Source organism: Paroedura picta, chromosome 8 (assembly GCF_049243985.1).
Source record: "Paroedura picta isolate Pp20150507F chromosome 8, Ppicta_v3.0, whole genome shotgun sequence".
Lineage (NCBI taxonomy): Eukaryota > Metazoa > Chordata > Lepidosauria > Squamata > Gekkonidae > Paroedura > Paroedura picta.
The window spans coordinates 21,843,590-21,908,064 of NC_135376.1; the positions used below are offsets into that span (position 1 = coordinate 21,843,590).

Below are 64,475 nucleotides of genomic sequence, written 5' to 3' on the forward strand. Positions count from 1 at the left end.
TCCTTCACATCAGCAGAGTTAATACACCATTTTCCTGCCAATCAAAATTAATTAGCCGGGTTTCCCCAGCAGGAGAGCTTCCACAGTCAAAGACTTCATAAACGCATTAAAGGGGATTTTTAAAATTGTTGTTGCAGGAAGGCTCTGCATCCTGCCATTAGAGCTATGGTAGATTTATTAATTTTTTTCTGTTTTAAAGAAATACGTTCCCAGAGGATCAACTTCCAAAAACACACACTGTCTCCAAACTGTGTGTCTCCCACACAATGTTCTCCAAACTGGGATTTTCCTCACTTAAAACACACACACACACACCTTCAGAGTATGTAAAATGAAATTAAAATCACATTTCAACCAAAATGATGGAAACAGCTTTGGTTTCTGACCCCTTTTCTTTTGCAGGGAATCCAAATGTACAAAAGAAAAGAAAGGAAGATTATAAGAAAATCCTATGAAAAGATAAAGAACCTACTTATAGGTAACAACCCTGTCAATGCAATTGATTGTTTTCCCCCAGTTAAGGGTTTTGGGATAATTTCTCTCTCTTTTTTCTAAATGGCTCCCAAGTGGACAGCTTTCTATTTAGATATTTAGGCACTGGGTGCTTTCAAAGAGCACAGCAACTCTCTCTCAATGACCCCACAGTTCCCTTTTGTCAACTGCTCTGCGGTTGCCTGGATAGCCGAAACATGAGCAAATTTCTTTGATGTACACTTTTCTCAAACTTTCCTTATAAGCATTTTTTAAATCAAGTTTTATTTTCATTTATGTATTATTTCATTTATTTAACGCTGCCTCCCCACCCAAGTTACCAGCCTGGGTGGTTTCCATTATGTGCATTACAATTCAATCCATAAAATATAGTACCATTCAAACATAACGTTAAGACATAATAATAATTTAAAACCCATTAAAACAATCAAGCCATCTATTAGCCGGTAAAACTCTTCCAGTGCTGTTAACATAGCATTATTTCTAGTGGAGATTTTGTGTGTGTGTGTAATTTCCTGAATTCATCCCTTTTTGTGTGTGTGTGTGTGTGTGTGTGTGTGTGTGTGTGTGTGTGTAATTTCCTGAATTCATGGGGGTTTTTTTGCGGGAGGGCTAGACACATGGAGGATGTCCACATGGTAGTCTAGTTGTTCATTGGCCTCAATACAATGCTTGATGGGAGAGTTCCATTTTTCAGGCCCTGTGGAACCTGGCCCCTCCCACAGGTCCCTCAGCTCTTTTAATAAGTGTTTGCAGACAATTTTGCAAAAAAAAGCAAGTCTCAACTGTGCTCTTCCCCAGCCCCTGAACTCCATTTCGTATTTCCTGAGATCCTTTGCCTTTGCCCAGATTTACCTGGTGGTAGGTTGGTGATGAAGATGTCAGCAACATCTTTCTTCATCCTTTTTTCAAAAATGTCATGACAATAGCACCGTAGCTCTTTGATATTTTCATTAGAAGTCCTAAAGATCTCAGCTTCCGGGATCTATTGCACCTGAGCTTCTGTTGCTGAAAATGTTTTCTAGATATTTTCATGAAGGAAGGAAGGAAGGAAGGAAGGAAGGAAGGAAGGAAGGAAGGAAGGAAGGAAGGAAAGGGAATATGGTGGGACTTTGCTACTGCTAGTAATTCTCAGGAAGGGGAAACAGAGGAAAAGAGGAAGGTAAGAATGCTGGGCCCCATTTCCAGGAACATATTTGGAGGAAGGGCCTGGGCAAAAAAATCACAGCTGTCACTTTGACAGGAAAATACTATAGGGATCTGATAGTTTCCTAGAGTGGCAGGGAGGCACTGATGTCACTTCCAGGTCTTCACCCTTCCAGGGCTAAAGTAGGAGGGGATGGCAGGGAAGTCTACTCTGCTGGTAGAAATTCCTTCTGTCGGTGGAAATTCCCTCTGAATCCAATCCAATCTGTTTTAATTCCATGCCTCCTCCATGGAACTCAGGACCAAACTAGACAATCCATTTGACATGAGTCAAAATGTCTGAAACACCCCCCATCTTGTTCCCAGCCAAACAGGCTCTGGCGTGCTTGGGGGCATTAGTATCCCCTAGGCACATAACCCTGGCTCGACTCACATCAAATATATTTCCTAGGTTGGCTCCTGTCTTCCTCCTTTTGATCCTCACAACAACCTTGTGTGCTAAGCACGGATAAGAAAGAATAACTGGACCACGGCCAAGCAGCAAGCTTCACAGGAGAGAGCACTTCAGTTCGAACCACTCCAAAACGCCGCCTCTCAATGTCAGCCTTCATAATTAAATCCTTTCTTACAGATAACAATTAGAGATTTTGAATGAGTGAAGACAGTGTTGTTCCTGCAGCGTAAGAATGCCCTTGCAGCTTGCGTAGACAAAATCAGCCTAGCAAATCATCTTCAAAATGCTAAGCACAGATACGCAAATGCAACGTAATGTTCAGAAGCTACTAATCCTATCAAATCTAATTATTTCCCTCAGAAGGTTTAAAATCAAGGACAATAGGCAGTCTTTATTAAGCGTAATTACGTTCCTCTGCGGCTAGCATGGAAGGTCTGCTGTATGAAAATGGGGCCTGCTAGGAAAAGAGAAGTTGCTAGTCAAGAAATGGCTGCCCATCAAAGTCAGATTCAAATGAGTAGCCATGTTGGTCCAAAGTAGCACAATAAAATCAGAGTCTGGTAGCACCTTTAAGACCAACTAAGGTTTATTCAAGGCGTGAGCTTTCAAGTGCTCACTAGCTTTTGAGTCTGAGGAAGAGTGCTTGCACTCAAAAGCTCGTACCTTGAATAAATCTTTGTAGGTCTTAAAGGTGCTACTGGACTCTGATTTCATCCAAGTCAGGCTTCCTTTCATCAAAGTCAGGCTGACTTTGCTTCCACTCCCATTAAAACCAGTTGCTAACAAAAAGCATTTGGCAGAAGTTTCCTCTGATGGGATCTAATCAGCAGACACACAGGCCTGCCACCAAAAGTGGGACCCATGTTTTCTATTCTTTTCTGTCTGTGGCTCATAACTTTACCAGCCCCTGACTACTAGAAGAAGCAAAAGATGTGAGGAGCAGGGGGATGGAAATAAAGAAACAAGAACTTATAACTGTGAGTAAAATGAGAATATGGAAAATACCATTGACTGGGCTCCTGGAGTTGCAGTTTCTGGGTTCAAGAGCAGCTCTACAGATCATATGGGATTACAAAAAGATAGATTATCAAGACCAGCTTGTTGGAGGCTAAGAAAGGAGAAAGTTGGAAAACTTCATGCAACTAATAAAAAGTACTTTTGGCCAACCTCCTTTTCCAAAAGCAAAGCTGAGTCCATCTATATTCAACAAATGCAAACACCACTCCATCCAAAACAAATGGATGGGGGGTCCTAATACTACAACCCTCACTAGGGGGTATAGTTTGGTGCATGTAGACAGAGAGGTAAGTGGATTCAGGTGTCCAATGTCAACCATTGCCCTGGTAGAACAACTCCATCTTATCAGCCCTGTGAACCTGTCTGTGGTCCTGCAGGGCAATGCATCTGGCAGAGCAGGGGTAGTCAACCTGTGGTCCTCTGGATGTTCATAGACTACAATTCCCATGAGCCCCTGCCAGTATTTTCTGGCAAGGGCTCATGGGAATTGTAGTCCATGAACATCTGGAGGGCCACCAGTTGACTACCCCTATGGCAAAGTGTTCTCCCAGCCTGAGGCCAGGGCCAGAAAGGCCATGGTCAAGTCCAGTTTAATCTCCCTGGAGCCAGGGATCCTGAACAGGTTCTGGTCACTAGATCGGCTTTCTGCAATGCAGATGGAAATCAAGCCACACATTAGACATCCAGACATCCATGTGCAGTTCACGGCTTGATACGGATGCTGTGCTAATGTCAGCAGCCTGAATGCCTCTCCAAAGAGCCTGCATTAGCAACATACGGTGAAGGCATACAATGTCAAGAATCTTGTAGCTGGTGAATTAGCACTCTCAGCCTTAACCAAGGTGCTTCTACTCTGCTTGCTTATTCCAGGCGAGCAATAATTTTTTTAAAAAACGTAGGTTGTGCCATGTATCACACTGGCTTTGTGAAAAACAAAACAAGAACTAATAAAGCTAAGAGCACGCAAAGTGATTGGTGCTGGCATCTACAAATCTCTCTTGTTCATGGAACTTGACGGTACGATAAACAAGCCAAGCTTTGACAAAGGTAAGCTCAATTCAGAAAAGTGTCCTTGTTTCCAGCCACCCACCCGCTCTCAGGGAGGATGATTCCTATGGCACTCTTCTCCATGGTTTACCATTAATAATTTTTGCAAAATTCTGGTGAAACGATTACTATACAAGTGGGAACCCGCAAGGACTTGTGGGAAGCATCTGACTTCCCCTTCCCCCACTATTAATACACCATTCCATAGAGCATTTGCTGGCAGGGGCTCATAGGAATTGTAGTCCATGGACATCTGGAGGACCACAGGCTGACTACTCCTGCCATAGAAGACACAAGGACTTTACCCCCAACCCCCCCACACACACTTCCTACTGGAGGAAGGCAATTCTAATTGTTTTATTGCAAATGTTATTGTTTTTAATGTTTATTATATTTTAATTGTTGCTTTTATCTTATGAACTGTTGTAAGCCAACCTGATCCCTTGGGGAAGGTGGCATATAAATTCAAAAATAAAGAAATAAATAATTTAGAAATCACATTTTTCTGGTGTGTAGAAAGATCTGTGGAAAGATCTGTCCTGCCCATTCACTGATCCGGTTCCTGGATTTAAATATCCAATGATCTCCTGACTTTCTTATTAGACTGGAAGATTACTATTAGAATAATAATTATGATTATGGGCAGGGAATCTCGAATGAGAGTGCCTCGTTGGATGCTACTCTGCTTAGCAGCAAGGCAGAGGGTTATTATGCACGTCTTTAAAGGCAGATAAGGCAGTTGCTTGCCGTGGTTTATTTGCTAGGCATCTGCCTGATAAAATCACTCATATCCATCATGACTGGGGAAACGTTGTGTCAGCAAGTCAGGTGCAGAGTCTAATCAGGGCACCGTCGAGTCACAGTTGCTTGGATGCATTTCAGTGATTGCAGTCCAAGGATGCAGCACTTCTGGAAGGAATGTGGCCTCCCACTTCCTTGAGGTGATAAAATGGCTGGACCATCAAATCGAAATTTAGTATATCAAAGGTCCTGTTGATTGGTAGCATCACTAATCAGATATTTCAGAAGCTGTCTGTTCAGGATAGAGTGCGATATCTCTGAAGAGGACAAGGTTGCAACTTGGGGGTAGAGTAGGGTTACCAACTCCAAACTGGGAAATACTTGGAGATATTGGGGGGGAGGGACCTAAGGAGTGAATCCTTTGGGGAGGTGAAAAACGTCTGTGGGGTATAATGTCATAAATTCCCACTTCAAAAGTAGCCTTTTTCTCCAGGTGAACTGATCTCTGTGACTTGGGGATCACTTGTTATCCCAGGAGATTTCCAACCACCACGTGTAGGTTGGCAACCTCTGGGTATATTCAGGTTCAGAAGCCTTTCATGACTTTATTCGTTCATTTAAACCTTTCCTATCCCACATGATCTGCTTGGGCTTAACTTTATGGTCACAGTTAGCCATGCTCTGATCACGTCTAGCTGGAGCTACTGCAGGGGGCTGTGCTTTGTTTTCCGGAAGCTTCAGCTTGGACAAAAGGGAATGATAGTCTTCCAGTTTAAGAAACACACATGCACACATAGCACAAAACAAACAGCTTTGCTGTTTGTCTCATAACTTCCATGAACAATTTATTACCATCATAGATCTAAGGAGAAAATAGGATATCGAATATAGAAAAGGCCAGCTGCTCTCATAGATACCAGTACATTTGAAGATCATTTTAAGATCTTCTATTTGCCTGAACTGTCACGGACCGTCTCTTCCTCCTTTTCAGAACTTTTTCCTCCAGGAGTCAGCCTGGCTCTTAGTTTGCGTAGTTTTAGGTACCAGGCAAAATCCTGGGGTGAAAGGCATTTCATCACAGGGGCTAGAGAAGGCAACGCAGGACCTCCAAGTAAGAGCCAAAATGAGAACTGTACAAAATTCTGCTCCTGCCCCCATCCACCCAGGTGCAAGAGACATACCTGATTAAGGGAGATGGCTGCATTTTTTTCCTGTTTCCCTTTCCATTTTTTCTTCCCTCTTATTCCTCCATGGATTGGTTTTAAGTAATATTTAAAATACTTTACAAGCTTTGTTTATGTATATTGCCATTGGGCTGGCTTTATTGTTATAGCTTGTCATATTTGACAGCTTAAGATGCTAGGTTTTGCTTTAATTAACAAGGCTTTTATTATTATTGGCCGTTTTACGCACAATAGTTTTAAAGCTTCATTTGGAAGCTGTCTCAATATGAGAGTCTGCAGATTAGCTTTTTTAAAAACAATATTTAAAACCCCCCACGATTTCAGGCTCGAATTATGGCACATTTATGGTGTCTTCTGACTTTTCTGTCCATCTTCCCTTCCAATCCAGAGATGGGATTGGGGGATCAAGAGGACAGTTCCCCAGATGGACAATGTAGTACACTCTGTTGGAACTGATGTTAAAGCTGAGCAGGGAAATGGAATGGAACTCTATAAAATCCAAGACTAAAGCTCTAAGGATCATCAGGAAACTATATAATGAGTGATAGGAGCAAATTCGTGACCATGTAGGGGGTTAAAAGTGTAACATGCTTTAGAAGCCCTTTTCAGTTTTTATGATTTTCTCCTTTTGATATGCACCTTTGTGGAAACAGGGCAACGCAAGGGGCTTTTCGCACGCCTTCAAAATCGCACAATGGTTGCCAATTGAAAACGCTACTGATTTGCCATTATGCACAACGTCGTTGACAATCTGCCACACACCTGAAACCGATCTGCAAAAAGCGCTTCCTTGTAGCGCTTTCAGGGAAATCCCCAAAAGTGGATTCACCCTCCGGAAAGCGATACACTCCTGCAACCAATCTGCAACACTAGCGAAAAAGACCTGTGCGTTAACATTGCGGTTTCTACAAAGTCCCTCCCCCTGGCTCTCTCCTCTGATCTTCCGGCGAAGCGATCGCCATTTTTTTTTCTCCGAGCGAGCGGGGATAAACGCACCAGCGAGCCTCTTTCTGTTTAGAGGCTTCCCCGGCTTCAGTCCCTCCCCTTCAGTCACTAAGCACAAAGAACAGAAAAGCCCGTTTGCTGATGTATTTTCCCTTTATTTTTTACACATTCATTCAGCCGAAAATCGGGCTCGTGAGAGGGGGGGGGATTTTTTTTTTCTCACTCGGAGGGAGCGTGGCAACGATGAAATGACAGCGAGCCTCTTTCTGTTTAGAGGCTTCTCCAGCTTCAGTCCCTCCCCTTCAGTCACTAAGCACAAAGAACAGAAAAGCCCGTTTGCTGATGTATTTTCCCTTTATTTTTTACACATTCATTCAGCCGAAAATCGGGCCCGTGAGAGGGGGGGGGATTTTTTTTTTCACTCGGAGGGAGCGTGGCAACGATGAAATGACAGCTCAAACACACCAGGCAGCTGGATGGGTCTCTCCGTTGCAACGAATCAACACAGATTCGTTGCAATGGGTCTGTTTTTTGTTTTTTTTTAACTTTCTTAAAGGGAAAGGGGCTGTTTGGGAGCATGCTAACGGCTGCCCATTGGCTGCTTGACAGCCAGGGGTGGGACGAGCTTGGCAATAGCGCTTCCTTTATAGCGATTTCTGCCGAGACCGGAAGCCTGTGGGAAACGCTACAAAACGCAACTGGATTCCACTACAAAGGCAGGTATGCATAACGACGAATTCCTCTATTTTAAATGGTGATTTTTCATTCAGCAATTTGCTACAAAGATCCCGGTGCGGAAAGCCCCTAAGTGTTTCCAGGTTTGATACATGTGAATGCGCACCCTTACCAATCTATCAAAGTCTATTAGAGTCTACTAGACCTGCACCCACTCACTCCTAGGGGAAGAAGACTCGCCCTCCGTCTGAACCATCTGAACGAGGTGGGATGGGATAGATTATTGGTGTTTTGACCACTTGCTTGTTTTATTGTAAACTGGGGTTTTATGGGGTTTTATTGTATTTTAATGTTTTATTCCGTGAGCCGTCGCAGGTTCCTAGGAAATGCAGCAGTAAATAAATTGAAATAATAAACAAACAAATAAATAATTGTTGCAGCCAGCTTCTGGTGGCCTTATGGGTTTTCAAGGCAAAAGACATAGCAATCCTGCTGGAGGGGTGGCGAGCGCTTGCCTGTCTCCTTGGTAGCCCCCCATCCAAATGCCGATTAGTGCTCTCCCTGCTTACCTTCCAAGGTGTGACAAGATCAGGTAGTCTGAGTTACCCAGGTCAGGGCTGTATGTTATGTTGGCTAACACTAAGAATCTGCTTAGTATTTTTTGAAATGGCACCTCTCTCTCTGAGTGGCTTGGCTTTGCTGCATTTGGCCTCCTCTCATACACCACTGAGTCAATAATCAGGCCTGGTTATCGACTGGTTTCCAAGCAATGCTTGAGCTAAATGTTTTTTTTAAAGACACAGTTCACTATTAATGCTGAAGTCCTGTAATGTTGGTGATTTGTAGGAAGCAGAGTTATCAACCGCCACCTGGGGCCTAAAGATCTTTGGGAATTATAACTCATCTGCAGACAGCAGATCAGTTTCCTTGGAGGAAATGGCTTCCTTGGAGCAAGGACTGCATGGCCTTATACCCTGCTGAGGTCCTTCTCCTCTAACTCCACCTAGACCCTGACCCCAAAATCCCCAAGAACTTCCCAAACCAGAGTTAGGAATCCTAACTGGGAACAACTTCAACACCCTACATTTTAAAATGAGTGCTCCTTTCTGCTTATTATCTTGTTAATTTAGTAATAAAAGTGCCCTCATACTTTTTAACAACTTGATTTGTTGTGTTCATTATGCCTGTAGCATAACCAAGCAACTTCAGTTTAAGTTCTCCATAATGTAAGTCTCAAATCTCTCTCTGTTGTATTAGGCTGCTGCTTAAGTGCTGGGCTCAAGCAGATTTGGTGACCAGGCTTCATAAAGCTGAGAACTATCATAGCAACAGAGCCATTTTCTCCTATTACTAAGGAAAAAGGAAAAATATTTGAGGAGCTAATCCTGTGTATATTCAGACTTTTTCCTTCTCAGTTTCATCAGAGTTTCAGCTCAAATGGTTCAATTTATTTTCTCTTCTGAAAAAGTAAATCACTTGACACATAATTTGGCAACTTGAACCTCTTCTGCTTACTCAGATTTAAAAGTGGCACAAAGTAATGATAGCTAGATTTGAATTCAGTACCACTTTACATGATTTTGGGGAAAGAAATCAGCAAGTGATAAACCTTCCCTCCCCAGACTCTCAAAGGTTTATACCAATTCCCCACCCCCAAATCCTGTGGGTCCTACTGGACTCAAATCTAGACATTCTACATCAGCCCAACATGGCTGTCCTCCAACATATACAAAATAAAGAGCAGCTCTGCTGGATCAGATCGGTGTCCTGTTTCACCCAGCAGTCAACCAGATGCCCGAGGAGATCTACAAGCAAGAAACAGATGGCCAAATCTCCCCTGTTGCTCTTCCCCAGCACTGCTATAGAGAAGACCTTGACCTTGCCACAGCACTGATAGGGTTGCTCTCACAGAGCAGTAATCTCAGGGCTCTCTCAGCCTCATCTACCTCACAAGGGTGTCTGTTGCGGGGAGAGGAAAGGGAAGGTGACTGTAAGCCGCTTTGAGACTCCTTCGGGTAGAGAAAAGCGGAATATAAGAACCAACTCTTCTCCTTCTTCTTCTTTTTCTTCTTCTTCTATATTGAGCCATATGTTTTCTATACACTAACAGGACTACGTTTAATCCCTCTCGCACTGTCAGTGTTCAAGTATGAATGGCAGGTTTAAATTTTACAGGGTTTTTGAATCAATGGGAGGCTGATTTATAATCCTGTTTAGGTCTTCCTGTCTTTTACAACTGAATTTGTGTATTCAGTCGTAGTTACTGTAAACTTGCCCATAATGTGATTCAAACTAGCACAAAATATTTGGGTAGTGAGTTTGGCAACAGGAGAAAGAAGCATATGCATTCAAATTCCGGCAGCCAGGCATTTTTTATTTCTGTACTCTCCCCCATAATTTCAGACTGTGGCCTTCCCTACACAAACAGCTTACTGCACATTTTCCAAGAAGTCAACCTGTAAACTTGTCTTTGGATTCTGCCCCTGCCTTTATGCACTATTCTGTTTTCTCTGTGCTGCTACAAGCAAAAAAAAAAGCAGTTTCCTTAATTTGGGTGGAAACATCTTTTGTAACATAAGAAGGGTGAATGCAAGCTTTAAAATATTGACACAATTGCCTTATGGCAGCTGCACAGCATTGTCAAGTAAGAACCTTTCATTTAAATCCTCCTGGTTGAGTTCCTGGAATGAAAGGGAACACAAAGGAACTCAGACAAACTAAAATAGATCATCCTGGAATAGACAAAACGTTTTTGAAACTGACCAGAACCCATTATGCCTATTTAAAGTGTGTGTGGGGGGGGTGAGGAATACAATGAGTCTAATAATATGATTTTATGGAGAGTCAGTTTGGTGTAGTGGTTAAGAGCTTGGATTTCTAATCTGGTGAGCCGGGTTTGATTATCCGCTCCCCCACATGCAGCCAGCTGAGTGACCTTGAGCTCACCACAGCACTGATAAAACTGTTCTGACTGAGCAGTGATATCAGGGCTCTCTCAGCTTCATCTACCTCACAGGGTGTCTGTTGTGGGGAGAGGAAAGGGAAGGTGAATGTATGCCACTTTGAGACTCCTTTGGGTAGAGAAAAGCAGTATATAAGAACCAACTTTCTTCTTCATCTAATTTGGTGAACCGGGTTTGATTCCCCGCTCCCCCACATGCAGCCAAATGGGTGATCTTGAGCTCACTACAGCACTAATAAAGCTGTACCAACTTAGCCGTAATATCAGGGCTCTCTCAGCCTCACCCACCTCACAGGGTGTCTATTGTAGAGAGAGGAAAGGGAAGTCAGTTGTAAGCCACCTTGAAACTTTGGTATAAGAACCAAATCATTGTTGTTGTTGTTGCTGTTATTGCTAGTCTTGGATTGCAGGGAAGAAATTATTTACTGGCAAAGCTTTTCTCAGAAATTACTGAGTGATGGGTAAAAAGTCATATGCAAACTGGGGGGGGGGGCAGGAAGATAGAAGATGGCTCAATCACTCCCTTTTCTGCACTGTGGTTTCATGTGTGCAGGCTCTGTGGTGCTGGCCACCATTTAGCCTTGTATTCCCATGACTCCCTGGGGTGGGCAAAAAAGGAATCAACTGGGGCTCACCTACCATCTGTACAAGGTAGGCCAGTGGGCCATGAGGTCACTCCACAGGACTGCCTGCCAGGCATTTGAGGAACGGGTGATGGGAAACTTCAGCTGACCCCAGAGCTGCTCTCCTCACAGAGAGACCTCTGAGGCACACTCCAGGTCTGAGAGGTCAGTGGACAGGACAGCAGGGCCCCAAGGGCCCCAAGTGACACAGAGACACTTGTCTGGCAAGCCAGGTATCTAGCCCTTTCCCTCTATATGTCATGAGCAAGCCTGTCAGTAGGCCAAAAGGGTTAACTCCCAGAGCAGGGTGGACTTGGGCTGAACTCCAGCAGGGGTAGCTGCAGTGGGTGGGCAGTAAGACCCTCAGGCTGGCCTTGCATGAAAGAGGGTGAACATCCCTCTCCTCTGCCTTCCAAGGAGCCACAGCCTCTGCTCCACTCCACACTGCAATGCAGCAGCAGAGAGGCAAGCAGACGGGCAAGTGATCGCCACCCCTCCAGCACCACCTTGGGGCCCTGCTGTCTGCCTGCTGCAACTGCCCCTGCTGGGCTCCAGCCCAAGTGGGAGGATGACTTCCAAGGGGTGGGGAAAGGGCAGGGAAGGAAATCTGAGGGAATCTGTATACTTTTGGATGACCTTGGCTTGGAAGGGGGAAGCAAGGGAGATAACCGCCTCAAAACCACTCTCAGAAAACATGGGAAAAGACTGGCTGGAAAGTGAACTGAGCACTGAAGGGAGGAAGATCAATACAGAATGAAAAAGAAAACATGACATGCACTGTGAAAGCATGGGGGAAACCCCATGCCTAGAAGCCCAGAGTTCACAGAAAGCTTGGGATGGGTGTTTTCTAAAAGACCCATTTCCTTCCATGGTTCCTTAACTATGATGACCAATTGATCTCTGACGAGTATTTGACATCAGTCCCCTAAATCTCTTAAAACAGCCATTGAAAAGAAGCTCAGCATGTCTGTCAGGCTCTGATAACCTCAGCATTGTCATCCTCCCAGCAAGCTGAGTGGGTCCCGATGAAAAGGGTAGATTGACAAAGATGGCTGGGAAACTTTGAGCCTATTGGGCCATTTTGTTTTGATCAAGGATTGTGACGGTCTCCTCTGGCCACCAGGGGGAATGAGCGTGGTGGGGTTGCCAGATCCAGGTTGGGAAGCTCCCATTGGGCAATGGAACCGGGGAAGGCCAGGGACCTCAGTGCAGCACAATGTCTAAGAGTCCACCCTCCCAAACAGCCATTTTCTCCTAGGGAACTGATCTCCGTAATCTGGAGATAAACTGTAATTCTGGGGGATCCCCAGTTCCTGCCTGGAGGCTGGCATCCCTGTTTGGCTTTCTGCTTGTAATATGTCATCATCTAGATCATGCAGGGTTAACTTGCAGGAGGCTAAGTGTAGGCCAGAGTTTGCGTTGAGGCAACTCTTTGCTCCTGAAGGCCATTGAATCTTGTACAATGCTGTGCATTCGGCCAAATGTGACACAGGAAATAACCCAGAATTCAGCTCGGGGTATTGATCCATTTTGTCATGCAGAGCCATAGAAATCTGACATCACAAACAGCCTGTCATGCCCAAGATACGCCCAAAGCCTATAATTGAATTTCTGGCGGTGTGTAGAGCTTGGCAGAAAGATAGCATTATGCACCTGCCCACAACGTTGCTTGCCTCTAGCCTCTGCTGTCAGCTTATCCCTTTGATCACCAAGGCTCTCTTTAAATATACAGCATTTATTCTTATCAAAGGACACTCCATGTGCTGAGATGTCTGCATTTCGTCAAGCGACGGGGAGAAGAGAAGCCGTGTGCAGTGCTGTCGCGCACAAAAGGAAAGCTCAGGGGCTGGTGCTTCAGTGAACTTCCACTGTGCTTGGGATCGCACAGGCAGAACGGGCTCTGTCACATGGCACGACGCAGGGGGTGGGTCTGGGATGCCGAGCGGGGAGCAGAACTGTCCCTCGTGGAAGCCTAGTTGAAATGGGTGCATCGGCACTGTGGGCCAGACGAGATGTCATCCAACCCACCACAACACACACTTATTCATTAACGATTTGGAGTTGGGAGTAAGCAATGAAATGGTTAAGTTTGCAGGTGATGCTAAATTGTTCAAGCTGCTGAAAACCAGGGAGGGCTGAGCAATTCTCCGCAGGGTGAATGGTCTTCTCCATGGCAAATGTGGTTGAATGGAGGGCAAGTGCCACGTCATGCACACTGGAGCTAAATATCCTGTCTATAAATATACCTTGACGGGGTCCAAGCCGGCAGTAGCTGACCAGGAGATATCTCGCTGAAAATGCCAACTGAAATTTTAAAAAGGCTAATGCTATGCTAAGGATTATTAGGAAAGGGACTGAAAATAAATCAGCCAGGATTTCTTTCCCCTGTATGAATCTATGGTGTGGCCTCATTTGGAATACGGTACACAGTTCTGTCCACTGCACTTCAAAAAAAAAGATATTATAGCATTGGAAAAGGTGCAGAAAAGGGGTGACTAAAATAAGAAAGGTTAAAGACAGGGGTAGTCAAACTGCGGCCCTCCAGATGTCCATGGACTACAATTCCCAGGAGCCCCTGCCAGCGAATGCTGGCAGGGGCTTCTGGGAATTGTAGTCCATGGACATCTGGAGGGCCGCAGTTTGACTACCCCTGGTTAAAGAGGTTAGGGCTTGGAGAAACAATAATTGAGGGGGTGACATGAGAGAGGATTACAAAAGGTTGCATGGGATAGAGAAGGCAGAGAAAGACGAACTTCACTTCCTTTCCCACAATGCAAGAACTTGTGGGCACTCAATGACATCAATGAGCAGTAGGCTTAGAATAGATCAAAGAAAATACTTCTTCAACCAAAGAGTAATTAACCTGTGGAATTCACTGCCACAGGAAGTGGTGGTGGCTACATGCATAGACAGCTTCAGGAGGGTATTGGATAAACATATGAAGCAGAGGTCTATCAGTGGATGTTAGCCACAAGGTATAGAGGGAATGCTCTGTCTGGGTTAGTGATGCTCTGTATCATCAGTGCTTGGGAGACAACAGTGCAAGAGTTTCTAGAGTCCCCCCCCCAGTGGTGGAGCTCTTGGTGGGCTTGATTTTTGGCCATTGTGCAACACAATGTTGGATGGGCCACTGGCCTAATCCAACATGGCTTCTCTCGTGTTCTTATGTTCTTAATTTATTCCTTCCTTACAGTATGACTGACTTTTCCTGCATGCGCATTCTCACATAATTTGATGTTCTACTCCCCCCCCGTCCTTGATGTGTCACTGCTCCGCTTGGCAGGCAATTGTTCAAAGAGATAGGTATATCAATCACAAATTTTATATCACAGTCATCAACACTATGCTTTTGAGAAATCGTACCCTACAGTATTTCACCGAAATAGTCTTTAGCAATGTTAACGGTAGCTGAACGGTTCACATCAGAGGTGGAGTTGTTCATACAGAGTTTTGCAAAAAGCCTGATGCCAACTGGTTCAACAGGCAGATGGGTTGTCCAGTGGGGAATCAAAAGCCCCAGTGCTCTTCTCCCACCAGAGCACCACAGCTGAAGACCACACAATCCTAAGGTTGCCAGCTCTGGGTTGGGAAATGTGTGGAGATGGGGGGGGGGGGGACGGTTTGCCTGAGGCAGGCTGGGTTTGGGAAATGAAGGGACTTCAATATGACTGAGAAATACTGATCCCTAACAAAAACTGCTATCACATACAGGTTGTGTGTTGTGTGGACAGGAAAGGGAAGGACTCCTTCAGGTAGAGAATAGTGGCTTATAAAAACCAACTCTTCTTCTTCTGTAGTATCAAGGCTCTCTCAACCTTACCTCCCTCACAGGGTGTCTGTTGTGGGGAGAGGAAAGGGAAGGTGACTGTAAGCCGCTTTGAGCCTCCTTCGGGTAGAGAAAAGCGGCATATAAGAGCCAACTCTTCTTCTTCTTAATATCAGGGCTCTCTCAGCCTCACCTCCCTCACAAGGTGTCTGGTGTGGGCAGACGAAAGGTAAGCCACTTTGAGACTCCTTCAGGTAGAGAAAAGAGGCATATAAGAACCAAGTCTTCTTCTGGATCAATGAAATTAGCTTCATTTCTTCTCAGGAAGAGCTCTGTTTTTTGTTTTTGTTTTTAATTTTGAGGATTTTCCTCTTATTTTATACTCCCGTTGTTTTGTGGGTGGGCGAGATAACCACAAGATGGTATTTATAATGTCATTTATCAAATCAGGTTCCAACAGCAATCCTGGAGAGCCAGCTTGATGTAGTGGTTAAGAGTGGGGGCCTCTAATCTGGAGATCCAGATTGGATTCCCCACTCTTCCTCCATATGCAGCCAGCTGAGTGGCCTTGGGCCAGTCACAGTTCTCTTATGACTGCTGTCACAGAGCAGTTCTCTGAGAGCTCTCCCAGGCCCACCTCGACCCCACAGGATGTCAGTTGTGGGGAGAGGAAGGGAAGGTGATTGTAAACTGCTTTGAGCCTCCTTTAGGTAGTGAAAAGTGATTTATAAAAAACAGCTCCTCTTCTGACTCAGGAGGTGTAAGGCTGACTACCTAAAGCGGGAGTTACTTCCTAACAAGCATGCTGAGGAGCAAAGTGTCAAGAATGAAATGAAACAGAGATGTAAGCTGGGCTAACAAACACAAGTTGTTGCTTCTGGACTGGCCAAGTCTGCCCCTGTGTTGAATGGAGCAGGGTCCTGATTAAAGACCACACAGGCAGAAAAGTGACACACTGTTTCACCAATTGTGCCCAAGCAGGACTTTAAAGTTGCGTCTGAGTCTCCTAAAGCCCCGGGCCACTTGGTGTGGTCAGGGCACATCTTCCCTGAAACGCAGAAGGAAGGCACCCTTTCCTCAAGGGATCCCCCTGGCTCTCTCCTTTCTGTGCGGTTCAAGTGCAGGAGCCGTGAGCCGACGGAATGGCCGTGCCTAATCCTCTGGCCCCCAAGCAGCTGTGGAGCAGCCAGGGCTTGGAAGGGATGGCATTTACGGCTCCCATTGTTTGCATTGGATTTAAGAGTCAGCGGTGGAGCTGGGGCTTGTCGGGGGCAGGCAGGCTCGCTCGCTCCCGAGCTCAGAATGGCTGGGCTGAGAAAGATGCTCACTCCCCTTCTCTTCTGCTATCCGGCTTGCGTCTGACTCCTCCCTCCTGCAGCTCTGAATAGTGCAGACCGAACCCAAGAGCTTCTGTTCCCACCCACCCCCCTTGCTATAGTTCTTCCTGAGCCGGCAGCGTGAGCCTGATGTTCTGCTTTCTTTCTTTCTTTCTTCCCACTACGGCATGATTTCTCACATCTGCTGAACGCATTTTTCTACTCCAAGAGCCAAACTTGAGCGCCTTGGGAGGATTTAAAGGACCAGGACAAGCCAAGGAAACGAGGAAAGGAGAAACTACTTTGCTTATTTATTTAATTGTTGCTGGTGGATCATTTTGCTCTCCGTTACCCATCCTTGTGGCTCTTTTAACCATGTGTTCTTTTCGCAAGGAAGCGTTTTGTTGGCTGCCCCCGAATGCATCCTAAGCAAGCCTTCAGGAAGAGGGGGGGCAAAGAGCTGTACAGCCCAAGAATAAATCTGGCGGAGAAGCTCAGAAATCCAACGTGGAGCTCATAATTTTGCACCACCGCACAGGAACCCACAGAGTGGGTGACAAGGCAAGGCGGCACCTTCCCTCCTGCCCTGAGCACCGGAACGACAATGTCGGTGACTCTGAGCAACGTATCCTTCAATGGGACAAGCCATTCCATTCAAACGCACGGGATGATAGACATGCCCAAAGGACAAAAGCCTCTGAATGTCTTTCTCTTCTGCTTGACTTTCATTATAGCGTTCACGGCCCTGCTGGGCAGCATCTATTCGCTGGTGTCTCTGCTGAGGCTGCAGAACAAAAGTACCGTCTCGATGATCGTGACTTCGCTGACTGTGGACGATCTGATCAGCGTGGTGCCGGTGACCATCTTCATGCTCAAGCAGTGGCTGAATGAGATGCTGCCCCGCGCCTTGTGCACCACTTCGGCGCTGCTGTACTTGTTCCAAGGCTTTTCGAGCAATCTCATGGGCTCCCTTGTAGTTTCGTACAACTTCTACAGCCTCCGCAAGATGGGGACGAGCCGAGTGGCCACCAAAAGGCCAGTGAGCATGATCTGGGCCATCCTCACCATCTGGATGGTCAGCTTGCTGATCTGCGTTTTGCCCCTCTTTGGCTGGGGCACTTATTCTCCCACCTCCTGGGGATGCCTTACGGACTGCGCCAGCTCTTACGTCCTGTTCCTTTTTGCCGTTTACTCGCTGTGCTTCTGTCTCCTCGTCGTGCTCTCAGTCCCCCTCATTTATCAGCTGTTGTGTTCTGATGACCAACAGCATCTCTACAACGATTACCATCAAATTGTCCGTGGTTATTTCTCACCCGGGTCGCCTCCCATCGGCAGCCATGCCCTGTCCCTTTCTCCGGAAGACCCGGTCAGCAGACTCTCAAAGCACTGCCAAGTTGCTTGTCGGAACTCTGACCCTCTGGCTGGGCAAAGTCCGACGGATATCTGTGGAGTGGACCCCTACGGCGCGCCCCACGTGCCATACGCCAGCCGGAGTTTCATTGTGAGGTTTGCTCAGAAGCGCTTCTCGCTGATTCTGGCGCTGATCAAAGTCATTCTTTGGCTCCCTATGATGGTAAAGCAAACCAAGTTTCTTTCTATGCCAGTAATAGATTGGGTGAAAGGGATGACTCGGGACCATGGAAGTCCAAGGAAATCACTTAAAAACTTGCACTTGCTTTTGAAACATGGGTGGTCTGGGGAGGGCGGGGAGAATGTGCTCTTGTTTGCGCTGTAGCCTGTGCAGGATGTGAGATTGCCAACTCTGGTATTAGGGGTTAAATGGACATGCCACCGATGACTGATTGCATGCATTTCTCTAATCGCAGCCAAATGGATGTGTTCAAGCATGCTGGCAAACCCAGGGATCAGGCACTCCTCATTAACTGGGCTCACTGTGGTGTTGTTGAGACCCTGCATTCAGGTGGAATTAGTGAGGCTTTTAATTTGCACATGCTCCACTGCCACTCTGTGAATGAACAGATATGCGCTACCTGTGTTTTCATGGGAACTGAAACAGTCACACAAAGCCAGGTCTCGGGATAATTGCTCTGTCACTCTGTGGTTGTTGTTTTTGTGCTAGCATTAAAAAGAAAAAATCCTGCAAGTGCCTATTAGTGACATATTCAAATAACAGGTCTAAGTGGAAAAGTGGACCGAGGGGCGGGGAGGTTCGGATCCGTTCTGAGCTGAAAGGCTCTAGTGTGATGGTGAGATTAGTCAAAGGGACTAGTAAAGAGCTCTTTTCCTCTCACATCTGTCAGGCACACCCATTGCCAATGAGGTGCCTGGGCTATAAAACTGAGGCATTTCACTGAAGGGAATGAGCATGTTAATTTATGATGTGGTCAATATAGAGCTTTACTGGGAGCTCCCCTTGATGTATACATTGGGGCAGTTAAGGTCAACGTTGTGTGAGATGCTGGGGCACAGGCATTTCCAGAATCTTGTTCAATAGCACAGGAAAAGAGCGAGAGTCCAGGAGCTTCTTAAAAGGCTAGCAACATTTGTGGCCGTCTTTAAGCTGCTGCTGGACTCTTGCTCATTTCTACTGCTACAAACAGACTTAACATGGCTACGCATCTTGATCTATCTCCATAGCACAGGAGAATTCCTATTATGAAGAAGAAAAAAAAAGAGTTGGTTCTTATATGCTGCTTTTCTCTACCCGAAGGAGGCTCAAAGCAGCTTACAGTCGCCTTCCCATTCCTCTCCCCACAACAGACACCCTGAGAGGTGGGTGAGGCTGAGAGAGCCCTGATATCACTGCTCCGTCAGAACAGTTTTATCAGTGCCGTGGCGAGCCCAAGGTCATCCAGCTGGTTGCATGTGGGAGAGTGCAGAATCGAACCTGGCATGCCAGATTAGAAGTCCGCACTCCTAACCACTATACCAAACTGGCTCTCTGCTGCCCTTGGGGGGCTCTCTTTCTCATCAAGACGCTTTCCAAAATCACCCCACCCCTTCTAAAATAAAGTCTTTGGTTTAGTCTTTTACCAGCTATAAGTAGGTCTTAGTCTAAGTTGGGTCTTGGTGAACTACTTTGTACATTATGCCTTGGCCCTCTAGTCCCTTTCTCTCCTTTTTCTTCCCTTTGTCGTCCTCATATTGTCAACCCATAGGCTAAAATCCTTGGGGGTTCAGAGCTTCCTCTTCTCCCTTTTTGCTCACAAACTCTGTTGAGTGCCACGGAAGTTGGCAGCGCTGTGTCAGTCATTGCCGTCGTCCTTGGGCCATGTCTGCCTCTCCCAGGATTACCTCAACTGGACTTTTATTAATAGCTCAGGGTGAAAGAGACTTCCCGGTTAGAGCTGTGGTATCAATATTTATCGTTTCACTTGAAGCAGCTATTATTCGGAGAAGAACAGATGGGGATTGTATTAGAACATTTGCTTTCCAGCATCTGTCAAGATTCGGAGTCTCAAAGCTCCAGAGGAGTGGGAATGTTAGTAGATTCGCAAAGACCTTTCGGACGCTCATGGCTTTCCATGGGGTGTCTCTTTGCACTCGACCATCTACTGCTGTGTGCTTGTGGATGTTGATGGGCGGTCTGAGCCGCTGTTTGTTTTGACATGTATTCTTTCTGATTTTAATACAGCCATATTTCTAAATAGAAATTCTTCTACAGTGGTCATAGTCCCGCTGTATACCACATTAGTCAGACCCCACCGGGAGTCCTGTGGGCAGTTCTGGACGCCTCACTTCAAAAAGGATGTGGGCAAAACTGAGAGGGTTCAGAAGAAAGTGGCGAGAATGATCTGGGGCCTGGGGACCAAGCCCTGTGAGGAAAGGCTAAGGGGTTAAGGCTCAGGGAATGTTCAACCTGGAGAAGAGGAGATCAAGAGGGGACAAGATTGCTGTCTTTAAGTATTTGAAAGGTTGTCACTTCAAGGAGGACAGGGAAAGGTTCCTGTTGGCAGCAGAGGATAGGACCAACTGTAATGGGTTTAAACTATGTGGAGAATGATATTGGCTAGATCTCGGGGGGGGGAAATTTCATAGAGTAGTTCAGCAGTAAAATTGACTGCCTAAGGAAGTGATGAGTTCCCCCTCACTGGCTGTCTTCAAGTAGTGGCTTGACAGATACTTATCCTGGATGCTTGAGGCTGATCCTGCATTGAGCAGAGGGTTGGACTGGATGGCCTGAATGGCCCCTTCCAACTCCATGATTCTACTGTCGACAGGATGTCAGTGGCAGTAAAACAAAAGCCAAGGTGATACTTAGATCATCATAACCTGGAAAGGTAGATAAGATTGCAGATCTTTTTTTTTTTAATTATGAACTGAGATTTTAACAAGACAAGCAAGAGGTTCTGGCCACACATGATGAAGCACCAACTTTGCTAAAGTTAAATGGGTTTTGACCCAGTCAATGCCTGGATGGGAAGCCTCTTAAGGCTGTTATCAGTTCTAAGACGAAAGGATAATAGAGGAATGGAATTTGCTGAATACTGGAGTGCTACCCATCTTCGAATGCTGTACAGAAGGAAAGTGAATATTGTTTTGGAATTTAAAAACCCACCATAACATAACATGGACACCTAAGGGAAGCCATGTTGGACCAGGCTAATGAGCTCTCAGGATGCCCCAGGGAAACCCACAAGCAGGGTCCACAGACAACCGCCCTCTGAGACTGAGTGCTGTCATCCTGCCAGTCAAAGGCCTTTGCCTCTGATCATTATTCAGGACCTGCAATACAGAAACACACTCATTAATAAATCCCACTCTTTCCTTTTGAAGTTTAAAAAAAACTGAAGTATAAGGACATGTTGCACTTTATATTTTAGGTGTATACTCAGAACATACCGAAAAAGTAGTGCATGCAACAGCAGGGTTTGCAGCGATACATATCATCTAGAAATGTTCAACTGAGAGCTGTAACTTCCTTCTGCTTCTTGCAGAGCATATAGGCAGAGGAGGGATTGTGGCTGAGTAGCAGAATATCGGCTTTGCGTGCAGAATGCCCTGGGCATCAATCCGAGGCATCTAAGCAGATCAAGTTGTAGGTGACTAGAAGGACCTCCCCCTGGAGAGTGGCTGCCATGTGGAGGAAATAATATTAGCCTCGGAAGACTCATGTTCTGATTTTGTGTCATTCATGAGTCCCTATAGACTGGGCAAAACAGCCCTTCTAGCCAGGCTGTCAGAAACAGAAAAGGCTTTCTACTCAGACACCAGTTGGCTTCCAGACGAGGAACATACAGAACCAGTGGGAAGCATCTGGGTCTCCCTCGGGACCATGTTTCTAAAAGAAGCTTGCAGAGTTATGTGGCCTAGTAATTAATGCCTCCCCCATGTTTGTGCTCTGTTGGGATAATATGAATGGCAGGCCTGTGATCAGTGGGGGTGTTACAATACATTCCACAACCTTTGTGAAACTTCTTAATGAGCTCTTCCTCACTTTTTCTTGAATTTTAAAACTCCTTTTCTATAATTTTTCTATTTCGTGCCATTGTTTGTGAATTCAATGAATAGCTTTTTGAATTATTTCTTTTATTTAATCTTTTTGGGGGGGTTGACTGCCCCTCTGCCAAGAAAAAGACCCTTGTACATTACCTCGATTCATGGCTACTTTTGAAGAAAATCAGAAAACACATCTTATCATCTCCATTGGATAAAGTTGGCTGCCACTGTGCCACAAGTGCAGCAAAAAATGGGTAAAAAAGCAGCAGAGTTATCCCGATGTTCCAGTATGCAATTGAATCCTGTTGGCTTAGACTGGTACAAGGCAGCACAGAACTGCATTAGAGAGCCAGCTTGGTGTAGTGGTTAGGAGTGTGGACTTCTAATCTGGTGACCTGGGTTTGATTCTCTCCTCCCCCACATGCAGCCAGCTGGGTGACCTTGGGCTCACCACAGCACTGAGAAAGCTGTTCTGACCGAGCAGTAATATCAGGGCTCTCTCAGCCCCACCCACCTCACAGGGTGTCTGTTGTGGGGAGAGGAAAGGTAAGGCGAATGTAAGCCACTTTTAGACTCTTTTGAGTAGAGAAAAGTGGTATATAAGAACCAATTCTCTTCTTCTTCTTCTTCTTCTTCTTCTTCTTCTTCTTCTTCTTCTTCTTCTTCAGTAATATCAGGGTCTCTTAGCCGCACCCACCTCACAGGGGAAAGGAAAGGTAAGGCGAATGTAAGCTGCCTTGAGACTCCTTCAGGTATAGAAAAGCGGCATATCAGAACCAACTCTTCTTCTCCAGTAAAATAAATGACACTTCTTAAAGCCTAACTTAGTCCTTTGTTTTGACCATGACAACAGAGTGCAAGCAAACTCTGGTAGCTGCAGAAGGGTTTCAGATTGTCCCCTTCCACCAAAATATGTCCCTCCCAGAGTGTCTTTGGCAGTGGAAAGTGCTGTCAAGTCACAGTTGATTTACAGTGACCCTGTAGGGTTTTCCAGGCAAGAGATGTTAACTTCAGAAGTGGGTTGTCACTTCCTGCCTCCTAGTATTCCTTGGAGGTAGCCCATCCAAATATTAACCTGGGCTGACCCTGCTTAGTTTATGCAATCTGATGAGACCAGGCTAGCCTGGGCAATCCAGGGCCTAGTCTGCACACAATAGAGAATGCACTTTCAATGCACTTTAGAAGTAAATTATCCTGTTCTGCACAAGAAAATCCAGCTGCCAAAGCACACTGAAAGTGCATTATCCTATGTGTGCAGACTAGGCCCAGGTCAGGGTAGAGTTTATTTAATGCTTTTAAACTTCTCTGTCTTTCAGATCCAAATGGTTGTTCAACATACAGTGGCATTTCAAAGCTTTTCCTTTGAGATATTTAGCTTCCTGCTGACTCTGCTTGCTGCCACGGTCACCCCAGTGTTTGTTTTGTCAGAATACTGGAGCCACCTGCCTTGTGGCTGTATCATTAACTGCAGGAGGAATGTCTACATGGTCTCCTCGCAGGAAGGCAAGCGTAAGTATGGAAGAACGGTGGGAAAGGGATAGTACTATTCTTCAGCCGCTCCATGAAACCACACTCTCTGCCTCAGCAGATTGTGTCGCTTATTGCCAACAAGGCAAGTCTTGCAGTGTACCGTTTGTTTTAGTCAGCGCTGTTCCATGTGGTATTTTTGTCCTAGTTTCTCCTCTTATACAAGCTTTGCGATGTATACGTCCAGGGATGAGTGGGTTTCACCGAAGACAACTTCCTTGGCCTCTCAGACACATGCTGGAGCTGCAGTAATTCCACCCAACATCATACCAAAGGTATCATCCCCCACAGCCACGTACGGTGGCTCACTGGAGGTATGATAGCCCTCCTGTGTCCCTGGCTGACTGGGACTGAAAGAGCAGAAGTGCTTGGCAGGCCACAATACCCAGCTGGCTGCTGCGACCATCTTAGTCACATTCAAAGGCCGAGAAAGAAGCAATCACCCTCTGATGACCATGAACTCACAGAGGAGGAAGTGAAGAAAGCAAGAAAGCAAGATATTTGAGGGGACATATGTGATTTGCCCTACCCACGTTTTGTCCTCATAACAGTCCAGTGAAGCAGAAACAAAAAGGAGTCTTGTTGTGATTTCTTAGACTAAGAAGTCAATGGTAGCATATTGTGCCACCATAAATCTGTTGCTCTTTAAGGCGTGACAACTCTTTTATGCTGCAACAGAGCAACATCTCTTGGATATGCCACTTGTGTAAAAATAGGTTATACTGGGAGACAGTGGTTTGGATCCTCTACCTTTGCTTCAGGCTCGCTTCTCTCTGGGTGCTCTGGAGGCAGTCTTCTGCGGCAGGTGACCTTCCTCTCCCACTAGATGCTATGTAGCTCCTTAAGAAACCTCAGTCTTGTGCAAGCAGAAGTGGCCAATGCTAAGGGAACCTGGTAGAGACAGCCTTCTCAATGCCCATAGAAAAGTGCTCTCAGAGCAAAGGTAGAGGATGCAAGCCAGGGAATGGCCTATGGTCACACAGAGAGCTCCATGGCCATGCAGGCATCTGAAGCTGGGCTTCCTCAGTGCCAATCTGCCACTCAACTGCCTCTTTCTAAAGCCAGGTACACTTATTTATTTATGGCCTTTTGGTGCTGTCCCTCACCCCAGAGGGTCCACAAGCTAGCCGGCATAATACCATCAACAAATCAATAGACTTTATTTTTGTAGCCTGCCCTTTCTGAATAGCTCAGGTGGGTCACAATACGGTTTAAACAATCAGCCACATAATAAAATTAAAATATTAGCAGAAAAACATTTTTTAATTCCAGCAGCCCCTGATTAATTTTATCTGGGGGGCGGGGGGTGTTCAAGATCATTTGAGGGCTGAGTTTCCTCTGTTCCAGCAGTAAGGCCAAGTCTTCTTGTGGGTCTATTTGGGCCTCAACCACAGGCCTGTGGAACAGCAGTCTCTTGCAGGCTCTGCCTTAAAATATTTAAACAGGTAAAATAGAGTGTAAAAGGTAATTTAGTTTAAAAGACAATTCAGTTAATCTCGACACAGCAATAACTGGCAGGAATTTTCACAGCCTAGTGTGTTGACAAGACAGTGTGCCAAGATGGCAAGCTCTGATTCTAGGTATTTATGACCAGAGTGGGTTTCCATTTTCCTGCTCCTGTACAGCCCAGCACTATGTGAATGATTCCAGGTCACCCACAATGTCCTGTGGGGCTTATCCCTTTATGAATTGCATGAAGCCTTAGGCTTGTTAGAAAATACTGGGGATGAAAATGTGTGTGTTTAGAATCAGTTTCTCATTCTTACTGAACATCAGTTGGTCTTCGTGGTTGTTCATATACCAGAACAAAATCGGCCCAAAGCTGTCAGAGAAAGATCTTTCCTTCTGGATCTTTTAGAACCACAGCATATTTTGTGTGTCAAAAACCCAGTTGCTTCAGATACCGCATGGCCTTGGCTTTCATTCAATATTTACACAGTGAAATATGTGGCAGATGGTGAGGCAACAATGACGCAATCATTCCAACCTGAACTAAACCTGATGCTAAAGACTGTTCTGCTTTTCTCCCCAATTGAATGTTTACTGAGCTCATGATGCCATGCAGAATTTAATAAATAACATGGACATAGAGTTTTGTGTGGCCTACACTAATGCTGCATTGGAAAAGTGGTGTGGTATTGCTATTAAAAAATTGATTTTTCTTCTGCATATTGTTTGGAAATGATAGGCTAGTAATTCTGTCTTTCCAGACCACTGTATTCCAAGCAGCTTGAGTCATGGATTGCTTGTGCACTACCATGTGCTGTTCACACATGATAGATTCAGTCCAGAGTCTGGGACCTAAAGCTAGCCTAGTGGAAAGTTGAGACAGTGACCTGAGAACCTCTTCTTAGCTGTGTATCCAGTAGGTGGCCTTGGGTGGGACTCACTCTCAGCTTCAGCCCACACCTACAATATGCTGCATTCAGCACAGGCTCCTGATCCTTACTTGATAAGCTTTCCCCAGTCTTGCCCAACCTTCTTATCCTACTTTCCCTCAAATAGTTTTGCCTCTTCACGTCTATCGCTTTGAACTGCCAAGAGGTTTTCCATGCACTTAAACAGCTCTCCGTTGTTTTCCCTTATGTCCAGAATCCCCCCTGATAATGCCTAAATGGCCTTCCTTCTCTTCTCTTTACAATTCTTCATCAAAAACCCCTCCTTTCTCTGAAGCCATTGGCTTCAGTTTCCAACCTAAGCTGCCTAACTCTGTGCAATTGCATTTGTCCACATTCATCTTTCACAACCCTTGACTGCATTTCCCTTCTCCCTGTCCCAGAAATCTCAGATTGTGAAGAAGGTAAACAACATTCTTCCTTTCAGTTTCCTTGAAATGAATTTTGGTTACCTTCAAAGGTGATATTGACTGTATTCATGATGTTTTGCCTGCTCACATACATAAACACCTCTGACTGCAGGAACATTCCAATATATACTAGAACTAATAGACGTAGTGGTGTTCAATAAATAACTTCAAAACAATTTCAGTGTTTATTATATCATAGTATATAGTATATAGGCCACTGAACAGATGGATGTGCCACATCCTGCAGCAGTCCATCTTAGCCCTCTAAGCCAGTGGTCCCCAACCTTTATTAGGCTGGGGACTGGCAGGGCATCGGGCCGCGCCCGCGGGGACCGCGCCCGCACGGGCCACGGCCACGCTTCGGGCTGCGCCTGCGGATCGGGCCGCACCCGCGGGCCGCGCCCGCAGATCGGGCCGCACCCGCGGATCGGGCCGCACCCGCGGATCGGGCCGCGCCCGCGGATCCGGCCGCGCGGGCACAGCCCGGCCCTGATTCCCTCTCCCCGCCCTCCCGCAGTAAGTAGCTTCCCGGGCCGCAAGCTTGCGGCCTGGGAAGTTTTTACTGCGGTGGACGGGGGGGCGGGGAGAGGGAGCCGCGGCCCGGCGCCATGGCCTTTGCGGCCCGGCGCCATGGCCTTTGCGGCCCGGTGCCGGGCCGCGGCCCGCAGGTTGGGGACCACTGCTCTAAGCAGTCCTCAATACATTGGACAACAGTAGATCATGAAGCAGAACAGCAGTTTGGCTATGGTCTCAGAGACCTGACTTGGATCCAGTAAAGAAATTCGGTTGATGGAGGGATTTCTATGAGTGGAGCATGACTTCTCCACTGCAACCTTCCAGCAGCAGTCCAAAATGCCCCATTAGATGATGCTTCTTGAGGGTAAGAGGCTCTGCTTAATAATACGTGGGTAGTTGTCCAACATTCCCTTCCCCCCTTGCACACCCAGAATTGATGTGACCCATCTCAGTGTTATACCAACCGACCAGGCCTCACGCCAAGGATCAGAGCAGATCCTTCTGTCTCATGGGAGGCTGGAGAGGCAGATAGATTTTGCAAAAGCTACGCAAAGGAACCCTTCAGCAAGATGCGCCGTTGTGCTTCTCCAAAAGCATGAACAAATGATGCAGCGGTTAAGAGCAATGGCCTCTAATCTGGAGAACCAGGTTTGATTCCCCGCTCCCCCACATGCAGCCAGCTGGGTGATTTTGTGCTCATCACAGCCCTGTTAGAGCTGTTCTGGCTGAGCAGTAACATCAGGGATCTCTCAGTATTATCCACCGCACAGGGTGTCTGTTGTGGGGAGAGGAAAGGGAAGGCGACTGTAAGCCACTTTGAGACTCCTGGTAGAGAAAAGGGGCATATAAAAACCAACTCTTCTTCTTCTATTGAATCAGACCATTGGTCCATCAAGTTCAATAGTGTCTACTCAAATGGGCAGCAGCTCTCCAGAGTCTCAAGGTCTTTTGCATCACCCACTGCCAGATCCCTTCACTAAGGCAGGGATTCTCAACCAGGGTTCCGGGTAACCCTGGGCTTACACAAGAGCTCCTCAGGGGTTATGCAGCTTTCCTCAGAAGCTTGGATGGCCACTGACATCACTAGATGTCACTGGTGCCCACTTCCCCTGTTGCTCCACAGATCTAATCTCTTTCTCCACAATGGAAATGGAAAATGTTCGACGGATTGACTGACTGGCTCCTGCCTCTTGTTTCCATGCTCACTTCTCTGAAGGGGCAAGTCACCTCTTCTGGGGTTATGTGAGTCCTGAAAAATATTTCAGGGGCTCCTCCATGGTCAAAAGATTGAAAAGGGCTCCATTAAGAGGTTCTTAACCTAGAGTTTATGGACCCTTAGGAGGATCTATGGATGAGTTTCAGCAGGTCCATGAACAAGGCAGAAAAAACTGTTTTTTCTCTGATTTCCTTTGTTACCTTGAAAACTGGGTATGTGAAAAATTATCTTTAATTGTATTATTACAGTAATGTTTCACTCCAAGAAAATACATGTTCAGAAAACAGTCGTCCTCATCTCCTCCCAGTGACATTTTATTTTCTGGGGTGGGCATCTAGAGCTTTCATCAGATTGTCTCAAAGGGGTTCGTGATCCCAAAAAGGTTAAGAACTGTGGCTTTAACTGGAGATGCTGGGGACTGAACCTGGAGCAGCCCCTTCCTGTCCAGAGAAAGAGCTATCCAGGTGCAGAAGAGAAGGAAGCAGATGCTAAAAAGCCTCTTCTCTCGGGAGCTGAAGCCAACAGAGAGCAGTTCCCTGAGGCAAGGTGCCTAGAGACTGTCATGCAATGGCCCTAAGGGACCTCAGTGGGTGAAATCTGGTGTGGTATAAAATGCATCATTCCACGTTTTTACCTAGTGCCCCCAAACTATGTGTTTAGACCAACCCTGAATCTGAAGGATCTAAATTGCATCTTGCATGTTAAGAAATTTAAAATGTGGGTGTCTTCTCTAACACAAGGTACCATGCTGTTTGGAACTGAAGAAGACCCACAAAGCTGCCTTATTCTGAATCAGACCTCTGGCCCATCAAAGTTGGAATTGCCAGCTCTGACTGGCAGAGACTCTCTAGGGGATCAGGCAGAGGTCTTTCCCATCTCCTCCTGCCTGGTCCTTTTACCTGGAGATGCTAGGGATTGAACCTGGGACCTTCTGCCTGACAAGCATATTCTCTACCACTGAGCCACTCAAGGGTGTGGCATGTTACAATGGATGAGTGACAGGGATGTGAGTGTCCTGCATAGTGCATGGGGTTGGAATAGATGACCCATTAGGTCCCTTCCACCTCTATTATTCTATTATTCTATGAACAGACTCCAAAAGGTGTCATGAACTGAACAAGCATTTAAAATGGGCCATGAAACAGTGAAACTGGGTTTGGAACACTCTTGCAAATCGGTTTCAAGATTGAGGCCTTGGCTTTGCAGAGTGAATGTGAGGAATAAAAATATTTGGCAGGAATATCTGAATGGCTTTGGAAGATCAGCATCCTTTGGCTGTCCTGACATGAACCTTTTCTCCATACCAAGTAGCTGAGTTGGCACTTGTGTAGCTGAGATCCTTGATGTGCTTACAAAGCACAGGAGCAAAACCCACATCCCAAAGAGAGCCAATAGTTATCAGAGCTTCAGGAACCCAAACTATGTGAACAGAAGCGGCTACCTGTTTTTACATCTCCCTTGACTGATAAAGGCGAGTGATTAATAGATTCCATTTCACAATTCCATTTTTCTGACGCTGATGCTACAAGGACAAGAAGTTAAAAATAAGGCATCTGGAAAAGCTCGGCCGTGTCTCGGCAAGCTGTGACTGGATTCCTAGCCTTCTGCTTGGGAAATAAGGGCACAGATGCTGTTGAACAATTGAAACCCCCTTCTCAGTTGATCAAAGGGGAAATTAGGAATACTCAAAGAATGGGATGAGGGCAACAAACTGTGCCCTGAAGTGATGAGCACTCATGGGAATATCTCATAGACTGTTTATGCACTGGAGGTTTCATGCTGAGCTGCAGGCTGGAGTTTTAGTCATGGCAGGTTGCCCCACCTCTTCCTGCACCCACATGGGGGAGTATTTGGCCCAGTGCACCTCATCTGCCCCCGATTTGTATTCCTGCATGACAGCCCAGTGCATAAACGGTCATAGAGTCTACACAGGTAGAGATGAATGTGCCTAGGTCTTTCTTCACACAATCTAGAGACCACATATGACTATGTCTGAACAATTGGGAGTCCTCTTTCATTAGGGTTCCTGATTACACAGAGAAAGTGCTTCATGAACATATCAACAGGTATGGACCCTGTGTTGCTATTTCAGTGAATGGGCATATGTCAAGGCTGGAATTGTTGGTCTGATCACTCTCGTCCTACTCACATTGATGATTCTCTTTGAAGAAGAAGAAGAAGAAGAAGAAGAAGAAGAAGAAGAAGAAGAAGAAGAAGAAGAAGAAGAAGAAGAGTTGGTTCTTATATGCCACTTTTCTCTACCCCAAGGAGACTCAAAGCAGCTTACATTCGCTTTCCCTTTCCTCTCCCCACAACAGACACCCTGTGAGGGAGGAGAGGCTGAGAGAGCCCTGATATCACTGCTCGGTCAGAACAGTTTTATCAGTGCTGTGGTGAGCCCAAGGTCACCCAGCTGGCTGCATGTGGGGGAGTGCAGAATGGAACCTGGCATGCCAGATTAAATGTCCATATTCCTAACCACTACACCAAACTGGCTCTTTAGAAGATTTGAAAAGGCCTGGACAGATATCCTGAAATATGATGTGCATGGCTTGAACACACAGTGGTTGCATTCTAGTGCCCTTATTTATGGAACAAAGAGTGTATGTTCAAACCATTCTGTTCCCACTTTAAAATGTCTATTTGTTATTGCCCTTTGAGCATATTTCTGCCTTGTCTCACTCAGATTTTGTTTGACCTTCTGGAACTTTGGTGCACTGTGTAGCATGATAAAGTGCATTGTGCTAGCTCAACTAGTTTCTGTTTTAGGGGGTTTGTTGTTGTTGTTTTAATGCCAACGTTTGTCATTTGCCTTCCTTGAAGATTCTTGCCATGTTTAATGCTGCCGTGTCTTTTACTTCTTCAGCCAAAAGAAGAGGCTTTGAATTCAATCTGTCATTTCAGCAAGGTTACGGAGCCTATAGGATATCCCATGACAACCATCACAGTGATGATGGCAATTCTATATCATATCACAGCTTGCTGAACTACGATTGTGAGAATACGAAAGAAACACAAAAGGAGAACAGCCAAATTGAGTTCAGCACCATCTCCCTGGAGGACAGCTCCATGCTTAAAGACTCTGCAAGGTGCAAAAAAACAGTTGGGACTGACACGAAACAAGATTTTGGCAAAGATAAGATTACCGACCGCCTGCTCTCTGACAAAACAGGAACGCACAAAAGAGAGGAGGTCAGGAATATGGAAAAGGGGACTTTTTTCGAAGGTCAGGAAAGAAGGCTTTCTCACGAGGAAGGTCGAAAACCAGAACTCTCTGACTGGGAATGGTGCAGGAGTAAATCTGAAAGGACTCCTCGACAGGTAGTACTTTTTTGTTTGTCTGTTTGCTTAATTTTGCAATATTCTAACATCTGCTACTTTGTTGCCATCTTATTTCTATGTCTACCCAGTAACGTCTTGAAAGAACACATTTCCCCCCCAGTACTGAGATTGATATGAATTGTAAAAACCCTCTAATCCAAGGGTGTCCAAACTGTGGCTCTCCAGACATCCATCAATTACAATTCCCATGAGACCCTACCAGCATGTGCACTGTAGTCCATAGACATCTGGAGAACTACAGTTTGGCCACCCCTGCTCTAATACATAGTTTAAAGAGGTTAAAAGAAATATATTCCTGTTTATTTCACTGGCAATCAGTAATGTCCATTTATTCTGTTTTACCTGTATTGTACATCTATAACTACGTTTGCCAACCAGCCTGTCCAACAGATGAGAGAGAGGTGAGAGAGCCTCCTCTGTATTCACCAACAGCATTCTTGAAGTGGCTGTGATTAGTCCCAGAACCTCAGCGAGGTGGGGAGAGTTATCACATGACTTGGAGAATTACCATTCATAAGAACATAAGAAGAGCCCTGCTGGATCAGACCAGTGGCCCATCGAGTTCTGTCTCACCCAATGGCCAACCAAATCCTCAGGAGGTCCAACACCAAGACATAGAGTCAGAAGTCTTCCTGGATGATGCCTCCTGGCATGGGATGCAGAAGTTAGCCACTCGTACATTCAATTATAACTTTCTGTTTTCCCAATTTTCTGAGCATGATTTCCTGAGCTCTGTTTCCCCCACACACATACACACACACCCTTCATGGGACCAGTAGGGAAGACGAGGTGCTTATCTATAGTTGCTGTGGTTCCTCGATAGTCACATTGGTTGGGTGTCCTAAAGAGAAAATGAACTTCTCCTGTTTCTTTGTAATTCAGCACCATTCATTTTCTAACTGTGATATTTCCTTGTTGGGGGGCTCATATTTCAAAGGTGTCCGTACTTATTGCTTTTCATGCAGTCTATTTATATTCTTCCCTGCTTTAAGAATGCTGCAGACACCAGCTTCGAACATTTGTTTCCCAGTTTTAAAATATTGAAACGGTCTAATGCTACACAATAATTTGGATGCCGAATAAGCTCAATTGGCTTAATTAGATAATAATGCTTTTGTTTACAGTGGCCTTTCATTTGCTTCCCAAGATGACGCTATGTGCAATTATGTTCTGGCTGTCTACAAGGCATTTGGCTTATCGCTTTAGGGCTTTATACCTCCTTGTACTCTCTTGAAGGTAGAGGACGGATAATCTTTCAGCTCACTGTCGGAGAGGAAAGTACTGATACGGATCTAGCAGTAATTCTCTACTAATGGAAGTAATTTCTGTCAGTGGAATGGGGGTTTTGTGCCTCCCCACTCCTGCTGCAGAGCACTGATGACACCTTGTTCAATTTCTCATTTTCGTGAAGCCCAAACAAGGGGAAAACATCTCTAAAGTTTTATCTCAGATTAGTGGTGAAGTGGATCGCAAATATGATAGAGGACTAGCTAACTGAATGTGCCTGTCCAGAAGAGGACCACATTACCCCTTATTGGACAGGTTCACAGCCTGTCGGTCTGCCCTTGCATCAGGTGCTTGAAGATTAAGAGACATCCTTTTGTTGTTGCATTGCTACCCTATAAATATGTGTTCCTATTAGTGTATTTCTGATTTGAATGGATTTTAAATTATTTATAAATGGTTGCCAAACTGCCTTGTGAACAGTTTGCTATTGAATGACAGCCTATACATATTGTAACCCAATAATTGCTCAAAATTATTTATCTAGTAGAACAGTGCTCCCCAACCTTTTTTTGGCTGGGGACCAGCAGGGCGACGGCCACGACTGCACAGCGCGCATGCCGTACCCGCACATCGCGCATGCGCGCTGCGTGGCCGAAATTGCGCGTGCGTGGCCGAAATCGCGCATGCGCGGCACTTTCACACACGCGCACCATGCTTGCACGATTTTGGACGCGCAGCACGCATGTGCACATGCGCGGCCTGGCTGCACATGTGCAATGCGTGGCGCGGCCCTTATTCCCTCTCCCCCCTCCCACAGTAAGAAGCTTCCCAGGCCGCAAGCTTGCGGCCTGGGAAGTTTTTTACTGCGGGGGGGGCGGGGAGAGGGAACCACGGCCTGGCGCCCTGGCCTTCGCAGCCCGGCACCGAGCCGCAGACCGCAGGTTGGGGACCACTGTAGTAGAAGACAGTCATAAGAGGAGGTTGTTGTTGTTAGTTGCGAAGTCATGTCCGACCCATTGTGACCCCATGGACAATGATTCTCCAGGCCTTCCTATCCTCTACCATTCCCCGGAGTCCATTTAAGCTCACACCAACTGCTAAGCAGAGGTATACCTCTCCATTCTCTTCAATGGACTTAGAAGGTATAATTTGGAAATGGTGTTGTTTCCACGGCCCTGTGGATGCCACGTTTCTGTGATGTGATCTTGTACAGCATGACTGTAAAGGATGCATCCATGTAAACTGAGCAGATCATGTGTGTTCTTAATTCATGATGGCTTCAGATGGGTAGCCAGGTCTGTCTGAAGGAGCAGAACAAAATCTGAGTTCAGGGCAACTTTAAGACTAACAAAATTGTATTCAAAATATATACTTTTGTGAGCATGCACATTTTGTCAGGTAAATGCATGCACACAGAAACTTACATCTTGAATCAAACCTTGTTGGTCTTAAAGGTGCCACTGGATTTTAAAACTTCCTTCTTACTGAATGATCTGCCTCAACCACATGTTGTTCCTTCAACCAGAAGGAGAGCCACTTTGGTGTAGTGGTTAGGAGTGCGGACTTCTAATCTGGCATGCCGGGTTCGATTCTGCGCTCCCCCACATGCAGCCAGCCGGGTGACCTTGGGCTCGTCACGGCACTGATAAAACTGTTCTAACTGAGCAGTGATATCAGCGCTCTCTCAGCCTCACCCGCCCCACAGGGTGTCTGTTGTGGGGAGAGGGATGGGAAGGCGACTGTAAGCCGCTTTGAGCCTCCTCCGGGTAGGAAAAAGCGGCATATAAGAACCAACTCTTCTTCTTCTTCTTCTGTATGCAGTTCTGAACTGTGTAGGATTGTTTTGCAAGAAAATGATTCCCATAGTGAAAAAGTGGTTTCTACAGTGAAAAATTGTGAAAATACAGATGTGCATGTGTTTATGTGAAGAATCCGCTCACATTTCTTGAGCCAAGAGGATAGGTGGGGTGAATATATTTTAATAATTACACAAACTTCTGTTTGTTTCCACTGAAATTCAGATACAAATAATAATATGGGAAATCTCTCTTTTAAAAAAAAGGTTGTTAGTATAGGAAGGTCATATCAAAAGAAAACAAAAATCACTGGGAAAAACTAGGAAAAGATAAAGACAGGTAGAGATGGATGTGAGATGGATTGACTCAATAAAGGAAGCCACAGCCCTCGGTTTGCAAAATCTGAGCCAAAATCTGTTAACCATTGGATGGTTTAGATATGTATAATTCATAGAGTCTGAGGAAGAATGCTTGCATTCGGAAGCTCACACCTTGAATAAATCTTTCTTGGTCTTAAAGGTGCCGGATTGGAAAAGGTCAGTTTTACATTCCAATCCCAAAGAAGGGCAATGCCAAAGAATGTTCAAACTACCACACCATTGCACTCATTTCTCATGCTAGCAAAGTTATGCTCAAAATCCTACAAGCTAGGCTCCAGCAATATGTGGACTGAGAACTTCCAGAAGTACAGGCAGGATTTCGAAGAGGCAGAGGAACTAGAGATCAAATTGCCAACATACGCTGGATCATGGAGAAAGCTAGAGAGTTCCAGAAGAACATCTACTTCTGCTTCATTGACTATGCTAAAGACTTTGATTGTGTGGAGCACAACAAATTGTGGCAAGTTCTTAAAGAGATGGGAATACCAGAGCATCTTATTTGTCTCTTGAGAAACTTATATGCAGGTCAAGAAGTAACAGTGAAAACTGAACATGGAATCAATGATTGGTTCAAAATTGAGAAAGGAGTTCGGCAAGGCTGTATACTGTCACCTTGCCTATTTAACTTGTATGCGGAGCACATCATGAGAAAGGTGGGATTAGAAGAGTCACAAATTGGGATCAAGATTGCAGGGAGAAATATCAACAACTCAGATATGCAGATGATACCACTCTAATGGCAGAAAGTGAAGAGGAACTAAAGAGCCTGTTGATGCGGGTGAAGGAGGAGTGCAAAAGTTGGCTTGAAACTCAACATCAAGAAAACAAAGATCATGGCATCCGGCCCTTTCAATTCCTGGCAAATAGATGGGGAAGAAATGGAGATAGTGACAGATTTTATTTTCCTGGGCTCCAAGATCACTGCAAATGGGGACTGCAGCAAAGATATTAAAAGACGCTTGCTCCTGGGGAGGAAAGCTATGGCAAATCTAGACAGCATCCTAAAAAGCAGAGACATCACCCTGCCAACAAAAGTGTGTTTAGTCAAGGCTGTGGTATTCCCAGTTGCAATATATGGCTGCGAAAGTTGGACCATAAGGAAGGCCGAGCGTCAAAGAATTGAGGCTTTTGAACTCTAGTGCTGGAGAAGACTCTTGCGAGTCCCTTGAACTGCAAGGCGAACAAACAGGTCAGTCCTAGAGGAGATCAGCCCGGACTGCTCCTTAGAAGGCCAGATCCTGAAGATGAAACTCAAATACTTTGGCCACCTCATGAGAAGGAAGGACTCCCTGGAGAAGAGCCTAATGTTAGGAGCAATTGAGGGCAAAAGAAGAAGGAGACGACAGAGAATGAGGTGGCTGGATGGAGTCACTGAAGCAGTAGGTGCAAACTTAAATGGACTCCGGGGAATGGTGGAGGACAGGAGGGCCTGGAGGATCGTTGTCCATGGGGTCACGATGGGTCGGACACGACTTTGCACCTTACAACAACAAAAAGGTGCCACTGGACTCTGATTTTATTTTGTAGAGTCACTGTAAGTCAGAAGTGACTTGAGGGAATATTCAGAAAGGACAAATGAATTTGCTTCATCAGGAGGCAGATCATGGACCAAACCTTGGTTTAACATTGTCTACTCTGGCTGGTTGAAGAGCCTCCTGTAGCGCACAGTGGTAAGGCAGCAGACATGCAGTCTGAAAGCTCTGCCCATGAGGCTGGGAGTTCAATCCCAGCAGCTGGCTCAAGGTTGACTCAGCCTTCGATCCTTCCGAAGTCAGTAAAATGAGTACTCAGCTTGCTGGGGGGTAAACGGTAATGACTGGGGAAGACACTGGCAAACCACCCCGTATTGAGTCTGCCATGAAAACGCTACAGGGCGTCACCCCAAGGGTCAGACATGACCCAGTGCTTGCACAGGGGATACCTTTACCTTTTACCTTACTCTGGCTGGCAGCAGCTCTCCTAGGTCTGAAGCAAATTTTGCACTTGATGTCTTTTCACTGAGATGCCAACAATTGAACTTGGGTACTTCCACCCACAAAACATGTTTGCTTTGATCCCGTGGGAAATGCCTGCTAACAGAAGCAGTTTCAGGAAGAGGACTGGGACTTCATTCACCCACCCATCCCCCGCCCTACTGCAGCCTAAAATGTTGGTGAGTGATGATCTTGCAGAGGGCAGGGAACTGTCCTTCCCCCCAAAATAGTGCAAACATCAGTGTTCTGCAGTAGGAGGAAGGAATTAGCAAAAATCTCCCTCTTTCCTTTTTCAATGATCCCCTCCCCTGGTCAATTAGCAGACATTTTCCTTTGTAATGAACAGAGCAAATCTGTTGCTACTGAGCTGCAAAAAAATTAATGATTAAGAATTGACCAAATGCATTCTGAGTATAGATGTCAGACTCAGCCGCTACATTTGCCAAGAGGGGGGGAAAGTACCAAAGCGAACACCTGTTGTTTTTAAATCTGCCCTCTGCACAAACATTGTTTGTGTTCCCTTTTCCATATGTTAAGCTGTGAAAGGACATGCCAGGGGAGGCATGAAAAAGCCAGGAAGCTGGCTATGTGTATTATTTTTGCCTCACCCCTGGTAACAGAGCCTGTTTTGTTTTCTCGCTATGATCTGGCATGACACACACACTCATTCACAGGTCAGCTAGTTCTACCAGGGCCTTGGTAAATAGTTCCTTCCAAACATTGATTTCCAACCAGACTTCCCCAAGATAATTTCCCCATTTCTTCCTTCCAAAGACAGATGGAGTCACTTGGTTTGTGCCTACTCCAGCTGTGTCTCCTGAGCCCTTACCCAAAAGGCCTTCTACCTGGTAGCTTAATGGGGAACAGCTACCTTTACTACCCCATCGCTTCTCCTCCTCCATTAGTCAGATGAACTCGTACACCTCGTCAATGTTTCTGCAGTATAATAAGGAGCAAGAAGGGATGGAATACTTTCCCCTATTCCTGTGTAATTATTGTCCTGGAGCTTTTGTACTTGATGTCTTTTCACTGGAGATGCCAACAACTGAACTTAGGACCTTCTACACACAAAATATGTTTGCTTGGATGCACCCATACCAATTCCAGGCTTCTCCAAACCATCTCAGCAAATATCCAAAGAACTGTTGGCAAGCAGTGCCAGAAGATGGTAGAGTTTGGGGAAGATGTGAAGTTACTTCCAGGAAATGTTCTAGGCAGTTTACCATAGAAACTAGGGGAAATTCCTAGACTGTCACTATGTAGAATACATTTTTCCCTCCTATTCCTCAATTCCCTGAGGATAAGGATAGGTAAATCTGTGGATGAGGATCGGTAAAATACCTAATCAGTCCATGTATCCTGATCACAACCCGGTTTAATTTAGAGATGTCCATTTTATTTTAAGTATTTCCAGCCCACCTTTCAACCAAGGATAGTATAGTAACATGATTTTAAAACTTATCTTTAATATATTGTTCATTGTTGAACTAGAGACAGGAGAGATTTTAGAGTGGCCATAGGGGCCATATGAAGTTATTAGAGTTAGGGCAGCCAGCTTTTCAACTTATCCATCTATGGTTTTAGTATCAAATTGATCTGCAGCAGGGCCTGAACGGAGCTATTGCAGTTCCACAGAGCCTGAAAGATGGCACTCATCTGCCAGGCCTATGATTGAGGCCATGGTGACCTAAGCACATGGGGCCCCCCTCCCCATTCTTTGAGGCTGGTCATATATCATGGCCAATTCCTGCAGGCCAAACTGAAGATGGATGTGTAGGTCAGGTGGGTAATGGCAGTTTGTTGGTTAGTTTGGTGTAGCGGTTGGGAGTATGGAGTTCTAATCTGGCATGCCGGGTTTGATTCTGCACTCCCCCACATGCAGCCAGCTGGGTGACCTCGGGCTCCTCACAGCACTGATAAAACTGTTCTGACCGAGCAGTGATATCATCGCTCTCTTAGCCTCACCCACCCCACAGGGTGTCTGTTGTGGGGAGACTTCTAATCTGGTGAGCCGGGTTTGATTCTTCACTCCCCCACATGCAACCAACTGGGTGACCTTGGGCTCGCCATGGCACTGATAAAACTGTTCTGACCGAGCAGTGATATCAGCCTCACCCACCCCCCAGGGTGTCTGTTGTGGGGAGAGGAAAGGGAAGGTGATTGTAAGCTGCTTTGAGACTCTGGGTAGAGAAAAGTGGCATATAAGAACCAACTCTTCTTCTTCTTAGTTTTTAGCATTTAGGCTGTTTTAATCCATTTGTGAATGTTTTCATCGATTGACGTAAACTGCCCTGAATACTCGTGCAGAGATGAGTGTTCTGTAAATTAAATAATAAGTCAAAAGAAACAAAGGGAGGAATCTGGGCAAGGATTTCACCTAGAATCTACGGTACACCATATACCTCACCCTCCAGTATTTCCCAGAGTGAACTGATATCTGTAATCTGGAAATCATTTGTAATTCTGGGGGATCTCTGGAAGTATGAAAACCAATTTCTATCCCACTTTTCTCTCATGTACCTGTCACATAGTTGGCTCTGTGACGTACAGAGAGAGACACTGTTATCCATGATGGCTTGATTATGTGCAGATAGCTCTTAGCCCTTGACAGATCTTTCTTATTAGTGAAGTCCTGTCAGTAGAACTTGGTAGGGGAAAATGTTTATTTTCTTACCTCATTCTTATCCTGAATCTTGTGTGGAGCGGATTAGGCTGTAGAAATTAATAAGGAATATTATGCAGTATTGTGCTTGTTTAATATGGTCCCTGCTCAAAGGGATTTTATAATTTTCTTTAATGGGCAGCATGAGCCCTTATGTAGCTCTAAGGGCTAACACTTAAAGCATACAGTAATATTGAAAGCCCATTTTTAAATTGAATCCAGTAGATGTTCTAATGAGTTCTATTTTCCCCCTATTTTCTCTATATAATTACTTTTCTAAATTAGTGCTGAGACACTTTCACCTCTTAATTTGGCATCATCCCTTTTAAAAACAAAAAACAAAAAAAATACATTTTGGAATATTAACAGTGCAATTCAAAGCAGAGTCATTCAAATTATATTGTGGTTTCTGTTTAGGACTACAGTAGGAAGATACCTAGTGAGCCTCTTGTGGCGCAGAGTGGTAAGGCAGCAGACGTGCAGTCTGAAAGCTCTGCCCATGAGGCTGGGAGTTCAATCCCAGCAGCCAACTCAAGGTTGATTCAGCCTTCCATCCTTCCGAGGTCGGTAAAATGAGTACCCAGCTTGCTGGGGGGTAAACGGTAATGACTGGGGAAGGCACTGGCAAACTACCCCGTATTGAGTCTGCCATGAAAAGGCTAGAGGGGGTCACCCCAAGGGTCAGACATGACTCGGTGCTTGCACAGGGGATACCTTTACCATTACCTAGGAAGATACAGAGAGAACACTAGACAAAAAGAGAGAGAGAGAAGGAAATGATATATGTTGTTTTCCAAGTGATTTAATTAGTGGATCATTTGATTCTTCATTTTATTCAGTCTGAACCTCAAGTTACAGATAGGTTGTGATGTTAATAAGAAAAGGTCCTGACCTTTAATCTAATTGCTTAGGACCGGACTGAGTGGACTAATTAGTTCGGTTACATTCCGTATCAAATGGCTTTAAACCAGTGAGCCAGCCTCCTACACCTCAACAGGTTAGTGGCAATTAAGGAAGACAATGATAATTAACATTTATATAGCTCATTAGAAGTGTTCATAATCTCAAGTGTACACCATTATCGCTGTAATTCATACAATGGCCAAGTCTCTAATTTTCAGAGCTACTTAGATCCACTTTATTATGAAAAGGGCTGAAGTGCAGCAGCTTTCTGTTCATGGATGAAAGACAATTTGAACCAGAGATTTCTCGCTCCCAGGTGCATGAACCTGCCTTAAACTGAGCATTTGTTTGTTTATATGTTAAACATGAGCATCCTGTTATTCAGCCAGAAAACTGGCTTCCCAGTTGAGCAATGACATATTAAAACACAGGTCCAAAACTTTGTTGAGCACTTTTGGAATTACGAGAAAGGATAGTTTGCACTGCCACAAAATAGCTGCCATCAGAGATGGGGCTAGTCACAAAGGCAATTAAAAGTGCTGGGTGATTCTAAGCCAAGCATCCTTCATTAAGGGGGTTAGTTAGTCCCAAATGGGTGCTCTCTACAGACCGAGAAGTCATGCCCGTAGGGCTCCTCTGAAGCATTTTCTCCTTCAGTGGAGTGGAGGAAAGCCAGAACTGACTTTTTTCCTTTTGAGAAGAGATATTTGGGAGAAGCAAGTGAGAACCAGGAAATATGTCCGGCGGCATCCCAATGGGGATCACTGTGGTAAAAAACAATTAAACCACAATGATGAAATTCAATTTGAATCAACAAACTAGCACAATAGAAAAGTTTATGCCACAAGAAACAATAAAAGCAGAGACTAATCTTCAGACGGGGAAGCAAGTAGAGTAACAATCAAGAAGGAAAACTACAATAAAGAGCAGGAGAGAAAAATAAAAACAGCACAAATCTCTCCTAGTAGTTTAGAAGTATGGTCGGGGCCAGGATGGAAAAGGCCCTGTCCCTGGTTGAGGCTAGACATACTTCTCTTGGGCCAGGGATCACCAATTTGTTGGAACTGCACAATCTTAGTGTCCTTTGGGGGGCATAATCAGCCAAGCAGTCCCTCAGATACTCCAGGCCCCGACCACGTAATGCCTTGAAGGTTAGCACCAGAACCTTAAAGCGGATTCAGAATTCTCCATGAATATAAATATAAAATATAATAAAATACAGTCAAATCTTAAGCATTCATAAATTCTAAAATGCTCCACCCTTCTGCCATTCCATTCTGGTGGCACGGAATATTACAAGGGGGGATCTGCAAGAAGCTTGCAGTAATGCCTCCCCCCCTTAATCCTCTTTTTCCCCACTCCTTTCCCTCTTTCAGCATTCCCCCCAATTCAGCATTCCCTCTCTCTCTCTCTCTCTCCCTGCCACCCAACAGCTTCCCATTCCCTCCAGCAATAGAGGCACTGACTCTCCTGGCTGCCAGCTCAACCAAAGGAAGTGCCAGCTCTCCAGCCTACCCATCAGCTTCCCCCTCCCCTCTGCCCCACACATGCACACACACACCATGCCAGCTCTGACTTCCTTAGCTACCCGCCTCTGGCTTCCCTTCTGCATGTCAACGGATGGCAGGGGCAGCTTTCTCGGCTTGCCCACCCCACAGGAGTGTGGGTGGTAAGTTCCGTGGCAGCTTCCCCTGTCAGCAGCGTCAGCAACTTTCTTGTCTGCAGCTTTGCTGCCTGCCTCAGGCAGGCAGACACAGAACTTGTCAGTTGAAATCAGTGGGCCTCAGGAAGAGTCCTGCTATAAAGGGAGACTTCCCAGACATCGAACAGGCTGTGTCCTGCCAATACAAAATATCATTTCCAGCAACATAAAAAAAAAACTGGAAGTGGCTTCGTTTCACTGGGGTGATGCTCTAGGATTCACTCCAGGCTGTATGATTTAACCATAGAGTTTTGGGTGAATCCTTATGTGTCACTCTGGCATGATGATCTCTTCCTCTTTTTGCCTAGAGTTATATTGTGCAGCAACACAATGTTTAAAAGGTTATCCATGTCCTCAGACTCTCCCACTGGTTTGCCAGCCAACATTGGCAATGCTTCACAGGCTTAGAAGGGTGTAACTCTGCTTAGGATTGCACTGTAGCTCGTAGGAAGAAAGGGCCTCTTTCTTCATTAAGCTATAGCCCTGCAGGGACCTGATTTTCCATGTCTGGTCACATATATTGAGCAGAAGAAGATAAGTCTCAAGCTGACGATGGCAAGTGATTTATTCCTATATTCAAAACAGATTCCCAGGCATTTCCATTTTTGATATCTTCATCAGTGATATCCTTATCCAGGGTTCCTCTATATATTTGAGGGGGGGGGGTGGAACATGGCCAGCGTCCAGGGAGAGAGGGTGGGAGCTGTAAGGGCAGAGCCAACCAGGGTGCAGGGCCAATCACTGTAGGGGCAGGGCCAATCACCCTGATTGGCCCTATTCCAACTCGGACAGCCAGACACGTTCCACCCCCCCAGGCTGTTTCACAAATATATAGAGGAACCATGGATAAGGATAACATGTAAATAAATCCCCATGCTACATGTTAATTCACATATATTAGCAGGTCTGGGGATTTTTTTTTCAAGTGAATAATTGAGGCAAGGTAAAGCTATCTCTGTCTCCAGAGTTGCCAACTTCCAGGTGGCACCTGGAGGTCTCCTAGAATTACAACTCATCACCAGCCAATGCAGATCAGTTTCCCTTGAGAAAACAGCAGCTTTGGAAGTTGGACCCTCTGCCATTAAGTCCTGTGGAGATCTGTCCCCCTCCCCAAAGCCTGCCCTCCCCAGGCCTCACCTAAAAAATCTACAGGGAATTCCCCCCCCCCCAACATTAACCCCAAGAGCAACTTCAACTGGATGCAGCAATGGCTCTTCCCAGTGCTACTAAAATGAATGAAATCCAATAGACCAACCTCACACTCCTTTGGCGTTGTTGTTATCAGCCATTCAGTTGTTTCCCATGGCACAGTTGTTGCCACGATCCCCAATCCCACACCACCTCCCTCAGCTGTGTAATGTTCTGACTGGTGTCCATCCTGACCATGTCCAACCACCATGCTCTTTGTTGGCGTGGTTTCCTTTTCCCACTGACCAATCCTAGCATAATTGCTTTCTGCATTGAGTTGGGTCACATGATCTGGCCAAAGTAAGTGAGCCAGAGTGTCATCATTTTGCCTACAACAAACCAATATGTGTTTGTAGCCAGCCTTTATTTCTGACCCCAGATATGTATTTTCTCACTTCTTCACTGGATTCCTTCCCTGCTTTCCAGTCACTTGCCTTCATTTTACTTTTTTTACTTTGACATTTTCCAGATAGTTCCTCCGGGCAGTGCTGACATGCCCTCATGCTCTGCCAGTTCCAAAGTTCAAAATCTTATATCTGCGAGGTCATTTTGCTTCCTGCATCCAGTAACTTCTGCCAGCCTGTCACAATCCTGACATTTTTCCTCTTGAGCAAAATTAGGAAAGAAGCAAAAAAGTCTGACAGGGTTTAATAGCAGAACTGACTGCTGGACCCTTGGGCAGGACAGAGGGCTAGAGCACTGTTAATCCATGTTTCATTACTCCCATAAATCCCAGCACCTGGACCATGTGTCTTGTAGCCAAGTCTTGACAGTTTGCTGTTTTCACTTTGGAGTAAACACTTATTTAGTGACATACATTCGGCAGGGTAGCAAGTGGCTCAACCTTTTAGTAATATACACAACTGTCATTTTGCTTTTAAATGCTGAAATCTTCAGACACTGGAAGAAAACTGTAGGGGGTCATTCCTCATGCAGCAATTTTCAATACAACAAACACACACAAAACACAGAGCTGTTCGCTAATCAATTTTGGTTTGTCTAATATGCATGTGACAAAGAGCCTTGGTGTTCGCATAACAATCACCCAGGGTAAATTAGGTCACATTGGGTTAGATTACGGGGCATGGCCAATTTCCTCCTGTGGTGTTTTTTAAAAAGAGGTCACCCAAGGCCTGGTAGAGTGCTCTTGTACAGAGTTATCATATGTGTTCCCAATGGGGGCGGGGGGCATCTGGAGGAACTTTCATTCTGCTTGCTGGCATTATGATTACGGGGCATGGTCAAGTCCCCCTAGTGTGTAAGCCCCACTGTTTTTGAGACCAGGTCACAGTGCTGTACTGGGTATGTTCCAGACCCAATGGGTCCCCTGCTGGATGCAAAAACCAAGCAGGATGCAAAAAAACAACTCTTTCAGCCATGGATTGAACTGATGCTTTCGGTATTCAAAGAAGACATTCTGCTACTGAACCACAGGTGCTCCTCAGAAAGAATGAGTGGAGGAGAATGGGCCCTGGTTGCTCTACAATTCCTGCTAGACCTTAACAAGCCTTCTTGGCATAGTGGTTAGGAGTGCCTACTTCTAATCTGGTGAGCTCCTCCACATGGTGGGTTACCTTGGGCTAGTCCCAGTCCTGTTAGAAACTATTCCCACAGAGCAGTTTCTCTCAGAGCTCTCTCAGCCTCACCTCCCTCACAGCGTGTCTGTTGTGAGGAGAGGAAAGGGAAGGTGACTGTAAGCCGCTTTGAGACTCCTTCGGGTAGAGAAAAGCGGCATGTAAGAACCAACTCTTCTTCTTCAGTAATCTCAGGGCTCTCTCAGCCTCACCTCCCTCACAGGGTGTTTGTTGTGGGGAGAGGAAAGGGAAGGTCATTGTAAGCCACTTTGAGACTCCTTCAGGTAGAGAAAAGCAGCATTTAAGAACCAACTCTTTGTCTTCTTCTTCTAAACCTTAACCCCCACCTACTTCAGTTCCATTACTGTGAGGCAGGCCACTAAATCTGTCTGGGCTGCATAATATAGAGAGATTTATGTACCTAAGTGCTGTCAAGTCACAACTGACTTATGGCAACTCCAGCAAGGGGTTTTCAAGACAAGCAGAGATGGGTTGCCTTTGGCTTCCTCTGCAGAATCTTCCTTGGCTGTCCGTCCTCCTAATACCAACCCTCCTTAGCTTCCCAGGTATGACAAGATTGGGCTATACTGTACCAATCCACTTCCCATGTATATAGTTAGACCACTGGGAAAGAAAAGCACACACTGTATGATTAAGGATTATGAAGAATTATATTAGTCATTGACTTTCCCCTTTTTTGCTTTTTAGTGTCAGAGAAATGTACTCAGGAATTGACAAAACGTTACTTGGGGGAGGGAGTGGGAGAGGGGCTGCTTCTCAGCGGAGTGCTGTTGATTAACAGGGTGGGTGCAACAGACACAAGGATGACTCCTCTCCCTGGTGAAGCCCCGGCTGAGAATTCTCTTGACTTACAACCTCATCAGCTGAATGCCATAAGCAGCCGATTCCAAGAGACTCAGTCATGTACATGGCAAATGGAAGGCAACCAAAGATGTTGTCTCGGTTCTTTCTTCAAGATGGAACAGGAGTGTTATATCTCAGGATCCGGCACTCAACTAAGGGTGCGATTAGTAAGTGGGAGAATAACTCACCGGGGGGGGGGGGGCAAGAAAAGTGTCAGGGAATGACACTGATGTATAGGTCAGCAGGCTGAAATGGCTTGCTACTCATACAAATAACCGCATGCTGGGTAGCGATGTGTTCCAGTCATCCTGGCCTCAGTTGCTAGTATACTTCCAATGTCCTGAGTGCCTCCTGTTTATAGGTGCCTTTGTTTGTGACTGGGTCTCTTTGCTAGCCCATCAAAGTTAGGGTCAGATCAGACCTTAAGAAGAATCCCATCATATACGTGACTACAACCTTCAGAATGCTGGAACAGCCAACTTTCTGTCCCCCCCCCCCCTGAATCACTCTGCATGGGGTGTTATTATGCATGTGGGTGTCAAGTGCTGTCAAGTCGCTTCTGACTGATAACAGACCTCATGCATTAATGACCTGCAAAAAACCCCAAATTATTTTCAATTTTCAACGTAAGAGATTTCTCAGAATTACATACACCATTCCTTACATCGTCAGCCTGCATGTAGTCCTTCTGCCAGGCCTCAGCCACAGCAATGGAAAAGGAGCTATCTTTTGTACAAGAATAAACCCCTGCAAATGTCACAGGAGGCCATTTTGGTTGTATGGCTTTTTTGTTTTGTTCTGTTTTGAATGGGTCTGCTTCATCTTTTAAAGTGGGTTTGTTTCCAGATCTAAAACCGGACAGATTGCCATTGTTCTGCATACTTGCTCACTTACAAAACCGTTAGAGATGGTCTAATATATTCATGTCACTTCTCTTGTCACTCCAAATTTATGGTAGTATCTTTAGCCTGTTCTTTGGGCATGTGCACACTCAGTAATCCAGAATACTAACCCTTTGTTCCAAGAAAGGGAACAGGAAATTCTTTTCTTCTTCCTTTCTAAACATAAAGTTACTGTTTACATTCCACTGAAATGGTTGGGAGGCTTCAGCCCTTTTCATTCAGCTTGTTTTTGGTCTTCTTCATGCCAGTATGGTTATTTCTGCAGCTGGGTTTTCTTTATTATAATTATAAGGGGGATAGAAAATTATAATATACAGAACATGCAGCAGAGAAGTACATATATAAAAAACAGAAAACGGACACATTTTATTCAATATACACTTTGTCAAAATAAAAACAACTAAGTGCTTATTTCAGAACCATCAGCTTCCTTAGATTCAAAACGTGCATGTAATAATGAGGAACAGCAATATTAAATGTCTACAGAGCACATCTAGAAACGTACTGGACTACATGGGCAGAATTTAGTGCCTGGTGGGAAATAACCTCTCTCCAACTGCAAGCTGGGAAAACTGAACCACCACTGGAAACTCTCCTGCCACCATTGTCCTGATCCAAACTGGGATGGGCGTGCTTGGGGAAATAAGTTCCCTGAAGCTGCCTTGTCCCTGCAATTAAAGTGAGTCAAGTCACAGTAGTGATGCCAGAGGCCAGGTGGGATCCCCCAGGACTACAGCTCATCTCCAGACTACAGAGGATGAGTTCCCTTGGGGAAAATGGAGTCTTTGGAGTATGAATTCTAAGGCATGGTATCACCTGAGGTCCTTGTCCTCCCCAGGCTCCACCTCCAAATCCCCAGAGGTTTCCCAACCTAGATCTGACAGCCCCCCCCCCCACATCCTCCACCTGTGAGGAACCTGGCAACCATCAAGACAACCCGATGGGGTCTTTTTTCTTAAAAGTGTAAGAGCTGTCATTTAACCAACAGCAAAGGGCCAGAGTCAGATGCATCTTTCCCCCTCCCCAGCTCCATCAGCAGTCTTCAGAGGCTGAATTTAATTTCCAGCCTGCAGACAAAGAAACTGGTGTGGAGTCACTGGTACAGGAGTATGCACACCCATTTCCCTTCTCTTATCCTTTATGCTTTGTGACGAAGATCCCCCTTCATAGTTTAAAGGGTTCAAAGGGGGAAAGGTCTTGGGAGAGACAATAGTAGAGGATAATGCCATACAATTCACATATATGCCACAGTGTATAGAGTGTAGCATCACAGTTCTGACCACTGAGGAAGACCCCATAGGGTCAAAATGTGTTTGGTCTTATGTGCTGGCAATTCTGTATAGTTTTTTTGAAGTTTTTATTCTGTTTTTAATTGCGCACTATAATAAATAATCAACACGTTTTACATTGTTTTATTGTACAACTCAACTTTTGAGTTCCTACCTGTTAAGGTTGGGTTGTGTTCCTTTTTTGGTTTTGATGTTGGAGGTGGAGCCAGGAGTGGGTGGGATTTGGGGTGGGGAGGGACCTCAGTGGAGTATAATGCTATGGAGTCCCCTCTCCAAGGTAGCCATTTTCTTCAGAGGAATTGATCTTTGTGGCCTGGGGATAAGCTATAATCCCAAGGGATTCCCAGGTCCCACCTGGGGACTGGCATCCTTAATTTATTGATTTTGGGGTGGTGCCCAAAGTGGATGGAATTTAGGGTGGCAGAAGCACCACAAGGGGATGCCCTACAGTCCACCCTCTGAAGTTGCCACTTCCTCCAGGGAAACTGATCTCTGTTGTCTGGAGATCCTTCGTAAATCCAGGAGAACTTAAAGTTGGAAAACATAGCTGAGAGACATGACTAGTAGTGCAAAGGGAAGAAAAAGGAAGGAAGGAAATGTCTTCTCACTTGAATCTGAAATAATTTTGACTTACTTCTAAGTAAATATGGGTAGAACTGGGGATGATTTGAGGACTTTGAGGATCTGATTCCAAATTCACTACAAACATTTGTCAGCTAGAATCAGGAGCCAGGAAAATAATATTTTAAGAGCTCCCACCGACTTTCAGTTTCTGGACCCCTAAGAAAGGAGTTTAATAGATGACACATGCCAATGACAAACAACCAGAACTAATTTTACACATTCCATTCACATGAGACCACATTAGATTAGTGCACATTAATATATTAAATTAGAATGGTGCTATTCTGTCCATATTTTGCCAATGAATAAAAAGAGCTCTAACATTTAAAAGTTGCTAAGAAGTTTCCTTGCTCTTTTTAAATACACACATATCATTTTTAAAAAATTGTTCTGAAATAACCAAGAGCTAAATCGGCAGATGTTACATTACTGTCTTTATTTCCTCCTTTTTAAAAAAAACAAAGGATCTTTATAATAATGCTTTTTGAGAACTAATGTGCACTATAATTGGTGGGAGGAGGTATACATAAGTAATTTGGATATGCTTCTTGAATTGATGATGCAAATTTACTTTTTAGATATAATAAGAGTTGAGTTAAAAGTGGGGGGAATCAGAAATATCTGTGCACAGAAGAAAGACACATTTTCTCTTCTAGCTTCAGGTGTCTCCTTTCAAGCTTCAGCTGTATCCTCCTAAGGGTATTTTTGTTCTATGGTTGGTGCAAAATAGCAGCAGTATAAACCAGAATGGAATAAAATATATGGGTTGCTAACACTATAAATTACTTGGACACATTCATGCTTCAGTTTTTACAAATACAAGGAAAGTTTCCAGATATGGATGTGGGACTGCCAGCTTCCAGGGACAATGGAGAAAGCAACCGGTCAGCAATAGCAGCAAGCAGAGAATCGGAAGAAACTGGCAGGCGGGCAAGCTATGTTATGCTGTAGCATACGTCACTGAGGAAGCACATGAAAACGTGTTATTCACCGGTCCACGTTTTGACATAATACACATTTGGATTAAAGACATTATTATTCTACAGCACAGAGTAGCTTGTCTGTCAGCTTCTGGAAGGGGGGGGGGCTAAACACCTCCCAGTGTGGTGTTGGGGTTAAGAGCGGCAGCTTCTAGTCTGGTAAACTGGGTTTGATTCCACACTCCTCCACATGCAGTCAACTGGGTAACACTGGGCTCCTCACAGCCCTGGTAGTGCTGTTCTGACCAAGCAGTCCTGTCAGAGCTCTCTCAGCCTCACCTACCTCACAGAGTGCCTGTTGTGGGGAGAGGAAAGGAAGGTGATTGTAAATTGCTTTGAATCTCCTTTGGGCAGTGAAAAGCAGGGTATAAAAACCACTCTTCCCAGAATTCCAACTGATCTTCAGACTACAGGGCTCACTTTACTTCGAGAAAATGGCTGCTTCAGTGGGTGGACTCAATGCATTGTGACCTGCTAAGGTTTCTCCCTTCCTGAAACCCCACTTCCATGGGGTTTATCCTCAAATCTCCAGAATTTCCGAACCTGGAGTCCCATGGATGCAATATGTGTGAGGGAGTAAGGGCTTAACCTACCTAAGATTAGTCATGACAAAATATCATTGAAAGCAATAGACTAAGTCAGTCATGATTTATCCTGTTTTCCATGGGACTAAGTCCATTGACTTCAATAGATTTAGAAGGGTATAACCCTTCTCAGGATAGCACCATACTCTTTGCATGTCTGCACAGAAGTAATTCCCACTGTGCTGAATGGGGCTCCTGAATGACACATCAGTTCTTGAACACTGTCATGGTGTAGATCAGGGATAGTCATGGTGTAGATCAGGGGCAGTCAAACTGCGGCCCTCCAGATGTCCATGGACTACAATTCCCAGAAGCCCCTGCCAGCGAATGCTGGCAGGGGCTTCTGGGAATTGTAGTCCATGGACATCTGGAGGGCCGTAGTTTGACTACCCCTGGTGTAGATCATCCCTCATTGGATCAGATTCAGAAGGCTGCTGTTAGAGACCAGTTCTCATCCGTGTGAGACGTCCTTTGGGGTTTCAAAGGGAACCCCAGCTGTTTAATCTTCAGAGATCATTCATGATTTGGATCATGGGTGTCTTCAGTATGGCATGGCTGCTGCAATTACATGGCTGAGGGTGAACAAGTTGAAACTGAACCGTGATTACACAGAGGTGAAGCTGGTGAGAGAGACCAAGGTCTTGAGGGGCATTGTGCTTCTCCCATTTAAGGGGTTCAGCTTGCCCCCAATGACTCAGTTAAGGGGCTACGGGTTAGGCTAGATCCAGAATTCTTGCTAGAGAAGCAAATTAATTCTGCTGAAAAATGCTCCCCCCCCCCCTTCAGCTTCAAATAGCCCAGCCTTGACCTGGCTAATATAGCCATGAGAACCCATGCTTCAGAAAACTGCAGCCTAGATATTTGTAAAGCACTTTACATGGATCTGCCCTTGAAGAAAACTTGGCTGCTATGGACCACTACAGGTCAATTACTATTACGAAATAGGAGTGTGAAGGTTACACATATTCTTCAGTTATTCCAATGGGCTACCACTTTTGGAGGTTCAGTTCTAAGTGATAGTCATTACCTATAAACTTGTCTGGTCTCTTGAACCCACATGTCTGCAGGTCTGCTTCTCCTGATAGGCTTTGCTCATCTGTGCAGCTTGGATCGCTCTTCTCACCATTCCTTGCTTGTCATGGTCACTCTTTCAGGAGGAAGGTTTTGTACACCAGTTATCTCAATCTGCAAGCTTTCTCCTGCAGAGAAACTGGAAAAAGCAAAGGAATTTGGTGACTTTAGTATCTTGGGAAGGAGCAGCTTGTTTAAGCTGGTAGTTTGCCAATTGCATCCTGTCTACTTTTTCCTATAAGTCTCAATGGGAACCACTGAGAATGGAGCAGGTTCCTCATTTTTAAACACCTACACACCCATCTGCATAGCATGGTCATAGATTCCTTCTCTCAGGCATATTAGAGTGTGACAAAGAGACAAGAAATTGGGAGCCAGTAATGATACACAGTGCAACTGATATTTACCTGAATTACATAGCCCCCTCATGCACAAATCGCTGAGAGGTAGAGTTTATAGGTTTCAAATGAAGAAAAAATGCTTGCTCCTGTCCCCAGAATATTGCTTTCTAATTTGGCAATTAAAAACTAACGAGGGGAAAGTAAAGAGGCAAAACTAGGTATCGTCTTGTCTTTCTAATCTCCAAACCCTTAAATCATAAGTCATCTTGGACACTACCAGCACGAGAGCAACTGGTTTCTATTCATCTCTTGTTTTCAGAACATTTCAGATGTGTTAAGTTGATCTTGGACTGTGCTCTGAGCTAGATTCATTAACCAAACTGTGGGCAGGCAGTAATTGAGTCTTGTACGCTGAGATTCCCCAGATGGTTCTGGCAGGAGCACTGACAGCTGTACACAGCAGCCACTCGGCAACAGGAGGTGACTGTCTGAGCACTACTCCACGGATGCTCCTCTCATACAGATTATTTGGAAATGAATTTCTAAGCTCCTTCACCATCTGTCTTGCCACTCTCCATTGTGAGATGAGACACCCTTTTCCGCCTTTTGCCAACAATTCAGTTTTAATTGCTAACCTAGCTTTCCCTACACGTTTTTGAAGTAAGAAAGGAGAGTCAATCCCGATTGCAAGGTATGGGCTACTTCTGCCACTTCAGAAACATGGAGGGGAAAGTCCTTGAAATTCACTTTTCCTCTGAAGAACTGATTAGAACAACGAGACTCTTTGTCCGATTCTTATTAGGCCAGGGCTTAGTCCCAAACAAGCAAGTATAGGATTACACTCGACATACCATAAGGATAGGATTCTACCCCCATTCTCCATCTCTTGTTGCTGTTCAATGGCTGAGGCTTATCAAACACAAAGCGATGGGTAAAAAGACAATTTCAAGCATCACATCTACCCCTGGAAATCTGCAGCCTTTAGCAAGAAGAGCTCTGAGACGGATTTGCTTGTTTTGGCTTGGAAAAGAAAATCTGGATCATGAATAGTTCCATTTCTGCTATCTAGGTAGAAAAAATATTTGTGCATTGGGTGTGCCAACGAAGAGAAGAAAAGAGCGCTGATTTCTCCTCATGAGCAAAAATGGACAGGGGTTTGCTGAGGTCATCAGGGATGATATAGCCCAAACAACACCTTGGGTTTGGAGAGTGGTAAAAAAAAAATCCCACATATCTTTTTTTGCACTCCTGTCTTAGTCAACAGCTATTTTTTTTCAAAAAGCCTCAACATATCCTAGTTCCATAAACATCCTGTCATACCCCTGCTGCCACCTCCTGTCTCCCAGGAGTTGCCACAACAATCAGGGCCTGCAGCTGAGCCAGCTCTGGCAGAAGAGAGAGGGGCCTCTGAATGTGCAGCAGGGGAAAGCAGCACAAGTCAGCCAAGCTCTTCCCAAGAGGCATCTTTGGTGCAGCCGCAGATGCATTCCAGCCCTGACAGCTCACCTGAAGGACACAGACAAAGCAGGAGGGTGGTGTTTGCTGAATGCCGAAGGAGGCAGAAACTGCAGGCAGGCTGTCAAAGTAGATGGGGCCCAGCTGGGATAGCTCCTGGGGAGGATGAGTGAGTCATCCCCCAGGTGCAGCCAATTAGCTGGGCTGATTTTAGGTGAGACAGCAGCAGCTCTTCCTGGTGGATACAATCTATGCAGAAACCCTCCTGTCCAGCTTGGATTCCTTGGTCTGTGAACTTCTGACTCCCATCTGCTCCCCTGATTCCTGGCCTGGCTTTGTGAATATATGTTTATCTGGACTCTGACCTTGGCTTTCCCTCAACTACTCTTTGCCTCACCCTTAACTCTGCTTGCTTTGATTCCTAACAACTTGGACTGGATTTTGACTTTGCTTTGGTGTGGACTCTGGCTAGGCTCTGCAGGCCAGGCACCTTCCTGCACAGCTGCCACTGGGTGTGGCCAGCTAGGGCAGCATACATCCTATATAATGGCAGAAACCACGGGATTCTGACATATGGTACTTCTATTAGAGGGGGGGGGGGATGAACTAGAGAGAAACTCAAAAGAATGTCAAAAAGAAATAATGTTTATTCCTCTAACAGGCTTTCTCAAACAGGGTTTCATGGCAGAAACTCCCAAACAGGTGGACGTTAATTAATTTTTATATATTTTTAAAATTTGTTAAACATTTATTAGGTGGTCATGTTGACTCACCCACCCCCTCCCAAACAGCCAGTGATGAGCCTGGAGGGGAAGGGGAAGGGATGGACATGTACACAGCTATGCTTCCCAACCATATTTGGCATGATTTTGTCACTTCTGGGGTTTCACAAAGCCTAAAGAATGTTTCAGGGGTATCTCAATAGTAAAAAAGTTGAGAAAGGCTGCTCTAACATAATGCTGGAAAGGTGAAAGGGGAGGGTACGCAAAACCACAAAACAACATTGCAAGATAGCAATGAAATCCTAGCAAAGCTACCCTTGGTTATTATCCGGTTGGGTTGAATGGGGGACTTTGGGGGAAATAAAAGATGGGAAGAAAGACTTAAACTGTCCTATAATGAAGAAAAGTGTCCATGGGGTGTCCAGGACAAAAAAGAAGGAAAGCTGGTCAAAAATGAAGGAAAAAATCCAAACTGAACCCAGCTAAGAAGGCTCTGGGAAAGACAAGGTTGGGAGCCACAGTAGGATTTGACTAGAAGTGAAGGAGTGGTGAGAGTTCTTAGGTGGGCTGATTGAATTACTGGGACTGGGGAATGACTCCAGCTGTTCTCATAAAGTCTGAGTAGCAGCTTGATGATATTTCTTTTGGTTCGGGATTGAATTTTGAGTTTAGGCTGGTTGAGAGCAAAAGTTCTATAGCCTTAGGTTATTAGATGGTAAACTTTAGTCAGTCAGGCTAGAAGAAGACAATAGGCCTTTAATCTGTGTGTTCTCTGGAGCAGGGGTTCATGGGAACGCTGGCAGGGGTTCATGGGAATTGTAGTCCATGAACATCTGGAGGACAACAAGTTGACGCTGGAGCATTCCAGCACATAGGTTATTCTCCTAATGGAGAGAAATTCCTGCAGTATTTTGATATCAAGCTGAATTATTTTATCCATGCCTCTGGCAGCTCAGTCAAAGGGTCTTTTGGAGGTGCACAAATGTAGGCTGTCCCTATGGGGAGGCAGATTCACAACAATTGTATTACCTTCTAGTTGCTACTGAGTAGTAGTTGTGCATGGCATGACTAGAGTTTGATTAAGGCCAGTATGTATATTTTTAGTTAGTACTAGTTTCACCACTTTCAATGCTGATTTGGGATGGGAAACCAAAACTGAACTATTTTCATAACAGTGGGAAAAAAAAGAAATGTATAGGGATTGAATAATAATAATTAGATTAAATGATGTTAATTTTGAGGGATTCATTTCCCTCGGCACCAATTTGTTTCTTCATCTTCATTATTTCAGTAACAACAATATTTCAGTATCACATTGGGCAAAAAGATCTTACTTTAACTAATGGTTTTATCCAGTGATGAACCACAATTCAAATAACGCATTCATGGTGAGGTGTGAGGTCATGGATGAGCAAGAACATTGACAGTTTTGTGCTGAAGCTACTTGCCGGATTAGAAGCTGCCACTCTTAACCAAAATACCATGCTGATATATTCAGGACTGATTTATGACCATGCATATGCCTAGAAGCCCAAATATTTTTTCCCAAATGTGTAGGAACTAAGTAAAGAGAAAGTTTTAGTAGAAGAGTTTGATTTGAGTCCAATAGTACCTTAGAGACAAACATAATTTTGGGGTGATCTGACAAAGGGTGCTTTAACTCTTAAAAGCTTATATCCTGAAAATCCTGTTGGTCTTTGGTGTCCTACTGGAACTCAAATCTAACTCTTGAATGACAAAGAGACCTGAATTGTAACTTTAAGATGAAAGCCTTTTGTTTTTGTGGGGGCGATCTGTTTTGAATGGTCAGGTGGCTGGCCTTCAAGCCTACCTTGGGAGCTCAGTGACATAGATCTCCTTCCTCCATGGAATAGCTGCCAGTCTCGCACACCTGGAATAAAGAGAATCCAACATCTTGCCCTTTTCAACAAATTGAGCTCCAATTTTACATGCTAGGGGTTGATTAAACGTTTGCATTTTTGTAACTCTGCACCTAAATGAGTGAGATTTTGTTTATTAATCGGATATTGTGTTCAAACGTTACCGAAAGATATAATTTTAAACCATATTTCTCTTGCTCGGCTAAAAGAATTATTTGCACATTGTCGGCTAAATCCAAGGCATCTAAGATTGTTAAACAGTATCAAGTGTACTCAAGAGGAAGTAATGGAAATAATAAGGTAGGCATAATTGGCTCATTAACAATGGATTCTTACTTGCTGAAGCACCATTCAATAACAGCAATTTTGTTTCTTTCCAGCGTTCAGGTGGTTCCTTAGCTATTCCTTTGTGTGCGTTTCAAGGGACTGTGTCTCTCCAGGCACCCACAGGAAAAACCCTCTCCTTGTCTACATACGAGGTAAGCACAGAAGGACAGAAAATAACTCCTACGTCCAAAAAAATCGAAGTCTATCGTTCCAAGAGTGTGGGTCATGAGCCAAGCGCTGAGGATTCCCCAACCACATTTGCTGACACGAGTGTGAAGATTCATTTAGAGGTGCTTGAAATCTGTGACAACGAAGAAGCCATGGACACCGTGTCAATCATCAGTAATATCAGCCAATCCTCCACCCAAGTCCGGTCACCATCCTTGCGCTATTCGCGGAAAGAAAACAGGTTTGTGTCCTGTGATTTAGGAGAGACGGCCTCCTACTCGCTCTTCATCCCATCGAACAATCCCGACAGTGACATTAACATATCAATCCCTGACACTGTGGAAGCTCACAGGCAGAACAGTAAAAAGCAACACATGGATAAAGACGGCTATCAGGAAGAGATACAAGTGCTGAACGAAGCGTACAGGAAAAGAGAAGAAGACGAGGGCAGCGCTTAGGGGTGCTTGTATGACAGATCTGAGTGACGCTAGTTGTTTTCGGAGTCAAGACGGTTCACTCCATCCATTTTTTTGCTTTGACAATTAAAAAATATTAAGGATATTGATGCAACAGTGGCAAACACTGGTGCATTTATGGTAGAAGTGCAGATCAGAAGTGACAAGGTTGCAATCACACAATCATATGGCCAGTCCCATTGAAGTCAATGTTTGAATAGGTTATCTGCGAGAGGCAACGTTTTTGAAGCAGCTCTTCTGAAGGAGTTCGATGTGTCGTGTGTCCCCCCCCCCCCAGTAAATGCTGTGAGAGTTGTTCTTTTTAGGTTTCCACACTGAGCTACCTGCTTATGAAAACGTATGACAGGGGGCCAAATCATTTTCTGTCTGATTAAAAGGTTTGGGGTTGAATTTTACAGGAATTTTATTGATAGAGGTGGAGGAAGGATCGTCTTTGACCCCCCCCCCCCAAAGGCTATGCCAGAGATCATGGGATGAAAGCTATTATGCAAATACTTTAAAACCCATCTCAATTTTTGAAGAGTTTCCTGCACCATAGTCTTGAATATCTATGAAAACCCCATGAAGCCACTTGGATTTCCTTCCTTAGGAATCACCAGCATCAAACATACATACCCCAAATGTAGGCGCTCCCCATTACTTTCAATGGGAAGCTCACCAAGTGCTGATGTGGTCCTCGGTTTCCAATAGGATGTGCACTTGGACATGCATCCCTAATCTTAAATCTCTGCCGAGCTGAGTTCACACATCCAGTCACTGATACCTTTCCTCTGCCAGAAAATAAATCGGGTAGAATCAGACAGAAGATGGTTCTGGGAGAACTAGTGCCGTAGCTGAATAACAGTCTGAGACTTATTTTGTTCAAGATTCTCTGTTGCAGCTCTGTCATTTACCCACAGCCTGCATCATGCAGTGTGTGGGAACCAGTGCTAACATGTTAGAATAAGTATCTTCATTTTATAATGTTAATAAATGTTATTTAAATGTAATTTGCCATCAGAATGGCTTCAATCCCATTGAAAATCTGCACTGACAAAAATCAGCAGAGGGCCTTTCCTTCCTGCCACAGCTCAAAATGATCCCCCCAATACTGCTAATGGGGAAAGAGAATCCCCAAGATCACTATGAGGGAGGAGAGAAGATAGAGGTCTGCTGCAGTACTGGGGAAATGGTGAAAACCACTCCCAGTCAAAAATGATTTGCCGGATCCAAAACAGTGCCCCTAAATCTGGGTAGCTCAGATTTTAGTACGCACATCTTGTAAATATGGTCACACAAATTACTTTTTGTATTGCCTTGCAACTGTACTACAAGTTTTGCACAGTCTCATGTTCTGCAGCTTTTAAAAACTGTCAGTCCAATACAAAAGCTGCAATTTAACTGAATCGCACACCACAATTTCAGCACTGTGCTTACACAAGAAAATAAAAGCTGGTTTCATGATGCATATTGCAATAAACATGAGAGCAAGATGCTAGGAAGCTGCTTATAACCATGCCCACTTTTTATGGACCCATTATTCCTATGCGTGGTTTAGTATGTTCATATGCACTCCAATAATATGTCTATTCTGGTATGAGTACTACCATATCAGTAGACTACAGCAGGGGACCAGCATTTGCATATCTCTATGTGCATATGGTGTTTTTGCCTTTGTTGAAACTGGAAATTCTAGGCCTGTAGAAGTTCAATGTGACTTTCACCTATCACAGAATCACCTGGATATCGCATATCATCCTATTTTAAATTCATAAAACTGGAAGTCAGAATGGCTCCTGAACACTATGGAAAGGGAACCCACTAGAAGATTTTTGTCTTACTTAGGGGCTCACTTTTTGTTTTAGTCCTTGTATAAATCTCTCCTGCCTGTGCTATGTCGCTTTCTCCCATCCCAACCAGTGTTAACTTTGGACCTAGTTTGCAAAGCAAAATGGGGAAGCTACTTTAAGGAATAAAGTCCACCCAAGGCTTGTTGCCTTAGAGAAGAAATGGGTGCTCTTTATAGTTATACCCAGACTTATGGAGAAAAAGAATAGGCTTTCTAGCTATTTGTCTAAGCTAAGATGGACAGAGATGTTATGAGTATGTCTTGTCCTCATGGAAGTTAGACAAAGAAGCAAAAGACCTGCCAGGTCTCTGGTCAAGTTGGAGGATCGGCTGCCTTCTGCTTTTGTCGCCCATCACTGCTTAGAATGGTGGCAGGAGAAAAAAAATGGTAAAAAACCAGCTGCAGCATTATATCACTTCCAGTTTTTAAAAAAATGGTGTGGCAAAGGTACCTCTAGGAATCACTCAAAGCTCTATGGATAACCCGCCCCCCTCCCCAAATATCCCTGCCCTCAGCTCTTCTGCCAGTTGCCAGGCACTCCGTGGAAACCCTCAGTTTGTCAAAAAGAAGGCAGTCCCTGAGAATAGCATTCTGGGTAAACAAAGACACAGTAGCAGAACAGACAAGGAAGTTTACAGAGGGAACTGACCTATCTGTCTTAACTTGATGGGTTCCCCCCTCTGGGTACTGGTGTGCTGGGTGCAAAGAGATATGGTATAGTCCTTCACTTCCAAGTTCTAATCAGCAGAATCCAAACACCAGTTGATAAGGCTCCTCAATTTCATAGCAAGTCCTAATTCATCATTTGAGAATCACTGTTATGGTTAGTTTTCAAGTTTTCTGATTGTGTGTGTGTGTGTTTGCTGAAAGCTTTGAGTCTGCAGGAGTTGTTACGCATTAGGCCACTTCAGGAGGCCCATTTCCATAGGGAGCCCAGAGTGCAATGATTGCAAAAGTGGACACCCACAGGGAAACATCTAGTGGCATGAATCAACAAATCTTGAATCTAGTCATGTTCCTGTGATGGCAACAGTAGAGGTGCAGATGTCTGGCTGTGATTCATTGGGGCTCTATTTTTAAATCTGTGTTGAAGCCATCAGTCTGTTAATCATGAAGATGGATTTCTCTTTCATTCTCTATCAGTTTTCAGCAATGCAAAAATAAAAGTTTTCGATTAGGACTTTTAAAAACCTTTCAGATATAGGTTTTTGGTGATCCCATTCTTTTATGGAGCCCTACTTGGCATTTATATATTGTGACTGTCTTCTTCACGGGTCAACATTATAGCTGATTTAAAAAAAACAAAACAAAACAACCCAAACAATTGCAACCTGAAAACCATGAATGCATAGAATGGAGTATATTTTGATTGAGATTTAATCACTTGGCACAGCTGATAACTCATGAATTTTCCCCCTTTTCTACAATGACTTCCCTCCATTCTTTTTTCTTCTGGGATATGGCTGGCAGGGCACAAGAAGGATGGGGGGTGAAAGAGAGAGAGAAAGAGAGAGCATAGGCCCATTTTACCATGACACAAGAGCACAGAAATTCTGAGCCTCAAGTGGGTTGCCAGCAAATCTAGATTTCGTGGAGATGCCTGGGAGGGTGAATTTTCAAGGGATGTGATATCACATAGTCCATGATCTTCTAGGGATTTTCCCAGTCTATGGTAAAGACTATAGAGACTGAAGAAATTCCTAGAACGTCACAGAAGATATGTAATCTCTTCAGGGTGGAGATTTGGGGGATGCGACAGCACTTCCAGGTGAGGTTTTGGAGAATAAGATGTGAGTTCTGAGGGATGCTTTAGGAATCCTTTACATCTCTATTGTCACCACACAGATTGGGGGAACTCCTACAGGATCACTATTCTCACGTCCATATTGTTCTCCCACTCCTCACATACTAGAGGGCAGGGAAAAGCCGACTCTCAGCAAACAAATGGCAAACCTATCCTTAAGTGCATAAAGATGCTATAGTCTTATGGTTGCCAAGTTCCAGATGGGAGCAGGGGATTTCCCATTGCTGATGTGCCCTTCCTACTTCCATTCAGCTAGGCAGTGGGAGACAAATAAGGGGGGAAAGAGAGGGAGGCATTTTCATGGAATGCTAAAATATCCCCAGTGACACACTGATGCAATTTCTGGTTGCTTGAAAATGACTGGTTGCTTGTTAATGACAGTCCGTGCCTTCCCCTGGTTGCCTTATATGAGCCATATTTGTTAGTTCAGATATATTACAGCTCATTAGATTATATGGATGTGGGGAGGCAATGTTACAATGTTGCACTGGGCTCAGAGAAAATATGCTTGCACCTTCCTGTTAGGGTCTGTGGCTCATTAGTCAAAGACTTGCTCTGCAGTCAGATGATCCTTGGTATCCTAGGTACCAGATGTTGGAAAAGATCCTTACAAGAGGCCAGCTTTGTACTATCGTGTCTGATCCCTGCCCCCCTTCTGGTCAGTTGGCAGGGCTGCTTAGAGAGAGTAGTTTGTGGTTCACAAAGTGAAGTTTATAGCAGGTCAACTAGCATGGATTTTCCACAAATTTTCAAGCTGTTCATGTAGGTTCTGAATGGATACATTTCCAGACAGACAGTCTCTGCTCAATCAAAATGTTTACCAAACTTCAAAGCAACAGGTGAGGTGGAAACACTCTGGTCAATTTCAAGCTAGTCCTATTAGTATTAAGATATTTGCTTTTTTCCTGTTCCCTTTTTCTTTCTTTCTTTCTTTCTTTCTTTCTTTCTTTCTTTCTTTCTTTCTTTCTTTCTTTCTTTCTTTCTTTCTTTCTTTCTTTCTTTCTTTCTTTCTTTCTTTCTTTCTTTCTTTCTTTCTTTCTTTCTTTCTTTCTTTCTTTCTTTCTTTCTTTCTTTCTTTCTTTCTTTCTTTCTTTCTTTCTTTCTTTCTTTCTTTCTTTCTTTCTTTCTTTCTTGCACAGAGCTTGTAACCTACCCCCCTTCCCAGCTTGGATTTGTTGTTACTCTGTGCTTTAAGAGCAGTCTTCTTAAGCTTCTGCATGGATTCTCTGGTTTGACATTGGTCCTTCTTTTGTGGACTAATGTCCACATTAGTCCACATTTTTTGATTGGACTGGTACAGCTGGGCACTCTGCACATTGCACTGATTCTGTTGGGTTTGCAAAACTTGTATTGTGATTGAGTTGACATTGCCACTGGGTTCTGCTGGACACTAGGTGATTGCACTGGTTCTTATGGTCTTGCAAAAAAGCAAACACCCTTGCTTGGAATGTGATTCTGTGCTAGACAGCAGTCTTGTTGAAGTGGTATTGCCACAATAATACTGGGTTCTGCTGGGCATTGTACAGGTTATTCTCGACTTGTAAAAGTGCCCCTCCCCTCCATTTCTACTGTAGAGATTCTCTGATTTGACCTTCATGCTGTTGGGTTTGCATGGACACAGTGGCACTGGTTCTGGTTGGCTTACAAAAATGTCCCCCATCTTCAGTTTCTACTGGGATTTGTGCTTCTATTGTCCTTGCATTTTTTGTTGTTTTTTCCCCTCTGTGAAAGATGCAGTACCCTTGTTGGGTGATCCTAATTCAGATCCCATAAATCCAGTTCTCACCTAACTTGGAGGACAGGTAGAGGTGAGTCAGCCAGAGATCCCCTGTGAGACTGGTATCTCTAAAACACAAGGGGACATTCTACCACAGCATGAACCTCAAAACCAAACAGGTTCATTTGGCTCTTTAAAGTTTGTTTATTTATGTATTTAGATTTTTATACCGCCTTTCCATATGGCTCTGGGGTATATATATATATAACATTGGGGGGTAATTACATAGAACATTGCAACAAATATAACATGTCAACCAGAACTATATTTAAACAGGAACACTGACACAGCTTTGGGTTGGTCAGATTCTTCGGTCATGGGATGGGGTGTCTGGGGGGGTGGGGGCTGAGGGTGTTTTGGGGCTGATTCGCAAACCAGGAATGCCACAAACTATAAATCAAACTATATTTTCCTGGTTCATGCCCATCCCTAATAAGGCAAACCTGAAACTTCAAAGTCTCATTCGCTCTGTGTCATGTAGTTCGGCATTACATCAGAACCAAGTAAAGTGTGATGTACGTATACCTGAAGAAACAACAAATAATGAGCTGAACTAGGTATCTCATGGGGTGTAAGGAATTCCCTCAAGATGTTATTAAAACTCTCTCACTTTCTCTGTCTCTCTGCTTCCTCCTGAACAAAAACATTCAACTTGATTGCAACTCAGGAATGTGAGTGTGTTTGTGTTTATGCGGGTGGGGGGAATATATGAGTTTTATCAAATATTCTATATCCATTCCATGGACATTTCTCAGATGTGTGGACAGATTCAACTCAAGTTTTATTTTTGGCTCCCAGGGGTGTGCCCCTCAAAACCCAGACCAAAGTCGGTAGGTCTTGTTGAATCTCATTTTTGCTTCCTCTCCAACAGCTCTGATCTTTCTTCCCCAGCAGGAATTCCAAATAAACCTTAAAGTTTCATGCTAGACATAACTGTGTGATGGTTCTGCTCTCATCAACGTGGTTCATGGTTTTCCACTAAAGGCAATGACCTATAAATAGGTCCTCAGCCTCTTGGGCAGCACGACATCCAAAATATGAAATGCGAATAGGGATGTGGAAGAAACACTGGGTGCCTAAGGCATCAGAAATAGTTGAAGACACCTCAATTTTGTGAGTCCTGTTTACCTTTTTCCCCTTTTTAAAGAAATTTTAATATTTTTGTGTAGGAAACAAAACCACAGATGACGTTTTAAAAAACTGGCTAGTTGTGTTCATTTTTATTTAGACTTTATATGTATTTAAATATAATATCCACTGCTCGGCCTCATTGTAAAGTCCTGTGCCACTGTTGTATGTTGGAAAATGAATAAATTTCCTTCTACTCGTTCTGTAAAATGTTCTCTGTTCAGTTCCCTGCTTGTGTTTCATTTCTGAACCCCTGGTCAAATTAAACCTTTTCAACAGTGTGAGCAGCCAGGGTTTGTCCTCTCCCCTGCCCCCCAATCAGTCAACACGTGATCACACAATCCTCAGGAGGACACCTCGCTTATGTCCTCCCCCCCCCATCCATTAGTGACCATTGGAAATTGTGCATGGCTTATCATTTTTAGAACCCCACAGTTGGATTTAAATGATTCAAGTCCTTTTAAATATCTAATGATAAATGATTTCATCCTTTTCCTCTTTGATTCTTCCCCCCCCCCATGTGACCTTTAACGTGCATCAGAACATGGGCTTGACATTTGCGGGCAACGGGATGGTTGTCAAAGTGACCTTTTTGAAGGTGACTTCAAAGAGATGAAATCCTGCCAGCTCCATGCATAAATGAATCCCAGGGAAGAAAAGTCTTGGGGATAAATGGGAGGACCCAGCAGACTTTGCTCCAGAGCCAGGTGGATGACAGTGGCTTTCAACTACTGAATAATGCATTTCACATCACACTGAAAAACAAGCAGCTCAGATTTCAGATGGTCTCTGTTAAATCAGTGAGGTTTTCCCGAAGCCTTCCCCTCTTGGGGGAAGGCTATGGCTTAGAACAGCCTTTTTTAACCTTTTGACCACGGAGGAGCCCCTGAAATAATGTTTCAGACTTTGAGGTACCCCAAGAGTGATATCAGCAGGCCATCCTCCCCTGCCAAACCCCAGAAGTGACATAACTACACACCCCTTTAGTCCTCCTTTTGCTCCCTCCCAGTGCCTTTACTACTACCACGGTGGCTCTGCCTCATGTAGGCTGAAGAGTGAGAACTGAAAAGTCAGCCTGGACTCCCCCCCCCCCATACCACACCGCTTCAGAGCCCCTGTGGACCCCCGTGGACTCCTGTGGTTGGGAATCCCTGGCTTAGAAGAATATCAAACATCAATAGTTCTGAGCATTTGAGAACCTGTTTTTTTCCTTTCATTGCCAGTGGGGGTTGCTGCTTCTAGTATTTATTTGCTCCACCCACCCCTGGTCTTACCTGATCAGTCCTGAATTCTTGAGAAAAGCAATGATGCTAAAAGCACCAGAGGGAATTAAAACATAAGGAATGATAAAATGTAATGTATTGGAAAGAAATAAAATTATCTGTTTAACCCTGTCCCCTTTAATTTAGCCCAAACAAACTCCATTTAATGCAAAGTCTAAGCCAGGGGTATTCAAACTGCGGCCCTCCAGATGTCCATGGACTACAATTCCCATGCGCCCCTCCATGGACATCTGAAGGGCCACAGTTTGACTACCCCTAGTCTAAGCTATCTAAAGAAGTGTTATATACCTTGAATAAAAGTTTCTGTAAGTTTCCAAGGTGCCACTGGACTCAAACTTAGTTCTGCTGCTTCAGACCAACACATCCTATCTCCTGAATCCATTTAACTCCGT

At 44.8% G+C, this 64,475-nt stretch overlaps 1 protein-coding gene across 1 annotated transcript; it reads left to right on the forward strand.

Annotated features, from left to right (window-relative positions):
• Window positions 1-16,488: 16,488 nt before the first annotated feature.
• Window positions 16,489-60,747, forward strand: GPR149 (G protein-coupled receptor 149). The gene is made up of 4 exons (XM_077348636.1): window positions 16,489-17,941; window positions 23,085-23,277; window positions 30,700-31,154; window positions 55,673-60,747. Exons 1-4 carry the CDS (start codon window positions 16,973-16,975, stop codon window positions 56,243-56,245), a joined length of 2,190 nt encoding a protein of 729 aa, XP_077204751.1. The 5' UTR covers window positions 16,489-16,972; the 3' UTR covers window positions 56,246-60,747.
• The last annotated feature ends 3,728 nt before the right edge of the window (window positions 60,748-64,475 follow it).

Excerpts from the sequence above, each read along its gene's own strand:
- GPR149 (XM_077348636.1), top strand. The coding sequence starts at position 16,973 with ATGTCGGTGACTCTGAGCAACGTATCCTTCAATGGGACAAGCCATTCC. Across the intron at positions 23,278-30,699 it reads CTCCTCGCAGGAAGGCAAGC|CCAAAAGAAGAGGCTTTGAA; the intron begins GTAAGTATGGAA and ends TTACTTCTTCAG. Across the intron at positions 31,155-55,672 it reads CTGAAAGGACTCCTCGACAG|CGTTCAGGTGGTTCCTTAGC; the intron begins GTAGTACTTTTT and ends GTTTCTTTCCAG.